The 72089-nt window shown below is 41.8% G+C and overlaps 1 protein-coding gene across 3 annotated transcripts; it reads right to left on the reverse strand.

Moving 5' to 3' along the window:
- Nucleotides 1-26043: 26043 nt before the first annotated feature.
- Nucleotides 26044-46605, reverse strand: LOC119883355 (hepatoma-derived growth factor-related protein 3-like). 3 transcript variants are annotated; one of them, XM_038693959.1, is made up of 6 exons: nt 46313-46605; nt 45459-45535; nt 43220-43358; nt 42781-42942; nt 29174-29302; nt 26044-26721 (listed from the first exon to the last, which is right to left on the reverse strand). In XM_038693959.1, the coding sequence occupies exons 1-6, from the start codon at nt 46394-46396 to the stop codon at nt 26695-26697; spliced, it is 618 nt and encodes a 205-aa protein (XP_038549887.1). In that variant the 5' UTR covers nt 46397-46605; the 3' UTR covers nt 26044-26694. The 3 variants fall into 3 exon arrangements, with proteins under 3 accessions (XP_038549887.1, XP_038549889.1, XP_038549888.1); XM_038693961.1 differs by lacking the exon at nt 26044-26721 and adding an exon at nt 35145-35247; XM_038693960.1 differs by lacking the exons at nt 26044-26721; nt 29174-29302 and adding exons at nt 31246-32486; nt 35145-35247 and having other exon boundaries at nt 46313-46603.
- Between the last annotated feature and the right edge of the window lie 25484 nt (nt 46606-72089).

The following is a 72089-nucleotide window of genomic DNA, read 5'->3' on the forward strand; positions in this document are numbered from 1 at the left end:
CTGTTGGGTTTAGGCTATGGCTCCAAGAGACTTTTTTGTGCGTCTGGACAAGATACACGTACCACAGAAAATTCGTGCACGTAGGTGAAACGTGCGGCGGGGGCTGCTTCGTTAAAAGTCACTTCCTGTTGCCAGCAGGTGGCGCTATGACTGTGGGTGAATGTCAGCATGTACATGTGTTCAGGGCGGGACTCTCATCCTACATGTACAGTTTGGTCCAGATGTGAGCATGTACACTGAAGTTACGACAACTTCCGTGTCATGGCGAAGAGCTGATCTTTGACGCCACGCCACGGACACGCCCATTGACGAAAACTTGCAAATAGCACAACTTTTCATCTTCAATGCCTTTAGAAGGCACAGCACAAATTTGAGGTCGGTCGGACTAAATCCCTAGGAGGAGTTCGTTAAAGTACGAAGTGTGTAAATCATCCAAAATTTGACGTAAAATTCAAAATGGCCGACTTCCTGTTGGGTTTAGGCTATGGCTCCAAGAGACTTTTTTGTGCGTCTGGACAAGATACACGTACCACAGAAAATTCGTGCACGTAGGTGAAACGTGCGGCGGGGGCTGCTTCGTTAAAGGTCACTTTCTGTTGCCAGCAGGTGGCGCTATGACTGTGGGTGAATGTCGGCATGTACATGTGTTCAGGGCGGGACTCTCATCCTACATGTACAGTTTGGTCCGATGTGAGCATGTACACTGAAGTTACAACAACTTCCTGTTTCATTGCGAATCATCGACGCCACGGACACGCCCATTGACGAAAACGCGCAAATAGCACAACTTTTCATCGTCAATGCCTTTAGAAGGCACAGCAGAAATTTGACGTCGATCCGACTAAATCCCTAGGAGGAGTTCGTTAAAGTACGAAGTATGTAAATCATCCAAAAATGGCCTAAAATTCAAAATGGCCGACTTCCTGTTGACTTTAGGCTATGGGTTCTTGAGGCTTTTTTGTGCGTCTTGATACGATACATGTCCCCAGAAAATTTCGTACATGTAGGTTGAACGTGAACGAGGGGCTAATCATTTCCAATTTTCTAGGTGGCGCTAGCGAGTCATTTTGCCACGCCCATGTGCGAAACTTGTAGAATACGAAATTTTTCACCGGTTCTGACATGTTTGCAAATTTTGGTGAGTTTTCGAGTATGTTTAGGCCATGTCATTTGGGCCTACTTTGCAGAAAAAAAAAAAAAAAAAAAAAAAAAAAAAATTAAAGCTGCAAGCAGCGTTGGGCGGGCCCTCGCACTTATAAGCGCGTCCGCGTGTGAGCCGGCCGAGTTGCATTCTGGAGCTCTGCCGGTGCGGCTGTGAATTTCCTACGCGGTTTGACGCCGCATGAAGGTGTATATGTCACTTCCTGTGTCCCCTATGTGGAGCTACATAGCACTTGCCGCTATGAATATAAATCGGTATTGACGTGTAGATGTCTGCGGGGTGGGAGAGTTATCAAGCACGTAAAGTTTGTTTCAGATGTGAGCATGTACACTGAACAATAATGTACCCAAACAATAAAATAAATTCCTTTTATATTTCCCTGCCTTGTTGTTTATGTGTACATACAGAGGAAGAATGTGAGAACAGCACACATTTCATCGTTACTGTGTGTTAGAGCATGGGAGAACAGTGGATACTTTTAATACAGCCCACACCCCTAATACTGTGTAACTATAACAAGTAGAGAACAGAAGAAAAAGATGTTCTTTCTTTACAACTGTCTGCATAGCTTATTCATATTGTGTAATGAATGAAAATAAATAGGCCTACTAGGCTCCTCTCTACTTTGACATTTAAGATTAGCTGTTTGATCCACCTTCATACACATGTGACATTACTGTACAACTTGAGAAAGGTGAGTTGTTTTCTGCTCCAGCCTGCCTAAAAGAAAAGCGTTTTTGGGATTAAATGGACTTTATTAGCTGCTGCAGTGCAGGATGAACTCAGAATAGACCCATTTCTCACCTTATTATTCTAAATCATGCAACGAAGAAGAAGAAATGCATAATAAATCCTGGGACAAAATCTGTCCACAGCATGTAGTCTGATGAACAAGACTTGTGTTATAGCTGACTTGGGCAGTGAAATGTTTAATTTTTTTAATTCATGTGGTCATAGTTGTCCACAACTCAAATCAGAATATAAGAAGAAATGTTTTATACCACCTCAAGAAGGCTTCCTATCAGAAAGGTAGGAAGGTATTTCAAATGTACAACTGCAGTACTTAATCTAAGTAAAGTAATTTCCCTGACATTACTGTGTTACGCATGTAACAGGTTTTATACTTCCTGTGAGTATAATCCAATCAATCTTATTTTCATACTGTATATCCGTTGTGTAATTTGATAAATTGTGTTGTATGTGGTCGCATCGTACACTGACACTCTTCAGAGAAGACTCTGACTGCAACATGCGTCTTTGTAAAGAGAGAAACGGACAGAAAAAGTCTCTAACTCTGCCTGTCAGCTCGCTCTGCTCCGTTAAAACTGAATTTACCATACAGAATTGAATACGAGTGCACTCCAGATTTAGCTGCAGCCAGCTGACCGTGTGCTTCTCCCTATACCGCAGTTCTGTGTCCATGCATGCAGCAAACTGAAAGCACTGTCTGTCGGAGCGTCTACGTGAAAAGAGAAGGAAGACATTGCTGGTAGTATTGTCTTCAGAGTTGTTAAACACCTCAGCGCACTGAAGGAAGCCATCTGACTGTGTGAGGGGCAAGATCGTTGATGTCTGCAGGCAGAGTAGGAGCTCTCCTGTCTGACTGGTCCACCAATAGCAGAGAAGATGACCCCTTGAGACACAGCCCCTCCTCATTTGCATAATGAGGCAGAAATGCATACAAAATTTAAAAAGACAGGCAGAAATAAATACCATGGGTGAAAATAAATAAGGTAAATAAATACAAAGGAAGAATAAAACAGACAAAAATATTAAAACACACACATAAATAAATACATTAAAAAAATTAGTAATAAATAAAGTTGAATAAACAAATAAGGTAATTATAACAAAGGTGAATAAGTAAAGGCACTAATTAAAAATATACATTTATGTCTCCTTGTATAATTTAATTACTACCTACATTTATTTATTTACTTTATTTTTTTGTGTATTTAATTGGATGCTTATTTTTATTTATTTCTGACTGTGTCAGGATCGGTCCTCCATACGGGGTGGGAGAGTTATCAAGCACGTAAAGTTTGGTTCAGATGTGAGCATGTACACTGAAGTTACAACAACTTCCTGTGTCATGGCGAAGACTTGATCTCTGACGCCACGCCACGGACACACCCATTGACGAAAACTCGCAAATAGCACAACTTTTCATCTTCAATGCCTTTAGAAGGCACAGCACAAATTTGAAGTCGGTCGGACTAAATCCCTAGGAGGAGTTCGTTAAAGTACGAAGTGTGTAAATCATCCAAAATTTGACGTAAAATTCAAAATGGCCGACTTCCTGTTGATTTTAGGGCATCGCTCCAAGAGGCTTTTTTGTGCGTCTGGACAAGATACACGTACCACAGAAAATTCGTGCACGTAGGTAAACGTGCGGCGGGGGCTGCTTCGTTAAAAGTCACTTCCTGTTGCCAGCAGGTGGCGCTATGACTGTCTGTGAATGTCAGCATGTACATGTGTTCAGGGCGGGACTCTCATCCTACATGTACAGTTTGGTCCAGATGTGAGCATGTACACTGAAGTTACGACAACTTCCGTGTCATGGCGAAGAGCTGATCTTTGACGCCACGCCACGGACACGCCCATTGACGAAAACTTGCAAATAGCACAACTTTTCATCTTCAATGCCTTTAGAAGGCACAGCACAAATTTGAGGTCGGTCGGACTAAATCCCTAGGAGGAGTTCGTTAAAGTACGAAGTGTGTAAATCATCCAAAATTTGACGTAAAATTCAAAATGGCCGACTTCCTGTTGGGTTTAGGCTATGGCTCCAAGAGACTTTTTTGTGCGTCTGGACAAGATACACGTACCACAGAAAATTCGTGCACGTAGGTAAAACGTGCGGCGGGGGCTGCTTCGTTAAAAGTCACTTCCTGTTGCCAGCAGGTGGCGCTATGACTGTGGGTGAATGTCAGCATGTACATGTGTTCAGGGCGGGACTCTCATCCTACATGTACAGTTTGGTCCAGATGTGAGCATGTACACTGAAGTTACGACAACTTCCGTGTCATGGCGAAGAGCTGATCTTTGACGCCACGCCACGGACACGCCCATTGACGAAAACTTGCAAATAGCACAACTTTTCATCTTCAATGCCTTTAGAAGGCACAGCACAAATTTGAGGTCGGTCGGACTAAATCCCTAGGAGGAGTTCGTTAAAGTACGAAGTGTGTAAATCATCCAAAATTTGACGTAAAATTCAAAATGGCCGACTTCCTGTTGATTTAGGCTATGGCTCCAAGAGGCTTTTTTGTGCGTCTGGACAAGATACACGTACCACAGAAAATTCGTGCACGTAGGTGAAACGTGCGGCGGGGGCTGCTTCGTTAAAGGTCACTTTCTGTTGCCAGCAGGTGGCGCTATGACTGTGGGTGAATGTCGGCATGTACATGTGTTCAGGGCGGGACTCTCATCCTACATGTACAGTTTGGTCCAGATGTGAGCATGTACACTGAAGTTACAACAACTTCCTGTTTCATTGCGAATCATCGACGCCACGGACACGCCCATTGACGAAAACGCGCAAATAGCACAACTTTTCATCGTCAATGCCTTTAGAAGGCACAGCAGAAATTTGACGTCGATCCGACTAAATCCCTAGGAGGAGTTCGTTAAAGTACGAAGTGTGTAAATCATCCAAAAATGGCCATAAAATTCAAAATGGCCGACTTCCTGTTGACTTTAGGCTATGGGTTCTTGAGGCTTTTTTGTGCGTCTTGATACGATACATGTCCCCAGAAAATTTCGTACATGTAGGTTGAACGTGAACGAGGGGCTAATCATTTCCAATTTTCAGGTGGCGCTAGCGAGTCATTTTGCCACGCCCATGTGCGAAACTTGTAGAATACGAAATTTTTCACCGGTTCTGACATGTTTGCAAATTTTGGTGAGTTTTCGAGTATGTTTAGGCCATGTCATTTGGGCCTACTTTGCAGAAAAAAAAAAAAAAAAAAAAAAAAAAAAATAATCCGAGCAATTCAACAGGGACCTCACACGGTCGTGCTCGGGCCCTAAAAATCCGAGCAATTTCAATAGGGACCTCGCACGGTCGTGCTCGGGCCCTAATTAAAGCTGCAAGCAGCGTTGGGCGGGCCCTCGCACTTGTAGCGCGTCCGCGCGTGAGCCGGCCGAGTTGCACATTCTGGAGCTCTGCCGGTGCGGCTGTGAATTTCCTACGCGGTTCCGACGCATGAAGGTGATATATGTCACTTCCTGTGTCCCCTGTGTGGAGCTACATAGCACTTGCCGCTATGAATATAAATCGGTATTGACGTGTAGATGTCTGCGGGTGGGAGAGTTATCAAGCACGTAAAGTTTGTTTCAGATGTGAGCATGTACACTGAACAATAATGTACCCAAACAATAAAATAAATTCCTTTTATATTTCCCTGCCTTGTTGTTTATGTGTACATACAGAGGAAGAATGTGAGAACAGCACACATTTCATCGTTACTGTGTGTTAGAGCATGGGAGAACAGTGGATACTTTTAATACAGCCCACACCCCTAATACTGTGTAACTATAACAAGTAGAGAACAGAAGAAAAAGATGTTCTTTCTTTACAACTGTCTGCATAGCTTATTCATATTGTGTAATGAATGAAAATAAATAGGCCTACTAGGCTCCTCTCTACTTTGACATTTAAGATTAGCTGTTTGATCCACCTTCATACACATGTGACATTACTGTACAACTTGAGAAAGGTGAGTTGTTTTCTGCTCCAGCCTGCCTAAAAGAAAAGCGTTTTTGGGATTAAATGGACTTTATTAGCTGCTGCAGTGCAGGATGAACTCAGAACAGACCCATTTCTCACCTTATTATTCTAAATCATGCAACGAAGAAGAAGAAATGCATAATAAATCCTGGGACAAAATCTGTCCACAGCATGTAGTCTGATGAACAAGACTTGTGTTATAGCTGACTTGGGCAGTGAAATGTTTAATTTTTTTAATTCATGTGGTCATAGTTGTCCACAACTCAAATCAGAATATAAGAAGAAATGTTTTATACCACCTCAAGAAGGCTTCCTATCAGAAAGTAGGAAGGTATTTCAAATGTACAACTGCAGTACTTAATCTAAGTAAAGTAATTTCCCTGACATTACTGTGTTACGCATGTAACAGGTTTTATACTTCCTGTGAGTATAATCCAATCAATCTTATTTTCATACTGTATATCCGTTGTGTAATTTGATAAATTGTGTTGTATGTGGTGCTCGCATCGGGTACTGCATTGCCCTCTTCAGAGAAGACTCTGACTGCAACATGCGTCTTTGTAAAGAGAGAAACGGACAGAAAAAGTCTCTAACTCTGCCTGTCAGCTCGCTCTGCTCCGTTAAAACTGAATTTACCATACAGAATTGAATACGAGTGCACTCCAGATTTAGCTGCAGCCAGCTGACCGTGTGCTTCTCCCTATACCGCAGTTCTGTGTCCATGCATGCAGCAAACTGAAAGCACTGTCTGTCGGAGCGTCTACGTGAAAAGAGAAGGAAGACATTGCTGGTAGTATTGTCTTCAGAGTTGTTAAACACCTCAGCGCACTGAAGGAAGCCATCTGACTGTGTGAGGGGCAAGATCGTTGATGTCTGCAGGCAGAGTAGGAGCTCTCCTGTCTGACTGGTCCACCAATAGCAGAGAAGATGACCCCTTGAGACACAGCCCCTCCTCATTTGCATAATGAGGCAGAAATGCATACAAAAATTTAAAAAGACAGGCAGAAATAAATACCATGGGTGAAAATAAATAAGGTAAATAAATACAAAGGAAGAATAAAACAGACAAAAATATTAAAACACACACATAAATAAATACATTAAAAAATTAGTAATAAATAAAGTTGAATAAACAAATAAGGTAATTATAACAAAGGTGAATAAGTAAAGGCACTAATTAAAATATATACATTTATGTCTCCTTGTATAATTTAATTACTACCTACATTTATTTATTTACTTTATTTTTTTGTGTATTTAATTGGATGCTTATTTATTTATTGAGCATTTATTTATTTCTGTATTTATTTCTGACTGTGTCAGGATCGGTCCTCCATAACGGGGTGGGAGAGTTATCAAGCACGTAAAGTTTGGTTCAGATGTGAGCATGTACACTGAAGTTACAACAACTTCCTGTGTCATGGCGAAGACTTGATCTCTGACGCCACGCCACGGACACACCCATTGACGAAAACTCGCAAATAGCACAACTTTTCATCTTCAATGCCTTTAGAAGGCACAGCACAAATTTGAAGTCGGTCGGACTAAATCCCTAGGAGGAGTTCGTTAAAGTACGAAGTGTGTAAATCATCCAAAATTTGACGTAAAATTCAAAATGGCCGACTTCCTGTTGATTTTAGGGCATCGCTCCAAGAGGCTTTTTTGTGCGTCTGGACAAGATACACGTACCACAGAAAATTCGTGCACGTAGGTAAAACGTGCGGCGGGGGCTGCTTCGTTAAAAGTCACTTCCTGTTGCCAGCAGGTGGCGCTATGACTGTCTGTGAATGTCAGCATGTACATGTGTTCAGGGCGGGACTCTCATCCTACATGTACAGTTTGGTCCAGATGTGAGCATGTATGGCGAAGAGTTGATCTTTGACGCCACGCCACGGACACGCCCATTGACGAAAACTTGCAAATAGCACAACTTTTCATCTTCAATGCCTTTAGAAGGCACAGCACAAATTTGAGGTCGGTCGGACTAAATCCCTAGGAGGAGTTCGTTAAAGTACGAAGTGTGTAAATCATCCAAAATTTGACGTAAAATTCAAATGGCCGACTTCCTGTTGGGTTTAGGCTATGGCTCCAAGAGACTTTTTTGTGCGTCTGGACAAGATACACGTACCACAGAAAATTCGTGCACGTAGGTAAAACGTGCGGCGGGGGCTGCTTCGTTAAAATCACTTCCTGTTGCCAGCAGGTGGCGCTATGACTGTGGGTGAATGTCAGCATGTACATGTGTTCAGGGCGGGACTCTCATCCTACATGTACAGTTTGGTCCAGATGTGAGCATGTACACTGAAGTTACGACAACTTCCGTGTCATGGCGAAGAGCTGATCTTTGACGCCACGCCACGGACACGCCCATTGACGAAAACTTGCAAATAGCACAACTTTTCATCTTCAATGCCTTTAGAAGGCACAGCACAAATTTGAGGTCGGTCGGACTAAATCCCTAGGAGGAGTTCGTTAAAGTACGAAGTGTGTAAATCATCCAAAATTTGACGTAAAATTCAAAATGGCCGACTTCCTGTTGGGTTTAGGCTATGGCTCCAAGAGACTTTTTTGTGCGTCTGGACAAGATACACGTACCACAGAAAATTCGTGCACGTAGGTGAAACGTGCGGCGGGGGCTGCTTCGTTAAAGGTCACTTTCTGTTGCCAGCAGGTGGCGCTATGACTGTGGGTGAATGTCGGCATGTACATGTGTTCAGGGCGGGACTCTCATCCTACATGTACAGTTTGGTCCGGATGTGAGCATGTACACTGAAGTTACAACAACTTCCTGTTTCATTGCGAATCATCGACGCCACGGACACGCCCATTGACGAAAACGCGCAAATAGCACAACTTTTCATCGTCAATGCCTTTAGAAGGCACAGCAGAAATTTGAGGTCGATCCGACTAAATCCCTAGGAGGAGTTCGTTAAAGTACGAAGTATGTAAATCATCCAAAAATGGCCATAAAATTCAAAATGGCCGACTTCCTGTTGACTTTAGGCTATGGGTTCTTGAGGCTTTTTTGTGCGTCTTGATACGATACATGTCCCCAGAAAATTTCGTACATGTAGGTTGAACGTGAACGAGGGGCTAATCATTTCCAATTTTCTAGGTGGCGCTAGCGAGTCATTTTGCCACGCCCATGTGCGAAACTTGTAGAATACGAAATTTTTCACCGGTTCTGACATGTTTGCAAATTTTGGTGAGTTTTCGAGTATGTTTAGGCCATGTCATTTGGGCCTACTTTGCAGAAAAAAAAAAAAAAAAAAAAAAAATAATCCGAGCAATTCAATAGGGACCTCGCACGGTCGTGCTCGGGCCCTAATAAATAATCCGAGCAATTTCAATAGGGACCTCGCACGGTCGTGCTCGGGCCCTAAAAATAATCCGAGCAATTTCAATAGGGACCTCGCACGGTCGTGCTCGGGCCCTAAAAATAATCCGAGCAAATTCAATAGGGACCTCACACGGTCGTGCTCGGGCCCTAATAATCCGAGCAAATTCAATAGGGACCTCGCACGGTCGTGCTCGGGCCCTAATAATCCGAGCAATTTCAATAGGGACCTCGCACGGTCGTGCTCGGGCCCTGAGAATATGTTAGCCTAAATGAATCCACCCCTCCCAGTCATATTAATACTCACATTCCTCGAGGCACAGGCTGAGGAGGTGGAGTTGCAGCTATCTTCGACTCTAGCCTATTAATCAGCTCTAAACCTAAACTAAACTATAACTCATTTGAAAGTCTTGTTCTTAGTCTTTCGCACCCAAGTTGGAAATCACTGCAACCAATTCTTTTGTTATAGTGTACCGAGCACCTGGCCCGTATTCTGAATTCTTATCTGAATTTGCAGAGTTTTTGTCAACTTTAGTCCTTAAAACGGACAAAGTTATTATTGTAGGGGATTTTAATATTCATGTAGATGTTGAGAATGACAGCTTCAATACTGCGTTTATCTCTTTGTTAGATTCCATCGGCTTCTCTCAGAGTGTTCATGAACCGACTCACTGTTTTAACCACACCCTTGACCTTGTTTTGGTGTATGGTATTGAAATTGAACATTTAGTGGTGTTCCCACAGAATCCCTCTTTATCCGACCACTGTTTGATAACTTTTGAGTTTGTATTGCTGAACTACTCGCCATTGGGCAAAAATTTCTATACAAGATGTCTGTCTGATAGTGCTATAGCTAAATTTAAGGATGCGATTCCATCAGCTCTAAATACATTATCTAGTCACAAAGTAACGGAGGACTCCTATGCTAATTTCAGTCCCTCCCAAATCGATCATCTTGTTGATAGTGCTGCTGGCTCGCTGCGAATGACACTCGACTCTGTAGCCCCTCTAAAAAAGAAAATACTAAAACAAAGACGGTTAGCTCCATGGTATAATACTGAAACTCGCAAATTAAAGCAAATATCACGGAAACTTGAGAGGAATTGGCGTTCCACCAAAGTGGAAAATTCTCGTTTAATTTGGCAAGATAGTCTTAAAACTTATAGGAAGGCCCTCCGTAATGCCAGAGCAGCGTACTACTCGTCATTAATAGAGGAAAATAGGAACAACCCCAGGTTTCTTTTCAGCACTGTAGCCAGGCTGACAGAGAGTCACAGCTCTATTGAGCCAAGTATTCCCATAGCTCTCAGTAGTTACGACTTCATGAGCTTCTTTAATGATAAAATTCTAGCTATTAGAGACAAAATTCACCAAGACCTGCCCTCAACTGGCACCGACTTATCTCTAAACTCAGGAACCTTAGAAACAGCTGTAGAACCAGATACATGTTTAGACTGTTTTGCTTCCCTCAATCTTTACCAACTAACTTCAATAATTTCTTCATCTAAACCATCAACCTGCCTCTTAGACCCCATCCCGACTAGGCTGCTTAAAGATGTTTTACCCTTAGTCAGCACCTCTATACTAGATATGATCAATATATCTTTATCAACAGGCTATGTACCACAGTACTTTAAAGTAGCTGTAATTAAACCTCTTCTGAAAAAGCCCAAACTTGATCCGGATGTTTTATCAAACTATAGACCTATATCTAACCTTCCATTTCTCTCTAAGGTTCTGGAGAAAGCAGTTGCTAAACAGCTGTGTGACTTTCTACAGAGCAATAGTTTATTTGAGGATTTTCAGTCAGGATTTAGAGCTCATCATAGCACAGAGACAGCACTGGTGAAAATTACTAATGACCTCCTTATTGCATCAGACAAAGGACTTGTCTCTGTACTGGTTTTATTAGATCTTAGTGCTGCATTTGATACCATTGACCATCAGATCCTATTGCAGAGACTGGAATATTTCATTGGCATTAAAGGAACCGCTCTAAGCTGGTTTAAGTCCTATTTATCAGATCGATTTCAGTTTGTACATGTTAACGATGAGTCCTCCATGCACGCCAAAGTTACTCATGGAGTTCCTCAAGGATCTGTCCTTGGACCAATCCTCTTCACTTTATATATGCTTCCTTTAGGCAAGATTATCAGGAAACACTCCATAAGCTTTCATTGTTATGCAGATGATACTCAGTTATATCTATCGATCAAGCCAGATGAAACTCATCAGTTAGCTAAACTTCAAATGTGCCTTCAGGATGTTAAAACCTGGATGAGCTGTAATTTTCTTATGTTAAACTCAGATAAAACTGAAGTTATTGTTCTGGGGCCTAAGCACCTCCGTGACGCATTATCTAAAGATATAGTTTCCCTGGATGGCATCGCCTTGGCCTCCAGCACCACTGTGAGGAATCTTGGAGTTATCTTTGATCAGGACATGTCGTTTAAGTCCCACATTAAGCAAATTTCAAGGACCGCCTTTTTTCACCTACGTAATATTGCGAAAATCAGGAACATCCTGTCTAAAAATGATGCAGAAAAACTAGTCCATGCATTTGTTACTTCTAGGCTGGATTACTGCAATTCCTTATTATCAGGCTGCTCGAAAAAGTCCATTAAGACTCTTCAGCTGATCCAGAATGCTGCAGCACGTGTTCTGACAGGAACCAGGAAAAGAGATCACATTTCTCCTGTTTTAGCTTCTTTGCATTGGCTTCCAGTAAAATCCAGAATAGAATTTAAAATCATTCTTCTTACCTACAAAGCTCTTAATGGTCAGGCACCATCTTATCTTAAAGAGCTCATAGTACCTTACTACCCCACCAGAGCACTGCGCTCCCAGAATGCAGGGTTACTTGTGGTTCCTAGAGTCTCCAAAAGTAGACTAGGAGCCAGAGCGTTCAGCTATCAAGCTCCTCTCCTGTGGAACCAGGTTCCAGTTTGGGTTCAGGAGGCAGACACCATCTCCACATTTAAGAGTAGGCTTAAGACTTTCCTCTTTGATAAAGCTTATAGTTAGGGCTGGCTCAGGTAGTCCTGAACCATCCCTTAGTTATGCTGCTATAGGCCTAGACTGCCGGGGGATTTCCCATGATGCACTGAGCTCCTCTCTCCTCTACTTTCTCTCTCTCTGTATGCAACCTTATCCCATTATTGCATGTTACTAACACAACTTCTCCCCTTTCTGGTAGTCTTGTGCTTTCTCGTCCCTCTCCTCTCTCCTCCTATCACTTCCTGCAGGTTTTCTGGCTCTGGAGCTGTGGAGTCTGGATCTGTGGCTGCGGGTCGCCTGCTGCCCCCGTGTTCCTGCTCGACACCCTCTGCTGCAACGACTATTGTTGCTAGTCTTATTGTTATTATAATCATTAACATTACGATGGTTACCATTAACACTATTATAAATATCTGTACCATTTTTCATTTAGTTTATAGCAACATTACCTTCGCTGTCTGTACCTCTGTGTGTATATTGTGTAGGCTGCCTCCCTCCCCTCTCTCTCTCCTTACATCCCTCTCTCTCTCTCTCTCTCTCTCTCTTTCTCTCTCTCTCTCTCTTTCACTCTCTTCTCTCTCTCTTTCTCTCTCTCTCTCTCTCACCCCAACCGGTCGAGGCAGATGGCCGCCCACCCTGAGCCATGGTTCTGCTCGAGGTTTCTGCCTCTTAAAAGGAAGTTTTTCCTTGCCTCTGTCGCCTAGTGCTTGCTCTTGGTGGGAACTGTTGGGCTTCTGTAAATATCATCACAGAGTACGGTCTAGACCTGCTCTTTTATGAAAAGCGCTGTGAGATAACTGTTGTTGTGATTTGGCGCTATATAAATAAAATTGAATTGAATTGAATTAACTAACAGGCAGGGTATGCAGTCAATACCAGCAGCACACAAGTCAATAGGCGGTGACAAGCTGCCTGGAGCAACAGGTGGACTCTCCTTATGAGCCGGACGTAATTAATGTGGTGACGAGCCATTGGTTGAGTGGAAACAGAGGGAACCAATGGGCGGGACTGATGTCAGCACCCCAGAAACCAGGAAGTAGGCGGGTCTTCAATCCTGCAACCAGGATTCAGTTAAAAACATAAAATCTAGATTTGCAGACAAGATAAAATCATTTAAGATAAAAGTCTTACTTGAAAGTGATCTCACATTGAAGAGAGCCATTTTAAATGAGTTTGTTCTGGGTGCTGGAGTTGGTGCAGTTGTCCTAATCCTTAAGAGATTACTAATATTTCTGTGTGGGATGTGCACATTTCGGTTTACTGGTCTATGCGTGATGATGACAGGAATAGAAGTCTGTGGAACAGCGCTGGGAGCAGACGGCTTTACATGCCAGCAGGTGGAGACAGTTGTTTGTGGCAGTGAGGCAGAGATTTGTTCAGTGAGCGGTGGTGTGTCCAGGTGTGCTGCATGAATGATGAGTCATTCACGTAAGTCATGTGTGGACCGCACCACATGCTGTATGTGCGCAGCTAACATTTCTGAGCCCCGTTTGTTTGGGTGAAGTCCGTCTGTCTTAAAAAGAGACATTCTTTGGCAGAAAATTATCCACATAACACACACGATGAGCCCTGCAGGTGGACTGGAGCCAGTCGTGGAGGCCAAGGAGTCTACTGAAGCGGCCAGCACCGCGACCAACTGTGGGAATGGGACCAGAGATAAAAACGGACTTTCCACACTGCTTTAAAAAGTTAAAAAGACGGTTAAAATCTGATTTTGTCAGCTCAGACTGCCGAAGAGCTGTGTCATTTGTTCCGACATGGATTATCACTCTTGTGATGGAGGACGGGAGCGACGGCATTAGGTCCTGGAGTTTTTTTAAAATGTCAGCTGTGGTGGCACCGGGGAAGCAGTGAGTGGTAGTGTTAAAGAAACGGATGTTTCTGGTTATGGAGTCACCAATTATTAGTGTGGTTGGGGAGAAAAGAGGACGAGGAGATGCTGGTTGTGGGGTTCCAGAGCAAGACTGAGCAGAATCTGCTTCAACACTGCGTGCGGACTGAGGATGGAGTGTGTGAGCTGCCGAGTGTTGTGTTGGAGTAGCAGTAACAGACCTGAGAGAAGGGCTACCCGACGGTGCAGGGTAGAGACGGCCTCCAGAGCGTCTGAGCACAGCCTCCTTCAGGATCCTACGTCGGGAAGCGGGATGACAGCCACAGATCAGGCCCAGCGGCAGACCGGCGGCCCAGTGCAGGAGATGTAGCCGGTGGAGGAGATGCAACAGTGTCGGCAGGCACTGTCCGCCGAAAGAGATCCGTATCAGGGAGACTCGAAGCCGCAGGTGCATCCGCTGGATGGACCGGAGTGTCGTTAGACAAGGCTGCATAGCGGTTGGAGAGGCCAATGTGCGGAGGAAAGGCAGCCCCATCCGAGCCTCTCTTAAAGCCACGGACCACCACTTCAGCCCAGGTTGACTGATGCTTCGGAGTCGAGCAGGATGAAAGCCTGGGAAGGCTAGAGGGGTCCCAAAACACGGTGTCCTGGATGTTAGCGGTTGCGCTAAGAGAAACAATCTGTTTGGCTTGTACTGAAGCCACATCCATAAAGCCAGTCAGCAGGGAATCTCTCTTTGAGTTCCTCTGAAAGTCGTCGGATGTCTTCCATAAGGTCAGCAATCTTTTTCGCTTTCTTAAGGAGTGTGCAGTCCTCATTGGGCAGAGTTATTTCGACTAGCATAGTCACCGGAGCTTTGTTGCAATCAGTAGCGTTGATCGCGTTTTTACGGTCATCTAGCTTAAAATCCATGTCGGATGACTAAAATCCTTAACCCACGTAAAACTTAAGTTAAAAACTTAAGTTAAATAAAATGGATATAAAAAATGTAACGAAAAAGAATGGATTAAAACTGGATAAGATTTCGGTTTAAGACGGAGCTTCCGACAGGTGGCTACAGACGCCAACGCATGCGCAGAGTGCAGATTACGTCAGCAATTACGTCAGCGATCTTGTGACAAGATGATTGAAACAATATGGCGCACATTTAGTGTCCCTAGTACCTGAAATTAGACCCATGGTCTGACTGTACTACCTGAGGTAAACCAAAAGTTGAAAAGAATTTAGTTAGAGCCCTAACTATGCTCCTTGCAGTGATGTTTCGGAGGGGGACAGCCTTAGGGAAGTGAGTAGCCGCACACATGATTGTAAACAGATACTGGTTACCGTTTTTCGTACGTGGCAACGGACCTACGCAGTCGATAATCACTCTGCCAAAAGGTGCTTCAATCACAGGTATGGGATGCAGAGGGACTGGGGAAAGTTTTTGGTTAGGCTTCCCTGTCACCTGACATACATGACAACTACGGCAAAACGTAGCTGTATCTGTCTTCAACCCAGGCCAGAAGAAATGTCTGAACACTGACTGATAAGTCTTAGTGAGCGCGCTGACCATTTACTTTCGTGGGCAACAGATAAGACATGCTGTCTGTAAACTGAAGGCACTACAATCTGATACATGCGTTGCCAATCCGCATCAAAAGCTACACCGGGGGACCATCTCCGCATTAACACACCATTTTCTAAGTAATACACTACTTTTTCACCACTTGCTGCGTTGCTGTCACTCACCACATTCCTGAAGCAGGCCTGTAAGGTTGGATCCTCTGAGCCACAGCCAAGCGCTCTCTTGTAGCTGGCAGTGGTGGGGAGGAAGAGGACGGTTCCACCGCACTCTCCATTGACGCTGGCTCCTTCACGGGAGTTGAATCAGCTATCTGCAAAGGCTTACAAAACACTGTATCAGCTAGCGAAATATCTGACCCATCACCACATGTCATCTGGCGTGCCCGCGCACGAGTGATGACGCAGGCTGGGAATACCGTGGGCGACTCTGCGCTGCAGGCAGGGTCACTTGGTACATCCAAGACTTCCAATGTTGGAGTAACTTTACCCTATTTCCCATGACCAACACAACACCCTGTATGGGAAGCTCATCACACACTGCTACTGGGAAAAAAACACTGACTAGACCGGACTGAATGTGCACCTTATGCACAGGGCGAGGCGCAAATCCCATTTCAATGCCCCTTAAGACGGACCCAAATCCACAGGCGGATTCAACTGAAAAGGGTAGCACGGAAGCTAACACAACCGATTGGGAACAAGCGGTGTCCCGTAACACTTTAACAGCTGGTCTGCTGGCAATCCTGTAAGCGAAATAAGTGCTTTGAGTACAAATGGACGAAAACAGGGGTCAACCTCACTTTGGTTATCACAGTTTAACTGAGGGCTTGGTAGATTGTTAATTAACCCGACACCCTTGGGCTGAGACCCATGCAAAGACGACCGGTCTTTGCGTTTCAAAATCACACAATCCGCAATAACATGTCCCCTCTTATGGCAGTAATAACATTGACGCTCTTCTTCCTTCGGACTGGGATCCCTAGGAGGATTAGTCCGAGGTAGGTTTACACAATGAGAACTGTCTACAACCTGAGGAAACACGGGTTTGTGAATTAGCATATACTCATCTGCTAATGTAGCTGCAGCAGATAATGTTAACACCTTTTGTTCATTTAAGTACATCACTATGCGTTCGGGTAGGCAGCGTTTAAGCTCCTCTATTAAACAAAGTTCTCTAAGTGAACTGAACTCAGCTACATTAGATGACGCAAGCCACCGATCAAAGAGAATGGCTTTCTCTTGGGCAAACTCTGTGTAACTTTGCGTAGCCAGCTTCTTATGTGACCGAAACTTTGCCTGTAAGCTTCGGGCACTAACTCATAAATTCGCAAAATTGCTGACTTAACTGTTTCATAGTCTGCACTGTCCTCTACAGAAAGAGCAGCTATAGCCTCCTGAGCTTTTCTCTGTAGCTTACACTGCAACAATAACGACCAAACCTCAAGCGGCCATTTTAATGCTAAAGCTATTCGCTCAAAAACTTGGAAGTAAGAGTCCACTTCAGCCTCTCGGAACAATGGTACTAAAGCAATATTTTTGCCAACATCAAATCCGGGACTTACCGAGTCCAATTTGGATGAGTAGAGGAGAGAAGTTGTACCACCAGAACCCGCGGCCCCACCAGCCATAGCTGCGTTGGCGCTTTCTAGCTCCAACTTCCGCATTCTCACCACCTGGTCAGCCTCAATCTCCATTCTCCTCACTTCGAGTTGGAGTTGCCTCTGACGTTCTCTGTCCTGTGCTTCATACTGGAGACGGGCAAGGCGTACCTTGAGCCGCGCTTCTCCTAGCGATCGAGCACTGCTGGCAGAGGACGGATCAAACCTGGGCAGTGTGAACGGCGTTGCCGGCCTTTCACCTGCTTTGTCTGAGTCCGCTACGTCCGTGGCAGAGTCAGGGGTAGGCGTGACCTCCCCTTTGGCAGCTGGACCAGCAACTGGGAACGTGGGCTCTTTCTCGGGCGGTTCTGGCACTACAAGTATCCCCCTCTCAACTAATGCTAACCATAGCATAGGCTTCAACTCCTTTTTAAGAATGGTTCTGGGAACCAAGATGCCAAAGTGGGCTGCTAACTGGAGCAACTCGTCTTTCCGACACATCAAATTTCTCTACTGAGGGCTGTTTTAGAAAGACCTCAATCTCAAAACATGCAGCGGCCATGATTCCCTGAATCAGGCAAGCTGTACCTCGTTACCGTCAAGCTAGTCACTCAAATGTTACCAAGAACCAATTAATGCCAATTGGGATTCCTCTAGAAGGAGGATCCCGGACAAGCCCCCATATATGTTACGACCCCCTGTTGGTCTAGGGGAGTGGGGGCCATAAACATATAGGCACAACTGGTATAGATCTTAACAAGGTAACTTTTATTGGTAACAGAGAGATGTAGACAGGTAACAATAAACAAAAGGAGGGTGGACGAGGGTGCTGCGAAAATAACAAACCAAGTTAAAATAAAAAAGGTCCTCAAAAGGAGGCTTGTACCTATCTATCTATTTAAGCAGAGTTGATTCTTGCTACAAAAGAACACAAAGAGCACAGCACCCACTCCACCTGGTGAAAACTAACACAACAGTAAACAAAAACACTAAGGGAATTTCTCCACTGCACCCATGCTAACAAACAAAGGTATGCAAATGGTTTCCCTAAACACAATGTACAGCTAATAAGCAAGGAAGGTGGATAGTTCCACTAAACACAAAGTACAACTAACAGGCAGGGTATGCAGTCAATACCAGCAGCACACAAGTCAATAGGCGGTGACAAGCTGCCTGGAGCAACAGGTGGACTCTCCTTATGAGCCGGACGTAATTAATGTGGTGACGAGCCATTGGTTGAGTGGAAACAGAGGGAACCAATGGGCGGGACTGATGTCAGCACCCCAGAAACCAGGAAGTAGGCGGGTCTTCAATCCACAGGGACACAGCCTACTTGGTAGAGGTGAGATAGAAAAGGGGAAACACAAAGGTGACAGCGACAGCCGTGACAACATGTAGTTGGATTAATTTTTTGATTATTCTGCAGCGCTGTGCTTTGGCTTGTGGAGTAAAGTATGTAGTTACCCTCTCTCTCTCCAGCGCTCTGTTTTGGCTTTGTCAGTTATGTTGGTGAGACAATCAGCTGATCACTAATTGCCAATAAAACTTAGCTTCCAGCATGAAAGCTCAGATCAGCTAGCTAAACTTTTACTGCCCTGGTAGAAAAAATATGTAGTTGGATTGTAATTTAATGTAGTTATTCTACAGCACTCTGTTATGGCTTTGTTACGTGGACAGAAATGTGCCCTTATATTCCTGAGACAAACAGATTATGAATATTATTGGCAATAAAACGTTAACAGCAGCTAAACTTCTGTTGAATACTGACCTGGTGGAAAACATGTATTTATTGTATTTACTGCTAATAGTGACACATGACAAATTATGACCGTGTGCCTATCAAGTGACCAATAATGAATACTTTCCGAGTTTTTTTTGGAAAGTGCTTTGCCACTATATGCCCATTAAAAACGTTCCACTATTTTACCACAAGCTGAAATTATTGCTGTACTTACACACTGAACCTTTAAGCTTCTTTTTGCAACTCCATTCTGCTACATAGCAGACAAGGACAAGGTTCCTATTTTGTTCTCCACGTCCTCCTCTGCCTACAAAAAGCCTTGTACTCTCCCCCACCTCCTCTAAAAACACACTTGCCAAACATTTAAGTTTAGCTACTTAGTCAAATATAATTTTGGTCATGCATCTTTGTTATATGGCATTGGACAAAAATAAGATGAAATTATCGTGGCAGAATAATGCAATGCAAATGTGAGAAATAGTGTATAAATGGTGCTGTAACGACTAATAAACAGTGTGTAGCACGACTCATTATGTCATTTTATTCTGTCCATGTTAGTGTTTATGTTTATGTTTCAGGGAAGGATATGTTTTAGTTATGTGGTGAGACGTCTATGGAAGTCTAAAATAGTGTTTCTCAACGGGGGCGGTACCGCCCCCCAGGGGGCGTTCCGAGGACGATGGGGGTCGCTGGAAGCAATATTTTAGAAGGGGGGGGGGGCGTTTGTTGGTTGGAAATTCTAAGGCGAGTTTACACTTAAGATCCACAACAATACGAGTTTAAACTCTAAACTACTTGCAAAAAAACTGTTGTCTACTACATTAAAACCTGCCAGTTTAGTCCACTGCGACTGGACGAAACTGTATTTTTTCTCCGTCAGCTACTTGTGGTGCAGCTCCGTGCTGCCTTCACGGGAACGGGAAGTCAGAGTATCATCTCTAACATTTTACACATGGTGTTTACTGATGTAAACTCTGGAAAATTTACATTCTCTTTCTTGGTGGAAAAGTGCTTATTTCTCTGAGGAATACACCGTGAACGTCTCAGTGGTTACACATATATAAGAGGGATATTCCGCTGTCGGACTCACCCTGAAAGCAACTTCGCTGCGACACCAGCGAGTGACGTGGACCCACCTCGCGCTGTGAGTCGCAGACAGTTTCTGCCAAAGTGGACATATACTGTAGTTTCAGTAGGCTATAAAATGTAACGTTAAAAACTGAAGCCCTGACTTGCTCTGTAGGGGATTGTAAGCTGCGCTTTATCAGAGGTGCTTAAGTTAACATGTGTGGAATTATTCGTGAGCTTTCTGTCTGATCACACATGTTGTCGGTTAGTTTCGTTTTTCCCCGGTATGACTCAGTTTTATCTGTTAGACGGCGAGGGGATACTTCCAGCGAATCAGTAAGGTAATGCAGTATAGGACATGTAGTAAAATATTATGAATTCTGTAGGCTAATGACATTAGTCTCCCATTACGAATATTTTCTTTACAGGTGCTGGTCATATAATTAGAATATCATCAAAAAGTTTAAATAAAAAAATTTATTTCAGTAATTCCATTCAAAAAGTGAAACTTGTATAATGTATACATTCATTCCACACAGACTGATATATTTCAAGTGTTCATTCCTTTTAATTTTGATATTGAAGACACCTGGTGCCACACTCTACTCAGCTAATTAACTCAAAACACCTGCAAAGGCCTTTAAATGGTCTCTCAGTCTAGTTCTGTAGGCTACACAATCATGGGGAAGACTGCTGACTTGACAGCTGTCCAAAAGACGACCATTGACACCTTGCACAAGGAGGGCAAGACACAAAAGGTCATTGCTAAAGAGGCTGGCTGTTCACAGAGCTCTGTGTCCAAGCACATTAATAGAGAGGCGAAGGGAAGGAAAAGATGTGGTAGAAAAAAGTGTACAAGCAATAACCAGGGATAACCGCACACTGGAGAGGATTGTGAAACAACCCATTCAAAAATGTGGGGGAGATTCACAAAGAGTGGACTGCAGCTGGAGTCAGTGCTTCAGAACCACCACGCACAGACGTATGCAAGACATGGGTTTCAGCTGTCGCATTCCTTGTGTCAAGCCACTCTTGAACAATACACAGCGTCAGAAGCGTCTCGCCTGGGCTAAAGACAAAAAGGACTGGACTGCTGCTGAGTGGTCCAAAGTTATGTTCTCTGATGATTTTTGCATTTCCTTTGGAAATCAAGGTCCCAGAGTCTGGAGGAAGAGAGGAGAGGCACAGAATCCACGTTGCTTGAAGTCCAGTGTAAAGTTTCCACAGTCAGTGATGGTTTGGGGTGCCATGTCATCTGCTGGTGTTGGTCCACTGTGTTTTCTGAGGTCCAAGGTCAACGCAGCTGTCTACCAGGAAGTTTTAGAGCACTTCATGCTTCCTGCTGCTGACCAACTTTATGGAGATGCAGATTTCATTTTCCAACAGGACTTGGCACCTGCACACAGTGCCAAAGCTACCAGTACCTGGTTTAAGGACCATGGTATCCCTGTTCTTAATTGGCCAGCAAACTTGCCTGACCTTAACCCTATAGAAAATCTATGGGGTATTGTGAAGAGGAAGATGCGATATGCCAGACCCAACAATGCAGAAGAGCTGAAGGCCACTATCAGAGCAACCTGGGCCCTCATAACACCTGAGCAGTGCCACAGACTGATCGACTCCATGCCACGCCGCATTGCTGCAGTAATTCAGGCAAAAGGAGCCCCAACTAAGTATTGAGTGCTGTACATGCTCATACTTTTCATGTTCATACTTTCCAGTTGGCCAACATTTCTAAAAATCCTTTTTTTGTATTGGTCTTAAATAATATTCAAATTTTCGGAGATACTGAATTTGGGATTTTCATTAGTTATCAGTTTTAATCATCACAATTAAATGAAATAAACATTTTAAATATATCAGTCTGTGTGTAATGAATGAATATAATATCCAAGTTTCACATTTTGAATGGAATTACTGAAATAAATCAACTTTTTGAAGATATTCTAATTATATGACCAGCACCTGTATATGTCAGAGAATATGTGGGAGAGATTCTGAATGTGCAGAAAGTTTTGAACATGAGCAGATAATTTACAGTGTTTCCCATATGTTCATTTATGTGTGGCGGCCTGCCACAAAATCAGCACTGACCACCACATGTTGATTTTCGATTTTTTTTACTAGGCCTATTTAAAATCTTATTTGAGCTGCAGGCAGCGTGTATTCGCGCAGCACATCCTCTCGCTCGTCTCTCTCATCCGTGCCTCGATCTCTCGCTCTCTCTCCCTCGTTAACACAGCTGCACCGTCGTGTGTTGACTCAGCAGGGATGATATTAAAAGCTGAAAAAATATTTAAAAGCAATAAGAACTGAGAGCCTCACTAGATTATATTCTATTATAATTATATATTTTGAATTGTCACCTGCCACCTGAATTTTTAGACATTTCCACCATAAATTGGTGCAGAAAAGGCAGAAATTGGAGTAGAAATTTTCACCAGAATGCAGGAAATTAAGTGCTCAAAATCTTCTGGGAGAGGACCCCCATACCCACCACTTATTAAGTACCCCATCCAAGAAAACAGTATCTGACATCAGACACAGTTTTTGGGAGGAACATTCACTTATTAGTTAAATATAATTACTTTTCACATGTCTTTTTTGTTACCTTTTCTGTGTTTTTAATAACAATTTTAAAAAATCAATCTTTTTTGATGGGGGGCGGTAAGGGACTGCTGGCCCAAAAAAAGGTTGAGAACCACTGGTCTAAAAAGACATCAGCTAGCATGCTAATATTAGCATATTAACATGAGCATGGTATTTAGTATTAGCTTATAACACAGATGAGCCCAAGTGCATCTGAGGCTAACAAAGCACAGCTTATTTGAATATGATCACAACATAGCCTTTCCTTTAGCACCACCCTCAGGAAAAGAAGTTATATTTTTGTCCCACTAGTGGTAAGGATATAAGAATGTTTTTCACAGATGCAATAATATTGTTTTGCGGAGTGGAATGAGCATTACAGCCTCACTATGCATTCCAACTAGTTTTATTTTGTAAAAGTCTCATTCAGAAACAGCAAAAACAGTTTACAGTAAATTACAAACCTTGAAAATGCAAAACATGTTCCAAATACAGGCCTAACAAAAATTTGAAGGAAATTAGAAAAAAAATACATGAGTTAACATACAGAAGGTGTTTTAATCAGCTATCATTGAAAAATAAATAGGCCTTTATCTCATGATAGCAATAGTGGAAGCAAAGTAAAGGCAATTGCCACAGAGTTAAAAGACAGAGCAGTCTGGTGTCATCTTTAATCAATCTAAGCAAACTCTCACAGGGACAATGATAGGTCTGGCCTTTTCAAAATGCATTATTACACTGTATGTTGTTGACAATGTTTCAGTTGGAAATTTTCACAAAAAGTAATTTGGTTTGGTTCAGATTTAGATGTTGAGAAGGGGCAACATAAAAAGTGGATGGTGTATTCTTTTTCCTTTAAGTCCATCGCAAACCAAGAGATTTCTGATTTTAAACTAAGAAACAATGGACACGTATAAGAATGATCTGGAGTACAACAGTAGAGCATGCCACTATAAAAGCTTTGAAATATACAGTGATCTATTTCACAGATACACAGAAGAACAGATGTATCACTTTCCATAAAAAGGTATGCTGTTACCGAGAGCAGTCCAAGTAGAATAGTGGTCCTATATTCTACAACATAAGTAAAATATGTAGATATAGTTAATATCGAGTTACAATGTGTAACCCACCTGTGCACAACACTTCATACATTTATTTATGTATTTCCATTCCTCTTTTTCTGGTTATATAAAAGAGTAACATAAAAGGTGATGAATAATGTTTGACAGTCCCTTCCACAGTTATCCTTTTAAAAAAGCAATTTCAAGCTACAACTAGAGTGATCGTTACACTGCAATACCCAACATATATCATAGACGGTAGGAGAGTATATATATATGGAGTTCTTATCAAATGCATTTGTACACAGTGGCAGGTGATCATCAGTGATACAATACAGATAGGTATGCACGGGCCTGTATAAATACTGATTGATGGATATCTACACTATGTGTGAATATGAAGTACTGGGAAGAACACATGCCACCCGACAAGATGGTATTATATCATGTCACATACCAAGCAGAGATGCACCAATACTGTATTTTTATTGTGACACAGATTTCACAAACTACTAAAGAGGCAGTAAGGTAATGTTTTTTCACATTTCCCTCTGAGAGACAAAACCAGCCAATTCACATCCTGGCTGTAGATTTTGGAACTTTTACTAGCCATAAAAAATTAAGTGGCTAATTATTGTCTTAGAAATTTCACTGTGGCAGGTTTGTCCTGAAGTTGTCAAGTTATTATGTTAACTTGAAGCCTCTACACTCTGGTATTCATGCTGTTTTCCATTGTTTCCATTGTTAAAATGGTGTTTCTTTTAAATAGCTGATTTTTTAAAGTAACTAAATAGTATTATTCTAAACTCAAATAAGCTGTGTTAATGACATAGGAGAAATTCATCCATTTTGTTTGTTTTTAGTTTTACACAGGTTAGCCTAATCAGGTTAAATTTGCCAACAATTGTTTTGTGAAGATTAATTCCTGATGGGCTTGTTTTAAACTCTTAATTATTTAATAAAAATATAAATTACATGTAAAAAACAAACAAACAAAAAACCCCACGAAGGGTTGTGTCCAGCTAGCCAAAGTAGCGCTATCCTCTGGGCTAACATAACTCGTGGATGTCTCTCTGTGAGCTCAATACTGACTGCTTCTGCTTTCTGCCTCTCAACAGAAAATACATTTCTGCAACCAGCTTCATACTCAAGCAAAAACAAAATCACACTTATGGTGATATTTAGCATGCCAAAATATTATTTCTTCACTAGCTTGCCTCTTACTATTGTGACTAAAGTGTGACTTTGCATTGTGACTTGGCTATCAGTATATTTCTATTATATCTATTCCTATGTGACAACTGAGCCAACAGCTCCAACTGCTGATAAAGACCGTCAGATGCAGTAGATAGTTCAGTAAAAAAAGCTAGTAAGCAGACCTTGAGTAAAGACTGATTTGTCAAGGCTTTACATGATTGTTTTGTTAAAATAAATGTTCTGAGATGTACAACCAAAACAGGCAAACGTTTCAGAAAGATATACCTTACAATTTATAATTTGATCGGGCTATTATGGTGCATTCAGACCAATAACGAAGTGAGCGTTCGGGGCAGTGAGTTTACATACAAAGTCAATGCAAAGACGCGTAGAGCGGGGCCGGCACCGCAAAGGCAACGCGAAGGAATTAATATTTTCAACTCACGCGAAGAAGTCGCATGACGCTGACGCGTGATAGCCTATCAGTGTTGAGATTGTCCGCACGTCACCGAGGCTTCAGAGCGTTGTGTGTGTGGATTAAAAATCTGCTGGCCGGCTGAGAGCTGCTAAACTTGGGGGAGAGGAGCAGGGAGCAGCGCTGCAACCATTGGACAAATAAACACCCGTAGTCGGTCAGATTCTGCTCTGAGAACTACGCCGAGTACTCTCGGGATGAGCTTGAAGTTAAGTGCTTTTATTAAATTAGCTTTTTACTTTAGTTTTTGAGATTTTAACGTTGATTTATCTTGATTGGAGCTTGTCAGCAGCTAGCTTCTGTGCACATCCGGTTCCAGTGTTGTTGTTAGCGTAGTTAGCTCTGTCGGACTACGACTTCATATTTATATAAAAAACGGACAAAACTGGACATTACTTGGAAAAAAGAATGCGAGGAGGTTGAATTACCTGGTGAGTTCAGAAAAGATGTGTCTGTAACTTTATTCCAGATATCATTGTACTTTACTGTGAGTTAGCGTAGCATAGACCTGATTGATCCAAACTCCATTCAGAAAACAAACATTTTAGAAGTTGTTGTCGTGCTGTCTTGCGGACAGACCTGACAAAGCATGAATTCATTTATTTAACAAATCTGCATCATGTTGTAGTTATTTCGGCATCAGTTTAATCCGTTTATTGCTATTTAATCACAGCAAAATGTTTACTTTGGGTTCATACAGTTGTAGTAATGGCGAGTTGTGTTTATTCACCTTATCGCGTTAAAATCACCTTCTCGCGTTGTGTGTGATCACTCGCAGCGAATGTACTCATACGAGGAAAGCGTCGCGAGGCGAAAATTCACGGTTGGTCTCAATGCGGCATTAGTCTGAGCCTAGTAGAAAAAAGCTCCATATAAACACAGCTAATATAACACAACTCCTAATGGTTGCCAATAGAACATTATGAAAGTATTCAAATACTTAATGCCCCTTTAAATATCCTATAGGTTATGTTTATTTAACAATATAAACTTACAAGCAATCAGTCAAAGAATAAAAGTGATTAAAAATCTTAATCTGTCAATTTTAGAGTTTAAGATGACTCTTTGCTTTGATTTCTGACATGGCTGTTGACATTAAGTGTAAGCGCTGAAAATCTGTGTGACATAATGCCCAGTTATACCCTGGCATCCACATGACAACCGATACCAGTATCAGTAAGGGTGCATCTTTCGTACAAACACATACTGGAAGTCCAACACAGAAATGGCGGTGAGGATTGCAGCCAGTAGATGGTGCTGATGAGAAATCATATTTTAGATTCACCTTTCCAACATCACAGCTACAAAGGATGATTTCCCTTTCATTCTTTCTTCACTTAATGTTCTTCTATGAGCAGCTGGTTCTGGGGAACACAATAGTAAATAAACAGCCTTATTAGTATTGTTGGTAGTGGTGTTAATTATATTAAGTCAAGTCAAATGTTGACTAAAGTGCTTTGCAAAGAAATGTAAAATACAATTAAATGCACATGAAAAGACATCTATCCTTCTACGTAAACTATAACCTTATTTATAACCTTTAATTTAATGAAACTTGAAAGATTACATTTTCAACATGTAACAGGTTCTACAGGATTTCCTGGACAGATTTCTTGGCAAAGGTTGTAATAAAGTAAAATCCTTTACATACAATTTGGTGTTATACACGGGGGCTTGTTTACTGTAGCCTAAAAGCTGGATTAGTCTATATGTTCACAATATCAGTGAGATTGTGAGATTTGTGCTCTTGTCCCCAATTGTTTTTTCGAGTGCAGCCAAAATGGTGTAATTGCTGCCTCTTGTGGCCAGTTGTGGAAAAACACCCATATGGAAGTACATTGATGACCAAAGGTTTCAGAGACTAATTCAAGTGCTACTCAGTCCGCAAGCCAGTAAGAGCAGAATTAGATTTGTGCACGAGGGAGTACAGAACCGTGACCATAACATTCGTTATTATCTTGCATTCACCCTAAATGATGAAATTCACATTAAATTTGGATCTAGTTTTTCATTGTTATTAAGGCAGAGAGTCAAATTAATTTAAAAGAAGTTACTAGCTATAAATTATAGTGGCCATGGTAGCGTTGTGTTAACTTACATTTCTAGAGTGATTTTGTGAACCAGATGTAGGGTTTTCTTATTTATTCTTCTTTTCTGTTTTAATGAATGATTTTAAGAGAGAAAATATTAACCATAATAAGAACTTTTTTTTTCACTAAGCACCATCATTACTATTTGGTTTTTAGGCTAAAAAATTCTGTTTTTTTTTTTTTATCTACAGCAATCGCCAGAGTAATGAAAAGTACTTTCTTATCAAACATCTACTGCAGCTGTCTTATTTGACTAACAATTTTCAGTAGTCCCTTCACCTTTACTGCAAAAGTCTGCCAACTGTTATTAGAGATTGTGAAACATATTATTCATTTAAATTAAATGTAAAATCATGGTTAAAAGACAATCAAGTGTGTTGCCATAGTCTGTGAACTATTCAGAAACCCTTGAAGAGTGCTTTGTTGTATGTTTTTTAAAATTATTGTCCTTGTTTTAAAGTATTTTACGTGTCCTTGTGAAAGGTATCTTGTTATATGTATGAGTATTGTTGTTCCTGTTTTAGTGTATTTTATGTAGTTGTGATAACACCTGCCCAGGGACTACAGTCGAACATTAGCCAAGCTGGCTAAACTGGCACATTTACAGAAATGTTTTTCAATGTGCACTGTCTCTGTAAACTTAAACTCTATAAATAAATTAAATAAATAAACCCTCACAAAACTCTGTAAAGGAAAGGGTGCGCTGGATTTATAACACAAGACAAACGAGTGTCATTGTGAAACAGAATGACACATTGACTGCAGGGTTTTTGCTGCATAGAGGAATTTTTGGCGCCCCTGAAAGAGGTTTAAGAGTGTGCCAAAGGAAAATCACCACCACCAAAATTATCAGAACTGGGGAGGGGGGGGGGGGGGTGACGCTGTATTTCACACATGCTGCTGGTGCTGGATTTAGAAACTAGATGCTGCGTTGGTTTGACTGTGGTTTGAGATAACTTCCTGTGATTTCTCACAATATAAAAGCCATTTGAGCTTGTGCTACGTTTTACTCCTTTGCATACCGGGACTTTTTCTTTGGTACTGGCACTTCTCACGAGCTGCTGGTACTCTTCTCTGCCCTCTCCATATCAGGTTCTCTGGGCACTAGCCTACGTGACGCTCATCTGTTCCCGTTCTCACCTGCCTGCTGATCTCTGTGGGCGGAGACAGAGCAGGGAGAAGCTGGGGTGCCTTTCATGCAGCTGTGTGCATAAAGTTATTTGTCAAAGTCACTTTTCGTGAACTGACTAATCCCAACCTTTAGTAGGCGGGACACTAAAAAAAGGGTCACACGCTACAGCAAACTTTTGAAACGTTGAACTCGTTCTGTAGGCTGTATCTGTAGGCTGACTATCCAAATAAAGTGTAAACTGTAAATATATTATACTAGCGTTTTACGTTTTGTTTAATGTGATAATATTTATTCATACACTAATTTATACTTGTTACTCCTCTAGGTTGTGGATATATTTTGTTTATCAAATGGTCGAAAATAACAGAAAAATGCATAGATTTTAGTCATAAGGTAACTCATTGCCTTTACTGTACGAGAAATGATCATGCTTACTGTTGTGCAAAATCACCCCCAAAGGAAAAGCCCTGAACTGCACAGCCCTACTTTTATGGAACATCAACCTTTAAACTATGGCCTGTTCCTGTGGCCTGTGTCGAGTGAGCACTAATGATTGATTAGAGTGCTAAATATGTAGCCCTTTATGAATCCCACCTTACTGTCGGTGGTATTTTGGATGATGTCGGGGTCTCCTCCCTCTGAGCCGCTCTTCTGGTCGTCATCTTTCCCATCCCTTTCCAGGTCATCCTCTCCAGATGAAATCCTCGACAGCTTGGAGGATTTCTGCCACAGACACAGGGACATTTGCTGAGTGCACATCATGCTTTGCAGGGGGTACGCCAACACAGTTAGAAGAGGACAATAATCATTCACACTGTAAAGAAGCCTTACATGACTTTACTGCACACAGTGCAGCATAAGTTGAAGCAATGTCTTTTTTCCTGATAATTTCATACAGAAACTGGCTAAAATATTATATTACTGGGTTTGAAAGAAATTTAGTATTGCACTTCTTTAACACTGACAAACTCATTATGAACAGTTTAATAAAAGGATGATCAAAATTGATGCAGGAAAACCAAAGACATCATCTTATTTATTCCTCACGTTTTCCTTACTTCACATGCAGCCCCAACAAAACGCAGTTTATTTGAGTGCTTGGCAACAGTTAAAACATTTTATCGTGAATAATCGTATGATTTCCTGCGATTAATTGCACTGTTATGTGCAAAATTGAATAGTGAATTCTAAAGTAGTGTATTGCACACTTTTAATTTAAATGTACTAACATTTAAGTGTAATAACATGTAAACATGCAAACACTTTAACAAATAAGTTGCTTTTTACCAGCAGTATTCCCTTTACACAGTAGCAATAAAATATTTCTTGTAAATCTCAACTGTTTTTTCCTGAACAGGTATCAGCAGAATCATTTTGCTTGCTTGTCTATGTTCAGTAGCAAGTGTCCCTGTTAGAGTGAGGTGAAGTGGTCGTAGCGACAAGTGGACGTGTTCCCGTGAAACTGTCGCGGTTGTGCTCACCTCACACACACGCCCGCCCACTGCCGAAGTTGAATTGTCTTGAACTTTTTGTACACGATGCGCAGCACAAATCATTGGGAGAGAGACTGATCCTCGCTGTTTGTGAGTTTTACTAACCAGCATGCAGTGTGTAGCTCTCCACTTCGCTATGGTGTTTGTTCGCTTGTCTTGCTTTTGTTTATCTACTTCTCCCACACGCTGCATCCAGCGTAGTCTGCTGAAGCCTCCCTCCACTGCTGGTTTGGGTGGCTGATTTGCAGGCTGCTCAACATCCCGCCCCTCCTGATAATAACGTGTTAACGTGCCCAGCCCTAGTTTATTTTAATGGAAACAGTGGCGTGTTAAACAGCCTGTTGCGCATCGCACCACCCTTTTAATACTGATGGGTTTATAAATATGTCTCTGCTGATTGGGTAACACCACCCAAACTAGAGAAAGCCTACCTCAAAGAATTTTCAAACATGAAGGCTGTGTCTGAAATCACTCCTTGTCCACTCACTCACTACTTCCTACATGATGGACACTCAGAATTGAGTGTCCATTATACAATGAGCATTGCATTGTGCGATTGGTAGCAGAAAGCCGTGTACATGCCATGGATACTACTTTTTTGCTCCATTGTGGAATTTTGAGGATAAATGAACACATTTGGACACTCCTATAAAAACATGTCCTGGCAAAAAGTCATTATCCTCACCAGCACTGTTGACAGCATTGTTCTTATATTGCAGGATAGCACTAGTTAGCTCTAGTATTACAGCAGATTCACTCACTCACTCATTATAAACCGCTTATCCTGTGTACAGGGTCGTGGGGGGGCTGTAGCCAATTCCCCGGCTGGCATTGGGCGAGAGGCGGGGTATACCCTGGACAGGTTGCCAGTCATCCCAGGGCCAACACATAGACAAACAACCACTCATACTCACACTCGCTGTAGGAGCCAATTAGTTTATATTTATTTTTGTTTGTAAATTTGTATATTTAGATATTTTTGTCTTTGCAGGTCCATAAGGTATAAAGAGAGTGTGCTGCAGCCTAGTGGCGTGGCTGACTGAAGGAGCATACAGTTTTTAGACCTTGCGTGGCTTGTATAGATGCCCTTAATACATCAGTTAACATTTAGTTCATGCAATCATTTTCTTTAAACTTTTTGTAAGCAAGAAGTAAATAAAACACTCATATGTTGGAACGCATCATCTGGAAATTATTATTTATTTTATGGTTCATGTATTTCTACAAGCAAGCATGCGTCATAAGTCTCAGTCAGTCCAAGAGTGATTCACACAAAGGTGGTCAACAAAGTGGTCAATACATTCACTATTACAGAACATTATTACAGATAACCATACATTTGAAATAAAAAGTAAGATTATTTTACCTTATTGTTTGTATTTTCAAACATTATGTTCAAGTTTTATATATGAAAAGGATGACAATTAACTAATGAGCTTGGTAAAAGTTAGCGCTATTCAACCTCACAGGTTTGGCTGGAGTTACTCGAATGTAAACTTTCCCAAACTAAACAGAGCTGAACAGAGCACTAATGTTACTCTACACTATGATACAGTAGTATCCAGGACCAGCACCCACACAATGAATGTTTCAATCCTGAATGGGGCTGTTTCTAACATAAGATCTAACCCTACAAAAGAATGCCATTGGCTAATGACATGCTCTTGGCTTTGGTACTAACAGTAGGTTACTTCTGTGGGCACTAAGTTTAAAAAAAATTTAAAAACTTTTATGCACTTTAAAATAGTACTTAGCCCTGTGTAGCATCTTAGCTTAGCTATCTTTGTTCTCTACCAGCAATGGCTAACCTAGAGATTGGAAACTTGTTCTATTTAAATCCTTAATCCGAAAAATATAAGACACTCCAAATTCTTAATGTACTGAGTTTCTCTCTTACTACAGCCCCATGCATGAAATCCTGGATATTAAATGTTCATCAGCAATTTGCTGTAGTGGTCTCAGGAATTTCTGTTCTGAGCATATCACATGACATTGTTTTAGCTATGTAGCTTTATTTGAGTCACAAATGTTGTAAATGCAGTTGCAAGATCAAATTCCATTCATCTTAAAATGTTTGATTTGAAAGAAAAACGAAACACATGACAGTTTGATAGTAAATGATACAGGTTATTAATGAGTCAGTATATTACACAGTTTTTATGAGGTGAAAGGTATAAGAATGACATACTGTTTGTAAAGTTGAAAGTATTTTTCAGTTTTTTGTGTAACAACAATATATACATACATGGAATGATTAATAATGATGTAAGTTAATGACAGAGATTAAAGATGATATAGTTGGGTTGTTGGGAAAGGGTGAAGATCACATAGAACAAGAAGTTAGTTATTTTCAATATGTCTATGTCAATATGTAATTGTTTCAGGTTCCTGTAGTATGGTAATCCACTTCTGATCTGTAAAGGAGGGAGAAAAAAGCAAACAAGTACTACAAGACAAATGTAATCTAATTTAGGTAAACAAAGACACGATGTTGATCCAATTTGTACAGCGTATTTATTATTTTATCTCAAGTGCATTGGGAACTGGTCCATGATCTGAGTAGTAGCAATATCTAGCATTAACATGTTTTGCGTTCAACTTGGAGTCAGTATTATGTAGATTTGATCAATACATCTACCATCCATGTTTATGGATGTAGGGGAAAATATTGCTGGACAGAAGTGATGGTTTTCTAGTAGTTTTATCACTGAATGAGTTTGAATTTGAGTTGTTTCTTTGACGTAAGATCATATCTCCCACTACAATGTGGGCTTTTGAATAGTCTTGGATGAAGTTGGTCAAGTTGTTGAAATGTATTACAGAAGTTAGCATCTGTGGATCTATACACAATGGTTTATGGTGTTTATTTGGAATTTGCCTTCTGTAGCTTGGTTTAACAAGACTCTAGAAGAAAGTAGATTTCAATGCATTTTCCATGGCCTGCACCATTGAAGTCTTGTTTGTGTTTAGTGCATAGTTCTGTGGGATTTACAGTTTTTGTCAAGGATTAGTTGATCTGGCTTTTTAACTGTTTAACCTTGAATTTTGGGAGCACATGCAAGTGCAAGGGGAAATGTATTGTCCTTCCCTTAATTTCAATTCAAATTCCAGTAAATCAATTGCAATGGCATTCATTACTGGATAATGTCTTGTCAAGACTTTTTCTTCAATCTATGCCAGAGTCTTTTTTTTCCCATAACATATTTTACTTAACTGAGTTAATCTCAATAGGCATCATTAGTTTATGAATAAACTTTGCCCTTGTTCTGCTAGTCAATTAACTGGGTAGTTGGTTTAATTTAGCAGTATTTAGTGTGCTGACTATTTTGCTGGTTCCTGTAATAAAGAGAGCATTTTCTGGAAAATAACCTGACCTCTCCTCATCCTTTATGTAGTAGTAGGGCTGAATGATAAAAAAAAAAAAAAGACAAACAAAATGTCGAAAAATATCTGATGTGATTATTTTGACTAATATTGTAATTGTTCAAGTGTAACTTTCTGAAAACCCTCGTGACCCTAATGACACTTCTGCATCCTGTTGCTCGTGCTCGCACTCCGTAAGCATGAGCAAGCATCATGCTGGGCATTGGCCAAAACATGTGACATACACGAGACTGAACACTGAAATTAACACTGAATGTGGTAAAATAAATTACAATCATATTTAGAATAACATTATTTTTGCTAGAATATGTGAGATTGATCAGCCCGGTCACTGGTCATGGCTGATCCAAAAACCAGGCGATTCCAGTAGGGCTCACCCTGAAAGGTCGAAGATTCGATGCTTCGATGGGTGGAGGCTGATTCGACTGTCAATCTCAGTCGAAGCTTCGCAGCAAGACAAGGATCATGCCATTTTGGCGATATGGGGGTGCTCATCGTCTGATTTTACATAGAACTACCTGTTTTCTCCTAATAAGTTAATATACAGCCTATTATAATATAAATGTCATTGTTTAATGCTGTGAATAAAAATGTGAAAAAAAGGTTTTAAAAGTGCGTAAATAAATCCAAAATGGTAACCCTAACCCTGGGGTGTCAGTGCGGAACACTTGCCCAAGAGACGGAGCCCCAGCTTCACCGTTGTTGTGCCGAGTTGCCCGCACCTTGCGGATGTTGGGATCATTTATCGCCATTGATGAACCACACAAATAATGTTATATTGTTTTTAAATAGTAGGCTACTTGAAGTAGACCCGCAAGGAACCACGATGTGCAGGTAGTTGTCAGCCGCACGGTGGGCACGCAAAACTCGGCACAAGTCTGGTGAATGGCAGGCGATCAGAGAGAAAATGGTCAACGACAAGCCAGTTTAGCTGGAAATGTACAGTGTAAGTTAAAGTGATAATGAATAAAGAGGGCAGCTCTGCAGCTTCTCAAGATTAAAGCAGAGCAATGTGTGTAACCCAATCGCCGCGCACAAAAACGCATATGATTCGACTAGCAGTCAAGTATAGGCAAGACTTTTACAATTCTGATTCGAATATGTATGTAAATCCTCAGTTGGGGAAAGCACAAGATTCTAGTCACCGGCTGATCAATAGGTGCACCTAGTGTGAAGTGCACCTTCTACGTCATATTTGTTCGTTGTTCTGAGGCTGTGAAATGCATCTTTCCATTGCTGTTCTGAATAGTTAGCAGGGTATTATAGTAGTTGATAGTAAGTTGATTTTATTTGACCTTCTCCCACAGTTTTCCACACCATTCTCTATGTGCTGGTGATTCTGTAGGGTTTTCAATGAAGCAATATACTGAATTTATGTTCAATTATAGATTGTAGTTATAAGCAGTTACCATCAGCCTGATTGGGATTGCCACTTTTAAGCTGGATCTTATGTGCTCCAACTACAAAAATAATGCAAAATATAAAACTGTCCTTGTCAGCACCTCCTATCAGTGACTTTGCTTCTGTTTTTATCCTTAGCCAATACTTTGTTGTGTATAATTGATGTTGGTGGTTCCTGTGTGTGTGTGTGTTAGAAGTCTAACATTCTGTTTGACAGTATTCTCCTTCAGAACCTCCACTCCATCCAAAAGCCTGCCAACCCCACATTCCTGATTAATAGAACTTACTTCTTGGACATGTGGTGTTGTTCTTGTGTTGTCACTCTGTGTGAGGTGAAGGCTCATGAAACGTCTTGAATGGCAGTGGATGACACACAGGAACGACAACTCCCTGTCAACATAATTTAACAGTGTTACGTGGTTTAATTCCGAATAAGTGTTACACAGTGTAGCATAATTTAACGTATGAATGCATGAATTTCTAAACATTCCGATTGTGTGTTCTTGAGTTTATTAGCTTTTATTCTTACAGTTAACAACTGAATAGAAGCAGAATTTACCTAGAATATATCTACATGAATGTACATCATAAAACACCCAAACATTCATACTCATACATACAAATTTACAAATACAACCATACACTTACATACAACATGCATACATTTTTAAAAAGCAAAAAAACAAAAACAATACCAACCCAAAAACACAGCAAAAAGAGAACACAAACAAATCAAATATTTCAGCTATCCTTCTTTTTTCCATTCAGTTCTGTATTGTACAGCTGCTGTCAGCCTGTTTGTTCTGCACTGGACTTAAAATTGTTTGTATAGTCTGCTATTGTCTGTGTGAGGAAGTCAGGGAGTGGATGTTGTGTGTAAGCCATCTCTTGGAAAGCTGAATGGCTGCCTGCTCCCTCCTGTTCTGGAGATGATCCTGAAGGCTCTTTTTTTGCACCCTCTCTAGCAGCGCAGCCAGCTTTTCTTGCCACCGACCAGAAGACACCGCCAGACATCGTCTGATCACAGCAGATGGGGGTAGACGGTCACAAAGTCCTCACAGGGGGTGTCTGGCTAGAACAGTTGGAAAATTGATTTGTTTAGAAGCTTTCCTCACTACCTGTTCAATGTGAGTGTCCCAGCTGAGGTCAGAGTCCAGGTGGTGTACTTGCTGGTGGTCACGATCGGGACTTCCTGTCCCCCAAGAGGAGGAGCTCCAACAGAGGAGCAGGTTGCGGTAGGTTTCTGAAGAAGCAGATTCTCAGTTATGCTGATTTTTTTCCATTGAGCAGCATGTTGTTTGATGCAGTCAATTTATCCACCATTGGGCGTCCATCACTGTTGAAGTGTCATTATGAATTTTAGTTAAGGGAATGGCCCAAGAAGGTCCTATGTCATCATCATACCCAATGTCTAATGTGTTGTCAAAGACAGTCTTTTGAGTGAACAGTGGGAGGAAGAGGTATTGTGAGACCACATCTCCTATTTGCTTATTTATGCCATCACCCTCTGCCTGCTTCAAGTCACATAGCTATGTTCCCAGGCTAAAAGTCTAGGGCACATTTCAATGTTGGTCATATGGTGCAGCTGCAGGGCACAGTCCACTTCTCAAAGGCCGTGGACATGTGAGCCAGTAGCAGTCATCATTATTTGCTGTGCTGTTGTATGGCTTTAACAAGGGCAGTTTTGGTGTAAAACCTAGGAAGGTAGGCATACTGGTTCTTGCATTCAGACATCACTGTTGGAAATGGTTTATGTATGATAAATCTTTCCTGTATTTTTCCAAAGCATGACATTAATGAGAGGGGCCTCCAGTCAATAGGAGTGCTGGAGTTAGAAGTTTTGGTTATGAGGCACACATTTGAAGTCTTCCATGCAACTGGAACTGTTCCATGCACGTAGGAAATGTTCACATGGTGTGTGAGGACAGGGGCCAGATCTTCAGCATGGTCTTTCAGTGGCAATGATAGTATGCCATCACACCCACAGGCTTTTCGTGGGTTAAGCCCTGTAAGGGCCCGCTTCATGAGGCCTATACTGCCCAGTTAAATCTCTCCTGTAAGAATTGGTAAAGGGAAGATTGATGGAAGACAGGGGGTGTTACAAGTCCAAGTAGTTGTTGAGGATGTCAGCTACCTTGTTGTCTTCCACACCAAATGTATTTTCCCTCAGATTTTTTTCTAATGTCTCAGACCTTTATTGATGAAATCCCACATCTGGGTTTGGGTTTCCTTCTTCAGTTGATTTTTATAATAATTTTCTTTGCAGCCTTTCTTTTTAGTTATCTTATCTTCCTCCATGTAATTGTCTTACCCTATCAGTTAAAGGCCTTTTGTCTTTTTCTGATGGTCTTGATCTTATTGATGATCTTATTTGTTCTGTCATCCAGCCATCCATGGCTTGTTGAGTGGATTTGTCTTCTTCCTCTTTAACGGCATTCAGATGCCTAGGGCAATTTGTATGGTGGAGTTTAAAATCTCCACCTAGGTGCCAATATTCTCTACCTCATAGACAGGTGTCCAACCTGTACTTGCCAAGCACCATGCCAAGGCCTTCTTTCTTTTGTGCCCCTTCAGTCTCCCAACTTTACATTTCATATATGTTCTTCTGCCTGACTGACTATTGGAGCAGAGCAACAGACATATGGTCACTTGAACCAAGTGGTGGCAGAACAGTTAGGGGCTTATATGAGCTGTGGAGGATAGTTATGATTAAATCCAGGATGGAATTTCCCCTGTTTTTTCTTTGACCACCTGCTTCATATCTGGAAGGAAGTTTTTCAACATCTTAATTGGCAGTTAAAACCTTCATAGAGCACCAGACCCATTTGAGACCAATCTGAGCATAGCCAATGCGTTGATGAGATAGTCAACTTTCTTCTGCTGCAGTGCTTTCCCATTTGCCCATGGAGGAAGTGTCCCCACAACCAAATCAGATACAGAGCTGGGAAGTCTGGTCGAATGGAGCTGTAGCCAGATGCATTCAAATTCATTGTCAGGCCAGGTCTCAGTAATGTAGGAGATATCTGCTTTATCTGATTTTAAGTTCGAGTTTGTCATTGGCAGCACCTGCTTACATGGATGACTGTGGACCACTACTTGGGTGAGAGTTGCCACCTTATCTGAAAGTCAAGGATGTTTAATTGGCCTACGTCCCTGAAAGATGTGTATGTTTCTCCTTTTGGCTTTTCTACCCATTGTTGTTCTCGGTCTGCTTCTGTTACGCTTTATTCTTAGACTCTGGGATCAATGAAGCCCGGAGGGGGAGAGTGTTTCCTGAAGAGCTGTAGGAAATGTGGTGAGTACTTGAAAAAGTTTGCACCAGCCCTCGTTGTTGCAGCAGCCATTTCCAACACATTTCCAACAAAAACACTAAACGTACAAGGGCTGTCCCCAACTAAGGATTTACATAGTCGAATCAGAATTGTCAAGTCCTGCCTATAGTCGACTGATAGTCGAATCATGTGTGTTTTTGTGCACGGCGATTGCGGTAGCTCTGCTTTAATCTTGAGAAGCTGCAGAGCTGCAGTCTCTATTCATTCAACTTACACTGTAAATTTCCAGCTAAACTGAGGTTTTTTGAAGACCCTTTTCTCTCTCTCTCTCTCGCCTGTCATTCACCGGTCTTCGCCGACAACTACATGCACATCGCGGTTCCACGCAGGTCTATTTCAAGTAGCCGGCTATTTAAAAACAACATAATATTCTTTATGGGGTTCATCAATGATAAATTATAAGTCCCGCGAGTTGCAGACAACTCCAGTGAAGCCAGGTCTCAGTCTCTTCAGCAAGTGTTCCTCTTCCTCCGCCACCACACACACACGCTACGCCCACACATGCGCACTGATGACCCAGGGTTAGGGTTACAATTTTTTATTCACACACTTTCACACACTAACATTTATTGAAAGTTTTATTCTTTTTACATGTTTATTTACAGCATTAAACGTTGAAATGTATATTATAATAGGCTGTATATTAACTTATTGGGAGAAAACTGGTAGTTCTATGTAAAATCAGACGTTGAGCACCCCCATATCGCCAGAATGGCATGATCCTTGTTTCACTGCGATGCTTCGACTGTGAGATCAGGCTCCGCCCATCAAAGCATCTAATCTTCGACTATTGGGGGTCAGCCCTAAAACGTACAAACACACTTGACTTGGCTAATTTAAAAAAATCCATAAAACATGATTTAAAGGAAAACATTGTAACATGTTACTGCTCCACCATTCAGCTGAACACTACCAAAACTGATCCTGTTGTGCTATTCTTGCATCTACAAACAAGCAACATTGGGAAGAAAATTAGTATTTGCATATTTATATTATTGGTTATGTTATAATAACAGTAGCCACCTGGAGCTGGAAATGCAGCTGTGGAAGGGTTGCAGAATGGAGGATGAAGGCTTGGTTTTGTGGTGTTGTGTTGGAAATTTGTTTTCTTAAACAGGATGACTCCAACAGGGTTGACTTGGTCTTCTGAGTCGCATAATGTTATTAAGTGTATCATCACTTTGGGGCAGAAATGCAGGCTCGTCCACAGGCATGAAAGATAATGGGTAGTACATAGAAATAAATTTATCCTGTGAACAGAATTGAACACTGTTAAATGATTACTTGTGGCAAATCATAAGTGCAGAACATAAACATAAAAAGTTAAGTGTCATTTTAAGAAACGTTTTCGCCATGTGCTGGTAACCATAGCCGTCAATTCCAACATCTCTTTTTGTATCTAGTATCTTTTTGTATCTTTTGTATCTAGATACATACAGAATTGAATAAACTAAATTGATTGAATTAATAACAATAATCAAATAATAATAAATAAAATAAATAAATATGACAATGTTTCAATCGTAACTGAAAATGAACAACCATGTATGGAAGGGCGGCAGATGGGAGGCTGTCTTTTGGACATTTTGACGGCTCGAGAAAAGACGTAAAATCATTTGCAGCCATCTGAATGGTGCAGCTGGACTTGAGGAGGGCTTGTTGCTTGGAGCAAGAAGGCACTACAACAGGTTTGAGAGGAGGGTCATCAGCTTGGTATATTTCCCTTTGCAAAAGCATTGGAGTTTCCTCCAGGTAGACATGAATACAAAGCTGAACCAGCTCTCAGACATGGCAACAACATAGCCAACCTAAAAGGATCTCAAATGTGAGTCACCAATGACACCAACAATCTAGAAAAGATGATAACATGTCATCAATGCCAAAATGCCAAAATTAAAACTATTAAAACTTATGTGTTTTTCAAGCTGACAACACACTGGATAAATAAGTAATGAGAGTATCTTTACAATAGTGTCAAAGAAGAATAAAGTCTTACCTCATTTTCCTTGGAGCACATTTTGTCTGGGTAAACTATCTTGTACACATAACCACTGACAAAGGCCATGGCAAGACCTTATGGGACAAACCATACACTGACATGGCTGTAAAAAACTAAAGGGACATTACACATCAGGAAAGAATTGCATTAAACATAATACACATGGTAGCATATTCAGGTTTCTGCTGGCATTTTGGGGGTATCTGGTGGTTTGTAGGTTTGCACTGCAAGCAATTTTTTCTATACAGGATAGTAACAGTTGGCACAGATACTGCAGCACTTACCAACTTACAGTGCTGTGTCTTTCTATTAGACTGTATCTGCCTGTTCAATAAACACCAAATGTAGTAGTAGTTGCTGTGAGGTCTAAATACTGAGCAATCACAAGTCATGCTACTTACTGACACACTCCTAAACAAACAAAAAATGTGTGGTGGGCACACAGATTAACAGAGCATAATTGCTGATTTCATGATGTATTTGGATCTGCGACTCCTGTTGACTCCTGGTTCTACAAAGACTGTGAACAATAAAGCAGCTACAGTATTTTCTCTGCAATGCTAGTTAACTCTCTGTTTTCACAAACGCTTCAATGGTGCTCCAAGAATGCTCTTGGACAGTTCCAGAGTTAATCCCTGACATGTAGACTATTGCAGTGTCACTGAAATTACCAGAAGGATAATGATAGTCTAAATAAAAACAAAATTTTACACGTTCTCCTCATAACATTGCTTGCCTTTTACCAAAGGTTTGTTAATATTCTGTCTACCAGTGAAGCATTTCACTTACCTTCGAGAAACGGACAAAATGGCCTGTTAAATGAAGTCTTTGGTCCTCAGAGAGTAGTATCCTATACCGACAGAATATTCCATTCTTAGCATGCGACACATTTGGATTTGGCAGTCAGTAAGTAAAACGCTGTAATCCCACCCCCACCCCACGATACTGTCCACCCCTCGTTGTAGCTTTGTTATATATGCTTGAAGCAATGTCCCTGTTGATGCACTCGCTCAGTAAGTCAGGGACAGTCTTTGGCGGTGTTTACATGGCTGGGCCCCCACTTTGCTGCGGTCCGGCCAAAAAAATACAAGCATCAGTCATCGTTTGCTTATAAAAGCGTAAATGCTTCAAGAGCTCCAAAATTCAATCATTTGGCCATTGGTCAGTGTGTGCATGTGAGCGGGTGGGGTTGAAAGGGGAATATGGGAAGGCTGATGAACAACCAAATGATGCCACACACATACACAAACACACACACACACACACACATACACACACAGGTCCAAAACACACACACATGCACATCAGCAAACTGCTCTCCAACAGCACTGCATTCCTTCGGATGCACCACATGTGCTGTGCGTAATGGAGCTCAGTTGCTAGGCAACAGTGGTTGCTAAGTGAGGAGCAGGATGTGTGACTTTTTCAACCTGCTTCCATTTACAGCAGCAATGGCTTATGCACTAATACAGTAACACACTATGGCAGTGCCCGTCTCTGCAGCACTCCATCCCTTCAAACCTGGAAGCTTTTTTTCAAAATAAAGGCAAGGTCAAACAGAAGAGTCTGGCGTCATGACTACAGTAAGATCATCAGAGCAGTTGTTAAAGAAACATGTTTTTATATGCCCCTGTGGAAGTATGCAGCAGATATATGTTGGAGGATAAAGCTGGCAGTATATTTTTGTTAATGTTAATAAATAAGCGAAAACCAACAATGTGTTAATTCATCTCTCTGTATTTTCTGATTTCCCTACAACAGCTGGCCACTTGACTTTTTAACAAACATTACTCAAACAGGAGAAAATAGTGCATTTGATGGGGGCCATTATAATTAATCCACCAATTAATCCACATGTGGTGCTCTAGTGAGTATTTGGGGCAGCAGGACTGTGTATGTGGGACTGAGTCAAAATAAACTGCAGTGATGAAGGAACATGTCACATGCAACAGTGTGACTCGCTGATGTTTAATAGTTTTTGAACAAATGGAGCTCTATATCAGAATAAGATACAGTATATCAGATTCAAATAACTAATAAAACTGACATTTAGGTATGAGTGTGCTACTGAGTGTGATACCATGAATACCTTTAAGGACAGAGTGTCTGAAGGTGTGCACTGTTATTGCCATTTGGATGATTAATCGCATCTAGGCTACAAAGGCACGCAAAACACTTCAAGAGACTCCAAAATAATTCCTGGATGGTGGTCAGGGAGGCAGTGGAGGCTAGGACGACAGGTTTATAATTCTGCATTCAAGTGTGGTCAGGCTTCGTCAGACAACAAGTTGTAAATGCAATTTGTTTAAAGCAAACTGAGTGAGACCTTGAGGGATGTCAACTTGTTTGTACATGATCGTACCCTAAATTAACTTCAAATCACTGAGTTTATGCAAGGCAAATTACAACACTCAATATCCCAAAATAGGCCATTATGCCTTCAACTTCACATATTGATGATATGTAATCTATCTGAGGATAGATTTTTTTTTTCCAGTATCTAAATCCATAAAATCAAGCCTCTAAACTGATCTTATAAGGTTGTCATTGTCACATCTTCACTGTTTTAGTATGTTCACCAGCTTAAAGTACCTTGGAGGTAGCTGTCCTTTTCCGTTTGGATCCAGTCTTGTCTCCCTTCAGCTTCTCCTTGTCATCTTCTTCTTCAACAGAATCGCCCTCCTCGCCGTCACTGCTGCCATCAGCAGTGTTTCCCCCCTCTTCTGTTTCTGATGAACTCTGTTGCTGGATGGCCTGTGTACGAAAGATTCCCACCATTTTTTTTTTTGCAAAACTAAAAGCAGAAATGGCTACTTCCAGTAGTTGAGTTATTTTTATGTGAGACAGCATGTTATGACAAATGATTTAAATCTTTCTTACTCATATGCTATCTGCTTAGAACAGCCCTTTCATATGTGTCTTATAGTTTTGGCAAGGCAATAATGTGGCTTTGTTGAGCATTAAGCCTGTCTGGAATCTCTGCTCCCCCCTCATTTTTCTCTGTCTTCTCTCTGAACCTTGACAGACTGACCTGATAGCCTGTGAACTTGACTCCAGGGTTGTTCTCGATCTCCCACAAGCCCTCGTTGAAGCCTTTCCTCTTGTTTGATTTCCCAAATTTGTCTTTATACTCCTTGTAGGGCAGAAGATCCTTCGGACCCAAGAATGCACTACAGAAGAGGAAAGAGACATTTAATACTACTACAAGTTTACATATAACAGTTTAATTATATAACATTTAGCAGGAAATATGAGCAGCAAAACACTGGTTAAACTGTAAACTAACTATAAAGGAAGGAATCTGTCTTTCTTTTGACTGTCTCCAATCGATTTCATGCTTGGCAGGTGTATTGCTGAGGACCCAAGGGTGTTCAGTGCAAGTTGGTGCAATTTGGGCAGATGGGGGCGCTATAACTACTTTATACAATGTTTTCACTCTGTTATTATTGTTAGTATTTACACACAGGTCCAAAACACACACACACACAAACAGGACCCATAGCAACACACAGAGATGTCAGAGTTGCCACTCAGTGCCCTGAGCAGTTAGGGGTTCAGCGGCTCGCTCAAGGTGAACTGGCATCTCTCCAGCTACTCTCCAGTCCACACTCCGCAACTCTGGTCCAAGCTGGATTCAAACTGGTAACCATCCTGTTCCCAGCCTAATCCTAACGGACTGAGCTACTGCCGCCCCAAACTACACATTTTCAGTTATGTCATGTAACTAGGGGCGGCTGTGGCTCAGGAGGTTGGCCGTTAATCGGAAGGTTGGTGGTTCAATCCCTTCCTCCCCCTGGTTGCATGTCGAAGTGTCCTTGGGCAAGATACTGAACCCCGAATTACCCCTGGCGGCTGTTCCGCCAGTGTATGAGTGAGTGTGAATGTTAGTTTCCGTTTGAGCACTTAGGCTCAGTGTATGAATGTGTGTGACTGGTGAATGTAGTAGATGTAGATGTAGTGTAAAAGCACTTTGAGTGGTCGAAAAGACTAGAAAAGCGCTATACAAGTACAGAGCATTTACATTTAACTTTTGAACCACAAGTTTTAGAAACAAAATTTTTTTTTTCTGGATTCTGTGGCTCCAGACGAGTCTATAAATACAAGCCTATTTACATCATTTTTCTGCCAATTTTGTCCAGATTTTGAGCAATCGTCATAACATTTGGTACAGAAGACCCCTGGGCCAAGCCACAAAAATATACTTGTTTGGATTTCTGGTTTTCCATATAGTATTTTCAGTAGTGTTTGCTTATACATAGTCCTGTATATACCTCAATACTTGTTGTACTGTACTGACAGTAATACGTGTAAAACATTCAGTATCACAAATTCAAGTCCTAAAATTGGGTTAGGGTTTATGAATGCTGGCTCAGATTTATAGGCTTGTTCACTTAATATTTGATCATGTATTGATGATCTAAATCAAGCACCTTTTTAATTTTAGGCTATATCTTGTTAAAAAAAATACTTTAACAGTATTTAACAGTGATGGATTAAGCGTTAGTGTTAAATAAACTAGCAATGAAAAAAATTGTTAAAACTCGGCCAGTGGTTCTCACACTTTCTCACATCAAGGACCCCTAAACTGACACAAATTAGACCACCCCCATTTGATAAGATTTTGTCCCAGGGTGCCCCATCTGATAGGATTTTTGCTTTTAGATGTTTTATTACTGAAAGCGTATGAAACTCATGACCAAATAGTCACACATTTTGTCACATAATGGGTGGAACCTAAAGAATTGTTGTTAATATATTAAGTGTTAAATGTGCTATGCTTTCCTTTAAATTACAATTGTAACTTTTTGCTGGAGACCCCCTGTAACTCCCTCAAGGACCCCTGGGGGTCCCCAGACCTTGGAGAACCCTTGATCTAGGTCTCATGATAACCGATGGTGGTATATGATCATAATCATAAGACCAAAGTCCTATTCTTTGATCATGTGATGATGGTTGATAGCTCCATAAAATGACAGTGAACCTTGAATTAAAATAATTTGTATTATTTCCAAGGTCTAGAATGATCTTTTATGCTTAAGTTTAATCGTTGATATTCTGTAAACTGGCACTGGCAGGGATATGAAAACATTGCAAACAATACCCAGCCCTACTTATACACAAGAAAATAAAAGTGCCACAATGTCAAAAACCCAAGTTGCAAGTGCATCACAACTCCATCACATTAATATTAATATGAGTGTGGCAGCTGCTTTCCTGTATAGCATTAAGTGCAAGTGGAATAAGGCACATCCTGGAAAAAATGTGCCTACGTTTCATGGGTCCCAAAGAAGAAGATGGGGTACTTGTTGGCAGGTGGTTTAACAGCTCCTTCTGGAAGCTCATCAATCTAAAAGACAGGGAGAGAGAAACTGTTAGTCAATATTTGTTATACTACTAATGCTAATACTTAATCTGTTAATGTCTACCTTATTACCTTAAATGATGTAGACTACTATGATCTTACGTCCTGTCATACAATAACGCATTGTGAAACTGAACAAAATTCAATGTCAGTCAGACCTACTGTATATATAATGGTAGAGATGTTTGTTGTAACTTGTTGTAAGATGTTACAAATGGAGCTTGCAGCCTATGGCACTGTGGGAATCCACTTAATTCATGACATGATAGCCCATGTGTGCCCACTGAATTTGAGACTATGCTCTGAGTGTTATTGGTGGCTATAGTGTAAAATACATAATATAATTTATTTCAATTGAGTAGTGTATAGTAGTGCTGAGAGGTGCTACGGGTTACCTGAGGTCAACTACTGGTTCATTTATTGCATGGGTGACATCTAACTGCAAACATGAAATGAAAAACATATGTTTAACATGAAAAATTGAGTTACAACTCAAGCAAGAGTTTCATGGAGCAGGAAACGTATTAAGAAAATGGAGACCAATAAATGTTTCCTTAAAATATCTACACGTTTACTCAACCTGCCGGACTACAGAGGCTTTTACTATTCGTTACTGGTCGTCAGTAACAGAAATACGCAGAGCAAACGTTGTTTTGGAGCCAGTCGTAGCATCTCTCCTGTTCCCACAGCGAAGCAGCGGCTGTATTGTGTAAATCAACCCCGCCTCCCTGTGCTCCCAGCCCGGCCGCATCCCAGACTCACCCTCGCCGGCCAGTGCGGGTATCCCTTCATTTTAGCGAATACCAAATCTCCTGCCGTGTATTCCCGCGGCCGTGGTCGAGCCATGTCGATGTATAAAAACTGAGGTCTGAGATGACTTAATAATCCTTTGCAGTTCTCCCCCGGGCCCTCAATGCAGCGCTAAATTATCGACCATCAATGTTTTTATATCAAGACTGCAGTTTACACGGAAATAAATAATTAAAAAACGCGGAAAACGGGGCCTGGAAGAGGGCTATCCTCTTACGTACAGATACAGGTGTAAACGTAATCGAGAATGGCCTAAGCTGGAGTAGGGTACCTGTCAGAAACGCAAAGTCTGTCAGAATAAGAAAGATCAAACTTCCGGTCTTACAAATAAAAGCAGTAACGACGCACGCATTCGTTAAATATTTATTTTACTCGTATTCGCTTAAAATACTTTGTTGACCGTGTTCTTTATTCCAAGAATGCAAAGACAAATACGATACTCCACAAAAACACCTTGCAAAACGTGCAAATGTAACTTGTGATATAACCAACCCGATATGAGTTTACAGTTAGGCCAAAATGGTGATATAACACAGAAAGACTGGACAGCAGAGCAGACAGATGTGCCGAAAAGCAGGGGCGTTTCCAGGCTCTTGAAACATTGGGGGCTTAGCCCAGCCCAGAAAGCTTTCATTTATTCTGTGTAGCCTGTAGTAGCCTAAAGTCTTCTCAGACGTGCATATGGCACATATTCACCTCAATGATAAATTAGCTTAATTAATTAGAATTCAGTTTTAAAAAAGTGATTGAGGACAAATTTGATAGATGGTTCAGGGATCTCCCCCAGAAGATTTTGAGCATTGAACACTTAATTTCCTGAATTCTGGAGACATTTTCTGCACCTTTGGTGGAAATGTCTTTATTTTTTATAAATTAGGTGGCTGGTGACAATTCAGAATATAAAAATATAATAGAATGTAATGCAGTAATCAGTAGCTTATTCTTGTTTTTAGCTTAAGTTACTTTTTTAAATATAGAGATTTATTCAATATTTACACTGCAATGCAGGTTTATTGTGCAAATAAGCCTTTCTCATAACATTTTTATTTGTTAATTAACATTTCTTGGTGCAAGCTATTTTTCAGAAAATTTTTAATGCTTTCAAAAAGTGGTGGCTACATGTCCCAAGCATCCCCAGTGTAAATGACACTCCCTCCCTACAGGTTGAGCTACTCCATGCTTACCAACCACTTCACCTCTACTCTCCTATTGCTCTCTCTCTGCTGTCCCTCTGCCCTGTCACTTTGTCACTCTGTTTTGCCTCCTTTACTCCTTCAAATGCCTGTGCCAGCACTACGCAGGGTAGGCTACTGCAGCTGATGTTGAAGCTACTGCAGCCCGGGTAGCAAACACAGCTGCTTTAGGGGGAATAAAGCATCCTGGAGACCGTAAAACAGTAGTGTCTCACAGCGAGGGGGACAGAGACAGCAGGACACCGAGCAACAGGTGTCTGTGTCGCGGTCAGGTGTCATGATATTCTCTCACTACTTTGCTCATCTGGACTAACATACCAGAGAAAATGAAGAAATTCTCAAACACTATCACATCTAGTGCATCAAGTATGACCACTGACAGATACCAGGACAATGTAAGCCTCACTGTTTCTGCACCACAGTCCATTATAAACCACATAATACATGAAGTTTACAAAGGCATTTGCTGGTGAGGATCAAGGCTCCTCTCGCTTTGACATGCAAATCTTGCCAAAATGTCTTATTTAATTTTTTGAAATACAACAGAAACACAAAGTTGTACTGACAGCCATAATTTCAGCTTGTGGTAAAACGGTGCAATGTTTTAATGGGCATTTAGCATGTGAAAGTACAAATTACATATTTCTGTGCACAGTGGGAAGTAATATCCAATAACATTTTTTAATGCAAATTTGGAAAGTATTTATTATTGGTCACTTGTTATATATCACCATTAGCAGTAAAAAGAAATACATGTTTTCCACCAGGGCAGTAAAATGTGAAGTTTAGCTGCTGATCTGAACTTCCCTGCTGTTACTGTTTCATTACCAATAATATTCATCAGCTGTTTGTCTCCGGAAGGTAACGGCACATTTCTGTCCACGTAACAAAGCCATAACAGAGCGCTGGAGAATAACTACATGAAGTTACAATCCAACAACATATTTTTTCTACCACCGCAGTAAAAGTTTAGCTGGCTGATCTGAGCTCTGATGCTGGAAACTGATTGTCTCATGAAGGTAACATACAAAGCCAAAAACAGAGCGCTGGAGAGAGAGAGTAACTACATGAAATGAATCCAACTAACATAACACCACAAGCCAAAGCACAGCACTGGAGAATAAACCAATCCAATTAACAATAAATGTTTTTCTACCAGTCAGTAAATGTTTAGCTGTCTGATGCTTCCGTGCTCTAAGCTAACATTATGGTTTTATTAACATTACTGATCAGCTGATTGTCTCGCTAATGTAACCGTAACCAGCAAAGCCAAACCACAGGCTGGAGAATAAGTAGGCGACATGAAATTAATCCATATTTCACACACTGACAGGGGAAACATGTCATGTATTTGTGATTATGGCCAGCTTCTACCTAAAGCTGAACAACAGTTAAACCTAAAACAACAGTTTTCATTTGCATCGCTACAGTCTGACAAACAAAGTTAATTACCAGCAGAAAACAGACAACTTCAGCACCGCTTTGAAAACATCTGTCCCACATTAACGTTATAGCCTTCCATCTGGGAAAATCTACAAAATCCGTGATTTCTGCCGTCAGCTGTCAGTCCCGACTCGTCTGGCTGTCAGCTCTGGTGTTAAGTATCACGTGTGTGCTCCTTCATTTGTCCAAATGTCACTTCTCTTCTTACTTCTAATAAACCAGAAGACTACTCGGAGACTGTTTATTACCATTATTATTAGTCCCTCTTCTTCTTCTTTCGCGCTCTGTGGCGCTGTTTGTTCGTTGACGGCTACGGTAGAAACATGACAACAAAATAGAGCGACCTCCACAGCAGGGGGTGCCCGCGGTTATGTAGATATAAATGTCTCATTCTAAGGTTCTAAAAACATAATGGTTCATTATGTAAGGTCTTTATACACCACAGAAAACATAGTTGTGGATCTTATATTGCATTTCTGTTAATAGAGCATCAGAAATATTACACACTGAACCTTTAAATTTTTTGATTACAATTTTGCTAAGGACAATTCAGTCGCTGACAAGCCCTGAAGCTGTGAGCAATGCTCTCTCTCTCTCTCTCTCTCTCTCTCTCTCTCTCCCTCTCTCTCTCTCTAAACCCAATCAGGCTGAGTAACAGTGGGGGGTCACATTAGGTGAACTTTAAACAAAATGTAACAATATAATAATAATAATTGCGAGTAGCCTCCTCTCTTTGAAGACCTGCGAGAAAGGCTGCGTCATAAAGATTATTGCATAGGCTATTAACATGGAAAATAATTTTGTTGAGTTACATTCGGGGCTACAGTCAAAACAACAACAACAACCTCATTTATAAACGGTGCGTACGTACAAAACAGGGCTGGAAACGTACGCCACTTCCCAAGCAAAGGCTGTGATCTATAAAAAACAAACTTGACGGTAAAATGTGCCTCCCGTAAGTAAACTCTGAACCATGCATACGCACATAAAGAGGAGAAATGAGAAATTTTGACTCACATGGCAGAAGGATGAAGCTGAGTGGAGACAGGAGGATTTTGCAGACCACAAGAGATATATTTTTATGCTTAGCTACTCAAGCACTAACTAAAAATTTTATTAAGCAAATACACTTTTTGTATCAACAACACATCAAATTGTATCATCACAACCAGGCTGGCTGGTGGTGCAGTTAGTTAGTAATCAGTCTCTGGAGCAGCACCTCCATCCCAATCGTGGGTTGGAATCCTGCAGCTGGCACCAGTGTTAACTGGGTTCAGCTTTAAACACCTGTAGCCTATGGTGTTTGAACATAATGATGACAAACTAAATATGGCGACCATGGTCTTATTCTGAAAAAAAAAAAGTCTCCTTAGCACCAATAGAAGGCATGTTTTGCTCTGTGGCTACTCCGCTGTTGAAGAATAAAATAAACGAACAGCCAAAGAATTGTGCTGTGAAAAACTTAATAGGGTGATAACTTAATAGCTTTGATGGCGCAATGGATAAGATGCCTGCCTTTGGTGTGAGAGGTTCAATCCTCCATTGTGACCCATCTGCCATTGAACAAGACATGTATAGCAACTGTGAGTTGCTCTGGATGAAAGTGTCAGCTCAATGCCATCACAGAGAATATGTTTATAAGCAAAACATGCCTTCCGTTGGTGCTTTGGAGCCATTTTTTTGTCAGAATAACACATGATTGACAAAGAAACTTGAAAGCCTTCCCTTCACAGTGTATCTGAGTAGTCCGGTGGTGGAGGACTCGCTCTTGCTCTGGATTCAGAGATTGATGGATAAAACCCTGCTCACAGCATGTTAACGAAAATGGGGTCAAACTTAACACATATGTTTGCTGAACAAGTGTGCAGCACATTACTGAGTCTCTTATCTGATGGAGACATTGCACCAACAGCGGTAGCAATCGCAAAAAATAGCTGAAATAGCTAGCAGCTCTCACAAGGTGACCTCATCTGGTCACCTTGTGATCCTTGCCGCAAAACGTAGGCTATAGTAATAGTTGATGCCAATCCAACTGCTTACTTCACCTACTTACTTACTATTATTAATATTACAGTTAAGTTTAGAACAACATTCTATGATGGTTTAAGCTGCTTTTTTAATATGAATTACCACTATAACAGTGTGACAGGTGAGTTTAGGCTTAAAGGGTTCACAACTTTTCAACTCTGTCTTTTAAACACTTAGTACTGTGCCCATATGTAACGTTACTATGCGCATCAGATTTTGTTTGCTCCTTCCTCCTATTCTCACTGCCAGTGAAGAGATTCCTTGCTTCCCCACTCACACCCACGTATGCCATGTTGCACCCCTCCATGTGACATAATGAATTTTCTAATAAAAAGGAAAAAAATGAATTTGTTTTGTATTTGTTTACATATGTGAATATTTTTTCAAGACAGACTTGAAAAAATGTGAACCTGTCTAATCTTGACTAAATCTTGTCTGTGGGTAAAAAGGTGCTGTTTATTGTTGGGCCAAATAAGATTTTGGTATTGAAGGGGCAAAAGTACATATGTGTGAATTCATATCACTTCATATACATATTCATTTTATCTTGTGTACTACAATTTTAGTTAAAAACTATTGGAATTCTCTCCCATTGTCTTCTTGACATTTTCTATTCAGGAAGGCTTTTTAAATATAACTCATTACTATTTTCTTTGAGATTTTGAGTTTTGTTATGTATTATTATTAATATTATTACTATTACTCTGATGAGGTTATACAGCTGTTAAAACAAGTTAAGGGGGCCACACACACACACATTCAAACAAATTGAGTGTCATTTAAGATTAGTTTGAACTTGATTTTAAAGTGCAGCAATTCACCCTGGCAGTGCTTTTCTGTTTCAAACTATTTGCACAAGAAATGGAAATAAATGGAGACGATTTTAAAAAACGACATTCACCACGCATCTACCAGAGAAGCTACTGGTCAACGTGAGAGCTAATGTAAATTCAAACTCAAATTCAGGATACCTAACGGTGCAATATAACACTTGGCATTAATATTGGGACTTGAAAGTTTCAAATTCCAGAAAGTGACTTGCTTCCTTCAATCATCCACAGTCAAAATCCAAAAACAAGGAACAAAGTACAATCAAAAGGTAAGATCCAAAAACACAGAGAACAGAGCACAGAAAAACACTCAACTAAGACGCAAGGACGTGACCAAGACTGAAGAAACAAGCAGGCATATATACACACACACAGGGACTAACGAGCGGGAGCAACACAGGTGAGGGGGATCAGGACTAATGAGACACAGGCAGGCAGAGAGACAGCAGGAGAAAACAGACACCAATAAGGCCATAGGGAAACTAATAATAACCAGGAAGAAACAGAATAATATAAATAACTGATCCAGAACATCAGCAGACAGATCACAAATATACCAATAAACTACAACCAACAGGGAAAACAGACTGAACTAAGATAAAAAGGAACACAGAGCAAACATGGACGAAATAATACAGAAGTACACAGACTACGAGTAGGCACTAAGACACTAATTAAAATGCATAACAAAAACTAGAATACGAGACAAGACAGAGACTAAGAAAACTTAAACATGTGAATGAAAAAAACTAAACTTAGCTACAAAACCCTAAACATGATAAGATCAAATAGAGCTATAGAAACACAGAATCCAAAACCAAACCCATGAAAACAGATACTAAGTAAACTAGAACATGTGAATAAATAAAATAATAAAACAAGGATACACAGAGAAACACAGAACCAAAACCAGACTTAAACAGGAAAATATGAAGACAAACCACACTCCTAACAGTACCCCCCTCTCAAAGAACGTCCAAAAAAACCTAGCCAGGGTGGACAGAGGGAGGACAGGAGGAGGGCCAGAAACTGGGGCAGAAGACAAGATAGTCCAGGGAGCAGAAAGAGGGGGGCCAGGGTCCAGGGCAAAAAACAAAAAACCCACAACAGTCTCTGAGGCCAATCAGAAAAGGGACAGGGCATGACTGAGGGGAGACTGAGACTCTGGCAGACGGCCAGGGAACCACAGGTGGGCGGCCTGAAGGCAGAGCAGAGAGGGACCAGGAGGGCCCAGGCGGGCTGCCCGAGGGCAGGGCAGAGGGCGAACAGGGATCAAACAGTTCAGGCAGTCGTCCCGTAGGACGACTCAACTGACAGAGTTCAGGAGGTCAGCAGAACGGCCAACAGTGAAACCTCCCCGGAGGTCTCAGCAGAGGTCAGGCTGGAGGCTGGAGACAAAGGCAGGATCTCTCAGGAGGCCAGCCGTGGGGGCTCAGGGAACGAGGAGCTGGCGTAGGCCGGACCACCGAAGGAGACCTTGGAGCAGGAACTGGCTGGACAACCGACAGAGCTGGTGCCGGTCAGACCACTGACAGGGCACCAGGAGCAGGAGTCAGGTGGACCACCAATGGAGCTGGTGTAGGTCGGAACATGATGAGGGACCAGGACCAGGAGACGATCGCACCACCGACGGGGCACGAGGAGCAGGGGTCAGCTGGACCACCGGCGGAACTGATCCTGGTCGTCCGACGGGGCACGAGCAGCAGGGGTCGGGTGGACCACCGGCAGAACTGATACTGGTTGGACCACTGACGGGTAACCGGTCAAAACAGAAACCACCCCAGGGGTACCGGGCAAAACAGTCTCTTGCGGGTTGGCTAACTGTGGTGTAATTGGGCTGGGTCATGGAGACTTGGGACCAAGGATGAGGGTGTTGATGTTGACTTGAACCGTAATGGCCACGTCTCCTCTATGACCACCACGGAACCCAGAGAAGATGGCCAGGCGAGTCCCCTCAAATGGATATTGGTGGTCAGGGTTGTTTGCCGGCCAGGAGGCAGGCTGACCAGCGGGTGAATCTCTCTGCCCAGGGGAGTCAAGTGTAGGGTCAGGCGGGCAGGTGGAAAACAGGCTGGTGGGAGGCTAGTCAGAACCGGGAGTTGGCAAGCCGCTGAGGTCCTAGTAGGCCGGGAAACAGACTGGAAGCTAGCAGCTGGGGAGCTAGTTGGCTGACTGCTAGCATGCTGGCTAGCAGGCCGGGAATCAGAAGGGACAGGCAGGGGACTAGTGGCGCTAGCAGGCCGAGGAACGGGTTGGGGGCTAGCAGCTCTAGCAGCCCGGGGAACAGGCTGGGTGCTAGCAGCTCTAGCAGGCTGGGAAACAGGCGGGATGCTAGCAGCTCTAGCGGGCCGGGGAACAGGCTGGGTGCTAGCAGCTCTAGCAGGCCGGGGGCTAGCAGCTCTAGCGGGACGGGGAACAGGCTGGAACATGCTGAGGGACTCCATAGGTAGAGGGGCTAAGGCGTGGAGGAACTGGCATCCCAAAATCCCTCAAACAAGGTGCAGCCACCAACAAATGTCGAGCCCTGGCACAAATAACTGCCTTAAGGCCGTTGCTGTTAGGTCCCTTCCACAAGACTTTAAGATCCACTAATTCTAAAAACATGTTCTCAAAGTCCATGGGGTCGGTGGGGGGAGGTGAGGGTGAGCATGCTGGGTCCATGTTGGCTTGATCGTTCTGTTGTGAGTCAGGACAGAATGGACCCAAACGCTCAGGATTAAACAGGTTTCATTAAGGGAGAAAAAGGGGTTGAGGGAGTGGAGGTGAGAGAGAGGTGGATGCCGGGGGAACACGGGCATGGGGGACCGAGGAGCAAGTAGGGCAGAGTAGGCTGAGGCGAGGGAGCCGAAGGGAACAGAGAACCAAGGAGGAGAGGAGACCCGGGGGAACTGACTGGAGGGATGGGCGAAGGAGTGTGGTGGCAGGCAGATTGGTGAGGAGCAAGGGGGGAGCCCAGAGGATGCCGTGGAAGACACCTGAGGGAGAAGGCAGGTAGGCGAGCCCAGCTGACACGTCGGTGGACGGAGGTGAGTAAACCTGAGGAAAGGCAGAATGACAGGGTTAATCACTGGGAAAACAGAGTACAGGGAACAGAGATGTTGCAGGAAACACAGAGGCTTGAGTAAAGCTGCAGCACCAGGTCAGGAGCAACAACGATCAAGCAGAGATTGTGTGGAGAACCGGAAAAACCACAACAGCGTGGTTTTTCCAGGCTCCTGCACTGTGCCTCCACACACCTGCACCTCAATCAACCGCCTGTTATCTACCCCGGTCCAGCACGCCAGTATTCACCAGATTGTCTGTGTATCTTCCATGGTAAACATCTTGGCATGCTCCCATAGTGATTTAGTGTTTTGATTTTCCCCTCACTCATGCTAATCTTTGTTTGTTCTCCCTCGCTTCCACAGAACCACTCGAACCTGCCTGCCAGCCGCCTGCCTGCCCACCTGCTTCACTCTCACAGCTTCAGCTCAACCACCTCGCTTGGTTTTCCCTATCTGGACCTGGATCACTCCCTCGCCCCCAACTGACTGCTAATTCATCAAAATACTCCTTTTGACTAGTGAACTGTTGTCTGGCTCTGTCGTGCTTTTGGGTCCAGCTCTCTCGTACACACACATAACAGCACCTGGGTCATCATGTCTTGCATTTATGTGTCCCCCTCCACCACTGTCACTACTCAGGAGGGATCCTGCTGCAGATCGGTTATAAGGGGGTGCAGCTCCGGTGTATGAAGGTATTTTTGTGTCTTTTTAATGCAAGCAAAACAAATGTTTTGAGAGCATATTTGTTGCACTGCAATCAAAAATCAAGTTTGTAATAAAAAATAAATAGGCCTTTTTTGTGTCACAAAAAGTTTTAATTGCTAATATGTCCTCTTTGATTTCAAGTCAAAAAGTTTTCCTTTCGAGTCCATTTTTACAGAGTCAAAAATGGTCAAAATAAGAGATTCTATTGGTATACCCAGCTTCCACGTAGCCACCTGATATCACCAAAACTCGCCACGTGGCACACAGTGCCAGCTGCTGTGTGCCACGCGCCGAGTTTGAGTGACCATATGTAGCGGGGCTCTCTTCCAAACTCCTCAGAAATTGGGAAAAACACAGGCGTAGTCGAAAAATAGGGATGTGATTTTTATTATGCCGGCCTCCAAAAATGAAAAAAACTTGCATAAAGAAAACAAAACTAAAAACAATTTGAAAAAATAAATAACTTACTCAATAATAAAGTTACACACAAAAAAAAACCTTCAATAACTGTATTTCTCTCTCCCCCACAAAACTGTCAGCGTTCCCAGACGGCTACGTGGAAGCCGTGTTTGTAATCGCTCATATTGAGCGGTGTGGGTGTCAGCTCAGACGGGTGGCATTAAAATGGCGTGGCAGGATCAGTGGGTTATTTTCTTTTTGTTATCAGGGTTACTCCTTAGTTGGTGGACAACATCCATGTCCCGTAGATGCCAGGGACATAACAAATTTGGGGACTCGTCCAGCTGGAAAATCATGGCTGGTTAACTTTTCAAGTTTAAACATAATGCAAACTTTGTGTATCGTTGTTTATTTGATGATTGATTTTGCTCCATGGGTTACCTTTACATGTAACTACTTCCTCAGGTAAGGCAGGATAGTGTCCAGCTGGGCTGTGGCAGTCCTTCCTTCGGACACTGATTAATTATTTTGTCTTAGTTATTTCTGGGGTCAGTCCTGGGTGGAGTCTGCGTGGTCCAACAGAGGCTGGTGTTTCAGGGTTTCGACCTCCAATGTGTCCCTGTAAGTTGCCTTGAGCCTGGCCCGGCTCTGAAGATAGGTAGGTGAGTTTGGGTTAGTTAGGTTCTGAGGAAGGTGTTTTTTGCGCGGCAAGGCTGTTTGCCTGTTGCAGGAGTGTTACATTCATCAACTTATGGTGTACCTGTGTCCGCTTCACTTTGTAAAGCTTTTGAGCAGGTAGCAGCTGTGTTGCAGTGGCCAGAGGAAGTGTGGGCGATTGTGTTGCATAGCAGGTTATCTGGCAGGGTTCAGGAGGCATGCTCGGCTTTGTCTATGGAGGATGGCCTGGGTTATGAGAAGTTCACTACTTTACGAGCATATGAGTTGGTATCTCATTGAAAAAAGTAATTTTTGTTTAATTGTCTGATTTTTGTCCTCGTTTATGGTTAATTGGTACACTGAGGAAGGTGGTAATATATTTATAATTGAAAATAAGCTGCATAGACAGGCTGCAAATTACCCGTCTATAGAAAAAGAATTCCTGGTCTGGGGCGATATTACGATATTTGATCGTGAACGATTAAAATGTCTCCACGATCTGCCTTTTCAGAGAGATCGTTACTATCGTGCTACAGTGCACAATCTATCAGTTTTAGTTCTATGGCTCATACACACAGCTGACAGCTGCTCTGTCTACATCGCAAGTCAGCTGCCTTGCTGCCTGCGTCCTCCGCTGTCTACAAATGCAACACTGTAACTGTTGGGCGTCCTACAGTTAACATTAAAGTGCCACGTGCCTGCTCTGCATCAACTCTCTGAGATTTACAGAGGTTGCTGATGATCAGAAAGTGTTACTTGTTGCGAAAGTAACCTCTAACCGTGACTAATTAGCTTAGTAAGCCTAGTGGTGATCTGAATTAGCCCCGAGTGGCAGCTCGGATCACCAGGGTGTATTGTTTTTAACGTTACACTTCTACAAAAGCACTGGAGGTTTTCTGGCCAGGATAATGTCTGAGAGCAGTGCCCCAGAACTCCCCAGAGCTGAGTGAGTGGCCAAGGAAACTGCGCTCAGCAGCATGAATGGGACCAAACTCAGAGACCAACAGGGAATACAGCACCAAGGTGATTTACAGAGTTTGTTGATGGACATATACATTTACTTTTTGCTAAACTGCTAACTGTATCTGTCTGTATCTGTAGCTAGTGCTGCTAGCTGTCCTTTATTAATGTTAGCTGATTCAGCCCTGGGGTGCAAAGAGTCAAACCCGGCTAGAAACCACCTTGGTCCTGTATTCCCTGTCGTCAAAATTGCCCTCTGTCAGTCTTGGAGGCTGTGTTCGGTCTGGGTCTGGCCGCTGTGTTTATTCAGTGAGAGCTGAACCAGTCCTTACAGTCTACATGACAGGGTAGGGGGGCGTATCGCACATTCAGCTCTATTGGTTACTTTAAACGCCAATCAATATTTGGAACAACTTTAATTACAGGTCATCCAGGTTTTAACATCCTGCAGGCACATTTGAAGTTTAGCTAACTGATGAGTTTCATCTGGCTTGATCGATAGATATAACTGAGTATCATCTGCATAACAATGAAAGATTATGGAATATTTCCTGATAATATTGCCTAAAGGAAGCATATATAAAGTGAAGAGGATTGAGCACAGATCCTTGTGGAACTCCATGACTAACTTTGGTGTGCATGGAGGATTCATTGTTAACATGTACAAACTGAAATCAATCTGATAAATAAGACTTAAACCAGCTTAGAGCGGTTCCTTTAATGCCAATTAGATGTTCTAGTCTCTGTAATAGGATCTGATGGTCAATGGTATCAAATGCAGCACTAAGATCTAATAAAACCAGTACAGAGACAAGTCCTTTGTCTGATGCAATTAGGAGGTCATTAGTATGTCATTGCTATGATGAACTCTAAATCCTGAAAATCCTCAAATAAACTATTGCTCTGTAGAAAGTCACACAGCTGTTTAGCAACTGCTTTCTCCAGGATCTTAGAGAGAAATGGAAGGTTAGATATACGTCTATAGTTTGCTAAAACATCCGGATCAAGGTTGGGCTTTTTCAGAAGAGGTTTAATTACAGCTACTTTAAAGTACTGTGGTACATAGCCTGTTGATAAAGATAGATTGATCATATCTAGTAGAGAAGTGCTGACTAAGGGTAAGAATTCTTTAAGCAGCCTAGTTGGTATGGGGTCTAAGAGGCAGGTTGATGGTTTAGATGAAGGAATTATGGAAGTTAGTTGGTAAAGATTGAGGGAAGCAAAACAGTCTAAACATATATCTGGTTTTACAGCTGTTTCTAAGGTTCCTGAGTTAAGAGATAAGTTTGTGCCAGTTAAGGGCAGGTCTTTTGTTTCTAATTGTTTTGTATTTTGTCAGTAAAGAAGCTCATAAAGTCGTAACTACTGAGAGCTATGAGAATACTTGGCTCAATAGAGCTGTGACTCTCTGTCAGCCTGGCTACAGTGCTGAAAAGAAACCTGGGGTTGTTCCTATTTTCTTCTATTAATGACGAGTAGTACGCTGCTCTGGCCTTCCTATAAGTTTTAAGACTATCTTGCCAAATTAAACGAGAATTTTCCAGAACGCAAGTTCCTCTCAAGTTTCCGCGATATTTGCTTTAATTTGCGAGTTTGAGTATCATACCATGGAGCTAACCGTCTTTGTTTTATTATTTTCTTTTTTAGAGGGGCAACAGAGTCGAGTTTTATTTGCAGCGAGCCTGTAGCACTATCAACAAGATGATCGATTAGGGAGGGACTGAAATTAGCGCAGGAGTCCTCCGTTTCTTGACTTGGCCATGCTATGGCTGGATTTGTCACACAAACTATTCTGTGTCTGAGCAGGGAGAAAATCACAGTAGGTGGACTGTAGATAAAAGTCTATGACCAGGGAATATATGAAACACAAAAAGTATTTTTTCAATTTTAATTTCAATTAATTCAATTTAATTTTTTAAAACCCCACTAAATAATTGCTTGTTTGAATTTATGATTTAATGTGCTGTTTTTAAAATAATGTTCTTTATCTATTTGCTTTTTGTTGAAGTAATAATGAATTCTGACAAAAAAGGTTGGAGGACTCAAATGCAGACAAACCAGGCAGGCAGGAGGAGTTCAGGGGTTTATGGACAAATAGAAGGTTTAAGTAAGTAGGCAGGTTCAGGTTAAGTTTCTTGTGGCTTGAAAGCAAAGGCATTGAAGGTTACTGCTGCAGGTCTTAAATTAATTTGTGTTTTGCTCATTTGGTTTCATTTTATTAATAAATGTATGTATTTATTTGTGGTCATTTATTTATTGATTGTTTATTTATGTTTATCAGTATTTCTATTTGACCTCAATATTTCTGAAATCATGGCTACAGCTGGTTTTTAATGAGAGGACCGTATTTCATAAAGTCTTCCAGCAGATGGCAGCAAGAAGCAACCATCTACTGCACATGTGAAGCAAGAAGAAAGATGTAAAGTATGCTTCATGCCACGCCAAGTATTGTGTAAGTTAAGTAATATGTATGAAGAAGCACAAAATACAAAAACAATATCTCTGTCAGGTGTTCTTTAAAATATTTGGGAAGAAAAACTAAACACAAATGTCTTTATATCAACCAGGCATAATAACATTTCACACCATGACGTGTGCCTTAGCAGCTCTGAGCCCAGGTGGAGTTTGTACTGTAGGTGGCAGCAAAGACAAGGACAAATGCAAGACTGCTTGTCCTGCACTGGCTCACATGGTTCTCATCTGTCAACTGCAGATGTTTGTCGACTGCTGAGCCTGTGTCATGTACAGCTATTTCAACATCGGGAAACCATTAGTCCAAAACGATTAACTGTCTTATATCTATCTCTCCAGCTATTTGTCTCTGAATATACCAATTTATTCCTTCATTCACAGCTCTCCGCTGCTAACACCTTGACAACAGGTGGTCAGATGAAAAGAGAGGTATTTCTAAGGGGCAGTTATTTTGTTGGATGAGGCTTTTTAGCTAATAGTATTAGCCTGGGTCACTGGTGTTCACCGTGTCCTTGAAGTTCTTAGTTCAGAATGTTCTAAAAGTTTGTGTTTTTCTCTCACACTGTGACTGCTGTTCATTGGTGCACAAACCCTGATAAATTTGGCTTCTATGGCTGCCAGTAGTGCACTGTCAACTCCCATGATCCTAAATAGCCATAGTCATAACAATGCCTGCGACCAGCCACAGCACTTCACAGCCATAAAGCCCCCCTGGCACGCTCAATTTATAATACATTTCGCACTTTCACACTGTTCACAGAAAGACCTTCGTGTGGCATTAGTGTTAGTTTGTGAAGAGGCCCTCTGACAACCAGCCTGATGCACCTTCCACGGCTCGCATTCATGCCCAACCTGAAGGGAGAGGCGCGAGGAGAGGACCCCGGCGCACAAATGTGGGCAATTTGGTTTGCGGCTGACACCCGGCGCTCTGAATAAATGATCTTAATGCTCACCAGAGATTGTTTTGCCATTGCCGCCCCTCAGCGATGACACAAGGGGGGGCAACACACCCCTGTGGCCTTGTGATGGCCAGCCAGGATGAATATGAGGAAATGAGGCAGACATCCAGTAAATAATAGTTGCCATTGTGCCCCTCGGCAAGTGGTGGGGCCGAGGGTGGGCTGGAGAGGGGGGGCTCCGCATGATATGCCAGGGCCTGACATGGCACCCAGACCCAGAGCTGTCACCCCTGCGGAAACATCACCCTCGCCTCCACAATTTGTGCACTTAACACTTCAGTTGGCACATGACAGGTGCTTATTTCCCCGTACTGGCTTTTCCCCCTCGTAGTGATGCCTCTGAGCCCAGGGCACACATGGCATCTGGTATGGATGTCTGTCCACGATGCTGCTCATTGTAAAAGTGTGTGACTACACCAGTGATACTGTTCACATCTGCTCACACTGGATTTCCAGCCCACTGAACATGGCTAAGGTGCTTGAATGTGTGTGTGTGTTCATGTGTATATACGTGTGAGGGACAGAGTCTTGTGTCCAAGGACGGACTAGGATAATTATTCAGGCTGGGAAATTGGTAGCCCAAACCAATTTCCACACATTCATATCAGTAACTGTCATGCTAAAAAATTTCATTGTCAGCAGCATATCTATTAGCTTTTTTATAACACACAAAAACTACTTAGAAAATAGCCAGTTGCCTATGGAAATAAATATTCATACACACACACACACACACACACCCATCATCCACTTTATTAGGTACACCTTCAAAAAGCCACACACCCCTTAGTAACTGTTGCTAAGTCCAACAAGGTGTCGGACCTGTTGGATTTATCACAGCGATGCCACTGTCTATAACTGAACGCCTGGGAGAAATATTGTCTAATATTTGGAAAAATGAAAAAGCGATCTCAGAAAGGAGACAGAAATGTTTTCATTATATATTTGAAGGTAAAATTCAAGCTGTCAAACAGACATGAAACAAATAAAGACAGAAGTTAAAGCCTACTAATCATATAGTAAAAGTGAACCGCCGCATCACCTGACGACTGAGACAAAGGACAATGATATTAAGGATTAACACTGTTCCTGTAAAGCTGGATAGGTCTTTATTCACTTTAACAATCATTAAAAAGCAGAAACAGTAAAGTTATATAATGTTTCATTCAGTAATTGTAATTGCTCTTCAGAATGACACATTTTAGCGATTTCAGAGTGGACCTCAATATCAGCAGGATAACATCGTTTGTCAGTGGCTTCCAAAATCAAAAATTTGTTTTCTGTTTGGACACTGCTATGGTTAAAATGACTTGGTCAGTGTTATGGAAAGATCATGGTTTGGGTTAAAACAACTAAGACGGTTAAAAGAAGCCAGTGTTGACTATTGGTAGGAAATGGGAAGTAAACAATGGTTTCCCGTGTTAAAGGTCACCTTTTATACTGAATTGCCAACCCTATATTGTAGTTCTGTGACACCTGTTTAGTAGCTTTGCATGATTCAAAGTTCAAAAAACATTATTTTCTATGTTATACTGTGGGCGGTTCATGGTTGGTTGTAGGTTCAAACCCCGGTTCCCCCAGCCTTTCTGTGTGGAGTTTGCATGTTCTCCAGGTGCTCCGGCTTCCTCCCACCATCCACAGACATGCAGGGTAGGTTAATTGGTGTCTCCAAAATTGTCCTCAGGTGTGAATGTGAGTGGTTGTTTGTCTATGTGTGGCCCTGCGATGGACTGGCAACCCGTCCAGGGTGTACCCCGCCTTTTGCCTGATGTAAGCTGGGACTGGCTCCAGCCCTCTGCGACCCTGGAAGCGATGGATGGATGGATCTTATACTGGCCCTTCATGCTGGCCTCTGTCTCTTTAAGCTTCCCTCAAAAGCCCTGAAGCATATTTACCAGGCTGTTGTTAGCGCTGAGCGGTATAGAGCTCAACAGTGAGGTTCTGGAAGTAAAAATCATTCATATTCTGTATTGGGAATTTGAATATAAGACAATATTTGATCTACATATATATAAGCCAACCATCTGATGTAGACCTACCTCTATATACGAGATTGTGATGCAATAGTATGCTCCTGTAGAAGCCACAAGTCCGTATGATATCAACCTTATTTAAAAAAAAAAGAGTTTAATTTGCGATGTCACAGAGAAGTACTACATTAACCAAAATCCTAGTGGCTTCTTTGATTGGTGGAGCTTGTGGTTACCATGGAAATGTTTGAAACCTTTGAATGTTATGCTGGCTACTGCTAGCACTGAACTCTACAATCATTTACATTAAAGAGGTGGTATTATGCTCATTTTCAGGTTCAAAATCTTAATTAGGGGTTGTACCAGAACAGGTTTACATGGTTTAATTTTCAAAAAACACCATATTTTTCTCATACTACACATTGCTGCAGCTCCTCTTTTCACCCTATATGTTGTACGCTCCACTCTCTTCTCAATTCACAACCGATAAAGCATTATTACAGGTTGTGACTGTGAATTTCCAGGCCCAAACAGAATCGCAGTTGCATCGTCTTTTAGGACTAAACGTTGAACTGTTGCCGGTGTTCTGACAATCTATGCTGCCTTGCCGAAAAATGCTACCATAGCGCAAATCGATAGACTCGACTCTACTCGGCCCTGCTCTGTTTTCCGTTGCAGGTAGTACCCAGAGATAGTACGTAGCTCGTCGTCATAGCGACGCCACACACAACTGCCGCAACGTAATGTTCAATGCGACACACACACCAGCAATCCACACAGCTTTCTCTTTTTTAAGTTAAAACGTTTCAACATTCCTCAGAATGTAAAGACAGATAAGCGGTATGAAAACCTTCCAGCTGTGTTTTCCTCTGCCGTTGTTGCTGCAGCGGTCTGTGTGACGGCAGGAGCAGAGGGCTCTGTGAGCGGGCGGCTGGCCGGCCTCACACGCTCCTCCCGCGGGTCACAGCAGGCTTCCCCCGCAGCCACTGCTGCTCCTCAACTCCGAAAATATTCAAGCACATTTTTGTTCAGCCATCACTTCTAGTAGAACAGTAAATATTGGAAATCTACACAGCTGATTTCTCACCTCAAAACTTCTCAGAAGTGGATTTAGTGATGAAATTCCATACGAAAACTGTAAAATATAAAACTTTCTGTTGCTGGCCTCTGTCTGGTGCAGCAATGATGATGCAGTGAATAGTGAATATTCTCTCTGACCAATCAGCAGTCTGTTGTGTTTTCACGTTACGTTTTAGTATCCCTAAGCTCGCTTGGAACCTCGACGGAGGTGAGGTGATACGATAAAAAGTACCTGGAAGCAGGTACAGGTACAACATTTCTACAATGGAAAAACCAAACAAAGGTGAGTCGCACCAAAGGGCTCAGACTAGCTTGGTTTGAGGGCGTGCCTGACCCCGCTAGCCGCTTGGCAAGCTTCATGACGCGTTTTCATTGTGAGGTCACAAGTAAAGGAAGTTAAGGGCAGGACTACAAACAAGCTGTTTTCAAGCGGTTCAGAGCAGAGTTTTCTGTGGGAGATGGGAACTCCCTTTGGGCTGGACTTTGGGCTTTTTCACTCTGCAAACCTGTTACATGCACAAAAAAGATATATAACTCAATAAAGGAGAGGGGAAAAGCCAACAAGCATAATACCACCTCTTTAAGTTTACCACAGAGCAACCATGATTTCCGAGTAACGTTGCCTTATATATCTGATCTGTTCTTCCACGTCACCAACACTGCTAGACACCTGAGAGGTGATTGCAGTCAGCACTGTACCATGTCAATGGCAAAACAAACTACAATACAGAATCTCACCCCTCACATCTTTTCATGTGACAATACTGAAAAAACGACACTTTGCTATAATGTAAAGTAGTGAGTGTACAGCTTGTGTAACAGTGTAAATTTGCTGTCGCTTCAAGATAACAACAACAACAACATCAACAAAAGTGAGAACACCCCTAAGTGAAAATGTCCAAATTGGGCCCAAAGTGTCAATATTTTGTGTGGCCACCATTATTTTCCAGCACTGCTTTAACCCTCTTGGACCTGGAGTTCACCAGAGCTTCACAGGTTGCCACTGGAGTCCTCTTCCACTCCTCCATTGCTCCTAGTAAGAATACATTACTGGTCCTATAGTTTCATACTGAACCTTCCACCTAAGCTGCTGCTGATTGTTTTTTTCTGACAAGTTAAGTGAGGCATAATAATCATGGGACTTAATCATAGAGCTAAGAATGGAAGCAGCAGGATATGTATTCATCTCCCCAGCAGCTATCACATAAAACCCACATGTTGAAAATGTGATGAATTTCAAAGCTAATAGACTTTGTAAAACAAAAATACAGTACCTCTCCCTGCTTTTGAGTTCACATTTCCTATAAACCTGTATCACAGCTTAATTTTTATTGATTAGTTACCTCTACGACAAAAGCTACATCAACACAGTGGTCTGTCAGTGTCATGACAGGTCAGCTTCAAATTGCTGGTGTAGATAAAGTGGATTTTGGTGACATACCATTTATGTTAAATTGTTTTATTGTAATAGGATGTAGTAGAATTAGTGTTACTGAAGTATCTGATAATACACCTTCCTTGAAAAGGCTGTAAGCTGTTTGGCCTTGAAAGTACCCACTCTCCCCAGTGTTATAAATAATTGAATGTCCTGTTGAGACTGTCTCTTACCTTGGCGCCCTAAATGACTTTCCTGGATACTGTAATCACACTTGTCATGCTTAAGTCCTTTACTTCTTGTAGTCAAAGTCACGGTTTCATCCTCCACTCTTAAATCCCATGGCTGTGGTTGACAATTCAAAAACAGAAGAGGGACTACTCTTTTTGTCCTTGTCAATCACAAGGAGTCTGACTCTTTTCCTGGAGGCCACAGTCAAGACATAAGGGAGCAATTGTCAGGTGGCATTATTGTCCCACTAATGCAACTAAAAGCCAGCTTTTTTACATTACAAAAAAAAATCTTGCTGCATTATTTAACACAGATCATGCGCAATTTCTAGAAGGATCTTGTATTCTAAAATGGACAGTTGCAGCAAAGACTCCTGGGTGATGGTGAGGCGGCTGTGAGGCACTGTGACAGGAGTGCTTCTGTTTCTGTCTTTCTCCCTCACACTTACATGTACACTCCTAAAGAAAACCTTCCATTAAGTATGTACCCCTAACTCCAACTCTGATCATCACCCCTATATGCCTAATGTTAACCCTTAACCTGTGCTCCTGTCTGTCCATCTGTCACCTACATTATCTCGGACACCTGAGGTCAGGTTGTGATGGTACTTTGTGATACTGCATACTGTTATGCCATTCTAGCATTATAAAATGCTCTATTGCTGTCAAGAAGCAAGTGTTATTCTGTATTTATCTTATTATCAAGAAATCTTATGTAAGGACTAAAACCAACAATCTTATAATCCGTCTCTTAATACTTTCTGACTTCTCAGTCCTGTCTGTGGCACAAGCCCATTCGTTTTTATGGAGGATATTTTTGGTCATAATTAAAATTGAAAGTCCAAATAGAAAAATAAGAGATCAAATTAAAAAGATTATTATTTTACTACACTACTAGAAATAATCGGGCCATATTACACTTTTTTGGTTTCAAAAAAAGAAATTGAAAAAGCTAATTTAAAATGCAAATGTTTAAATGGAGATGCTCAAACTGAAAGATGAAAATGGCAATAGAAATAAGAACAGGGTAGTATCAAATGAAACTCAAAATGGGAAGTGGAAAAGCTTAAATGGAAATACTTGAAAAAGCTTAAAGGTCCTATATGTAGTTCCCTAGCCTCTTGCCTACTGCTTATAAACTGTACACACAGCTACAACACCGCAGCTAAGGAAAGGAAAGTGAGTCCACTAACACCAAAAAACGACCAGCTCCCAGCACAACACAGACTCCAGCACAAACTCCACGTAAGGATAAAAAACAACAAAAAAGTTTTAGGTGCTGAAGTCTGTCAGGCCCAAATGAGAATCAGATTGATGTCAGGCGAAAACACGGTCAACATCGGAAAGACTTCAATCACAGAGAGACCTCTGCTTTGTTTTGGATTTCCGGCTAACGCTGACTATATTACTATTCTGTGTACCACCTCTATTATGTCAAAGTGTTGATTTTAGCCTGCAAGATTTGACATAACGGTGCAAAGCAAATGTGGAGAGATTAGTTTCTAAAACAAAAAGTAATGCAAGGCAGGAGCAGCCTGCGTTGGTTGTGTGGTGAAACACTATATTGCACCACTGTAGACTGGCCTTCCATCTGATTTCGCGAGGAGGCTAGGCTTGGCATCCCTTTGTGAAAGAAAATGTAATGATTAACCAATCAGATGAGGCCACTGTCATGCCACTGCCTAACTGTGATTAGTCAGGATGATGCCAAGGGAAGCCAGCCGCTGTCTGGCTTCACGCTAATTAAATCACAGCATGCGATCAACCTCATTCCGATGAAAACGGGAGCCGTTATGAGTCATGTCATGAGTTCGAGCACGGGCTTGAGCACATGCTTGGAAGGGTAGTAGTTGCAATCTAAAACCTCACTGCTAGAGGATGCTGAAAACTACAAAACAAAAAAATTATAATTTTTTTTTTTGCATTTGCACTTTTCCATTTGGCATCTGACATTTAAAATTTTTATCTTTTCCATTTTGCATTAGGCAATTGCAATTTAGCACTTGGCTTTTCAACTTGTATGTAAATGAGCAGCAGTGGCCCAAAGGCTGGAGGGAGGGTTTGAAACGGCTGTGGTGTAGAGGCACCTTAAGAAGAGCATGGGGCAAAGAGCACACTGCAATGAAAACAAAACAGAGCAAGTGAGCTGGTAATGACTCGGAAAAACATGGTAAATGAACGGGGTCTAAACTAATACTTTTTTCTAAACAAATATATTTTTTTGTGAATACTTCTTCAGCTGCAACGCCACTGACCTGTGAAAAGAAAACTTGATGATCTGTCCCATTTCAAAAATGTCCTCTAATAACAGTGGTTTGTAGGATGGAATATACCTTCATAAACCATAGTGGACTTTTGTTGTAGCCTTTTACCTCCTCTGTGGTGTACAGCACACAGTGTTGTGAGAGGCCTGGTCCTGACAGGTAGGGAGGAGAGGCCAGCTGTGAGCGATAGCCAGGTGGTCCCAGTCCCAAACCCTCCAGCACATCAGCCCACCGCTGGCCTGATTGGCATTAATTGGCAGGTACTGTGGGTGGGGTCAAGGGGGGACAGAGGATAGGGGGGTTGGAGGGGAAGGAGAAGAAACAGAGGAAGCAAGTGAAGGAGAGACAAACAGAGGAGCTGGAGAAGCTGTGGCTGTGCACACGGCCGGTCTCAGCAGGACCAATGTGGTTAGCATCACTATTAGTCACTGATGCCTGCATACATACAGTTCAAAAATTAAAGTCTAGGTCTACACTAGCAAAGCTATGGGCTGTAATGCACACAGTAAACAAATAGTTGAATGGTTGAAAAAAAGAGTTTCTTTAAATGTACATGTTTTTAGGATTTTTTTGACAAGTCTGTCAGCCTCATCTCTATGCTGTCATCAATGGGTCTAGTTAGCCCTGATGAATAGCAAGAGTGCTCACTTCAACCAACTTCTGTCCTCACAGAAATTTCAAATCTGCACTTTGTCTACTCAATTTTTGCTGGATGGCAATGGGAGGATCTCAGCTTTATGCTAATGTCCCTGTACCCATATTAATTATTGTTCTGTTAGAAAATTATGATATCCAAGGTCTTATCCAGGTCCATGCTGTTAGCATGTGATTAGCTTAATAAAATACCATATATACTGTTCATACTAGCATAAATCATATGATGTAGGCTATATGTGAGTCATGCCAAATGTTTAGTGCCAGTTCTGCTGCTCATGTAATATTGAGTAAAAAGAATCCAGAAATTTTGTTCCAGCTGGTCTGGCACCATTAGAGAAGGTTGAACATTGATGATCAACAAAAACCTCCAGTGCCTTCTTTGGTTGTTGAGTAGTTCCACAATAAAAATTTGATTGAGTAACTTGCATTATACAGTTTATTGTCTCTCAGCATATTGTATCTTTTACACAAGATGGATGGTTATGAGTAGCTGACATCTTTTTTTTAATACAAGGCCAATATGAGCTGAATGTTTCAGTCTCATCCCAGTAGAGAGCAGGAGCTACTTCAGTGTTAGTTGAACAAACAGTGGGTGCCGCTGCCATCAGCCTCCCACTGACCATCAACTGCTGTGTTAAACAGGAATCAATACTGAGACCGAACATCACAAGTTTATGAAGCAGATGTACTTGCCTCTTAAATTCACCATGGCTTTTAAGGCAGCTCATCGCAGACCTGGTCTCAAGATAAACATAACCCTCATGACTCCCTGTAATTGTTTGTTGAACAGTTCAGACAAACCAGCTGAATGAACGGAGGCTCTCAATAGTGTCTCCTTGTCATTCCAGTGACAGTTACTTTGCAGGGACTGAAAAACATGTTTTTTTCCCTCTCTCTTTCTCAAGAAAACCCTTTTATCCTCGTGTTTTTAACCACTTCTTTTTTGCCTGAACCTGGGTGACTCAATCTTTTCTTCCCTCTGGGCTAAATTGATGGCAGTGCAGGAGTTAATTGTTCAGGCATGTGTTTGGCTTCCTGATGGAGAGTGTATGTGGATCAGGGTGGGTCAGGGTTCACAATGACATGTTTTTTTCTGGGCACTGGAAATGGAAAAGAGGCCATGGGAGAGTGCTGAACATGGGGGTGAATTGGACTTCCACCAAGGCACTTAAACCTGTCTCTATACAGCTGCCAACAAAAGAAAAAAATCATCTTACACATCAGAGACGATAGCATATCCAATGAAAGCTGCTGCTTCATAGAAACTTTGTAAGAGATGAGACTTTTAAAATGTTGGACACACAAAGAGCCTCTATTGGTCTGTATGAAAGAACTGACTGACATACAGTAAAATAACCACAGAACAATTGGCTTTCAACAATGAACTCAGTAAAATCTCAAAAACTTTCATTTATAATTTCAGACAGCCACATCTCAAAGAATTTGATCACTGCCATTTCTTTTTGTTAGGTAGGTTTTACTCTGAGAGGTCTCTTAAAGGACCAGTTAAAATCAAAGGCAGGTTGAATCAAAGTGTAGAAAACCACAAACTATTTTATAAACCAAATACCAAGGAAATCAAAAGTTATCTCTTCCTAATAGTCAAAGGAAAATGCATTTTCTATGAGGTTATTGTAGATAACTTGCAAATATAGTACAAGGTGGGAATGACTCTAAAATTAGCTAAAATATTTAAATTCTTTAAAAAATATAAATCCTCTATTGTTAACAAATTCCATGAACACGGCCTCTGTAGTTTGAGTTAATCCTGCTGCTAGTGTACAGTGCTTAAGAGAGTGCAAAGCTCCACAATTTGAGACAACACATGCAAATGGACAGACCACAAGCCAGCACATGTAGAAAACATTTTAACAAGTCTTAAGCCTACTCTTAAATGTGGAGACGGTGTCTGCCTCCTGAACCCAAACTGGAACCTGGTTCCACAGGAGAGGAGCTTGATAGCTGAACGCTCTGGCTCCTAGTCTACTTTTGGAGACTCTAGGAACCACAAGTAACCCTGCATTCTGGGAGCGCAGTGCTCTGGTGGGGTAGTAAGGTACTATGAGCTCTTTAAGATAAGATGGTGCCTGACCATTAAGAGCTTTGTAGGTAAGAAGAATGATTTTAAATTCTATTCTGGATTTTACTGGAAGCCAATGCAAAGAAGCTAAAACAGGAGAAATGTGATCTCTTTTTCTGGTTCCTGTCAGAACACGTGCTGCAGCATTCTGGATCAGCTGAAGAGTCTTAATGGACTTTTTCGAGCAGCCTGATAATAAGGAATTGCAGTAATCCAGCCTAGAAGTAACAAATGCATGGACTAGTTTTTCTGCATCATTTTTAGACAGGATGTTCCTGATTTTTGCAATATTACGTAGGTGGAAAAAGGCGGTCCTTGAAATTTGCTTAATGTGAGAAGTTTACAGCATGTAGAACAGGTAAACAAAGGTAAGAAATATTAAACTTCCATTATTTTGACTGTATTCCAACATCTCATGCCTCTATTTGTGTGTGCGAGTGTGTGAGCCAAGAATAGATGCTTGGGTGAGCGGGCAGGATGAAAGGAGCCCAGGAGCCAGCTGGTGAGGCAACACAGCTATGTGGTGGTTACTGTGGAGGGAACGCTCAGCCCTCCTCATCAGATCCCCGGCTGGCTGCAGGATAGCTCACGTCAACGAGCACAAGTCCAGCATCTCGTGGCATTACTTCAGCTAGCTTAAGCCATCTTAAGACACCAAATTGCACTGTAGCCAGACAATGATCTGGGGTTATTTGTCTCAGTGGCTGTAGTTTGGTTCCTTTAACTTAGTTCACCGTCAGTGTGGGGTGAGTGGAGTCAGGAAATCGCGGGGGTATTTAACAAGGCTTGTGTAATTGATTGTGGCAGATCCTGCCAGCAAACAGCAGGTCCACGGCCCCTTTCACTGAGCCCAGCAGAGGGCCTGCATTGATGTGGATAAGGGAATTATCTCTACTCTGGTGACTCGGACTGGAGGACACTGGAAATTCAATTAAACCAATCTATGTTCTCAATATTTAGAGCCTGTGTCCTGACCATAAGGCTGGATTTTGACATCTACAGCAGCCTGACTGGGTCAAAGGTGGCTAAAAGGTGCTGCCTCAAGAAGAGAGGAAGTAAATCTTTTCTAAAAGAAAAACTTTTTGTTTGTATTTTGAGTCAGTTGTAAAGCTGCACTTCATTAGAACATATTATGATCTTGTTCACTTCAAATAGTGGTGACCTAAGGACCAGCACTGTGACTCATTGTGTGGGCGAATAATGCAGTTTGTTGATAAATGTTTTACACAGTCAAACCATTTATTGTCTCATGTGGGAGATTTGTAAAGCATGAGCAATTTGTTGCGGCACTGACACCGAGATAACCACGAGACAGTCAGGTGGAGCTGGCCACTTTGTGCAGCGATGGAGAACAGTGCAGATGCTCATGACTGTCTGAGACTG

Source organism: Micropterus salmoides, unplaced genomic scaffold (genome assembly GCF_014851395.1).
Source record: "Micropterus salmoides isolate LMB-PRFRI ecotype aquatic unplaced genomic scaffold, ASM1485139v1 Ms_hic_scaffold_3, whole genome shotgun sequence".
NCBI classification, from domain to species: domain Eukaryota; kingdom Metazoa; phylum Chordata; class Actinopteri; order Centrarchiformes; family Centrarchidae; genus Micropterus; species Micropterus salmoides.

What these genes read in the sequence shown, in the direction of transcription:
- LOC119883355 (XM_038693959.1), bottom strand. Translation starts at nt 46,396, where the DNA reads ATGGCTCGACCACGGCCGCGGGAATACACGGCAGGAGATTTGGTATTC. An exon ending in ACCCGCACTGGCCGGCGAGG is followed by an intron (nt 45,536 to 46,312) that starts GTGAGTCTGGGA and finishes CCTGTCTTTTAG; the next exon opens with ATTGATGAGCTTCCAGAAGG. An exon ending in TCAAGTTCACAGGCTATCAG is followed by an intron (nt 42,943 to 43,219) that starts GTCAGTCTGTCA and finishes TTTCGTACACAG; the next exon opens with GCCATCCAGCAACAGAGTTC.